At 41.6% G+C, this 72,089-nt stretch overlaps 1 protein-coding gene across 1 annotated transcript; it reads right to left on the minus strand.

Annotated features, from left to right (window-relative positions):
• Window positions 1-17,405: 17,405 nt before the first annotated feature.
• On the minus strand, window positions 17,406-20,600 carry LOC147879802 (lipid phosphate phosphatase 2-like). The gene is made up of 7 exons (XM_087371607.1): window positions 20,415-20,600; window positions 20,209-20,296; window positions 18,369-18,478; window positions 18,106-18,199; window positions 17,738-17,926; window positions 17,597-17,656; window positions 17,406-17,485 (listed from the first exon to the last, which is right to left on the minus strand). The coding sequence occupies exons 1-7, from the start codon at window positions 20,598-20,600 to the stop codon at window positions 17,406-17,408; spliced, it is 807 nt and encodes a 268-aa protein (XP_087227733.1).
• Window positions 20,601-72,089: the final 51,489 nt, after the last annotated feature.

Consider the following 72,089-nt stretch of genomic DNA (forward strand, 5'->3'; position numbering starts at 1 on the left):
TCTCCACACTTTGAGCAAGAGGATAGTCTCCAAGATGTGCCAGATGATGACGAGGGTATGGTGGACATGATAGATTCTAGTTTGAGGAGCATTAGATCACATGTACATGTGATGTTCGAGTTTGAGGCTAATATGCGAGAGTTGCAATCAGCACGGTTCTACGAGGTTGCTGGGATGTCAAAACTAAGGGATTGTCTCTCAATCTTGAATTTGCAAGCAAAGTATGGGTGGTCTCATACAAGTGTCTCTGTTGAGAATGGTGTGTGCAAATTGCACCATAAGGGTGTTGGGACAAACCCTAACGCTAACCCTAAGGGGTCCATGTATATATTCCTATTTTCCTTGGAATACAGCTAGTGTACAATTAGTGTCTTGTGTGCACTCTTCTCTCTCCCTCTCTCATTTTCGTTGACATGGTATCAGAGCCAATGGTGCTCCCACTCCTTTCATGAATGTCAAGGCCTCCTTTCGTGAGGCATCTTCCATTGAGACAGCATTTCCGTCGAGAGAGAGCAAGCCCTTGTTTCATCGAGGCAACAAGCCCTCCATTGTGAGGCATCTGCATTTGTGCTCTACTTCATCTTGTAGAGCTCCATTCACTCTCTGATTTGCTTTAGAAATCTCTTCATTTGGAGCTAGGGAGAAAAACTTATGCTTGTTTTAGTGATTTCTCCTTCCGGAAGGTTCATTTCTAAAATCCTTGGGTGTTCTATGAGAAAGAGACTCTATTCTCTGGTTTTATGAGAGATAGGAGAAAGGCTGAGTGTTTCTCATTCTATAATAGCTCATGGAGAAAGACTAGGTTCTTTGTATCTCTGAGAGAGAGAAACTTCTTGACGCCTCATACATATCCAGAGCCTGGGGCAGCTCCAGCTTCATCGATGTGAAGCCACCACAGGAATACATGCTCCAAGTGCTCTCTCAGCCCAGCCACATTCAAGACAGTGACTCAATAGAGCAAACGGCTCTACAATGTCTCCTTGGCATCGTCAACTCCAAGCTCCAACTATAGCTCCAACAACGACCTCCCACGTCCAAATGGGCCTCCTAAAGATGCCAACATCCACTACATCAACCAAGCCTCACAGACGAGGCTCCAACAGCTTGGCAACTCAGTGAAATGGCGCTCTATGAGCAGCTAGCCCTTCGACCACTCTAGCTAGGGCCTCAGCCGCTTCTACAACAATGGCCGCCAAGCACAGCCTTCATCAACGCCTCTCAAGCAAAGCTGACCAGCTTGAGCAGCGAGCCTCTACATGGCTCCAACAATGAGCATAGGCAGCTAAGCACCCACGTACCTTCCTCATCCAACTTTGCAACGACTCCCAAGCTCCAAAGAAATGCGACACAATGCCATCTTCAAACTACAAAAGCCTCCGTAAGGTGGCTCACAATAGCCTCTTAAGCAAAAACGGAACAACAGCTGTGTATACAGCATCTCAGCCTCTAACACTAGCCAACGCCATCGACTTGATCTCCTGGCACAGTAGACCCAGAGACCTCCTCCATGGCTCCTTCGCAGGGCAAGCCTCCAAACACTGTAGCTGCAAATAGCGACGAGCTACAATAAAGCTCCACCATCACTCGCTTTCCTCCACCTTCTCTCAGGCGGGCGACAATGGCAATGATCTGGATGAAGACCCGCACTTGAAGCAAGCTCCTTCACGAGCTCCACACCACTCATGAGCATTGGCTTCTTCCACACTCGACTGAGCGCCAAGGCTCCATGCGTGACTGGCCACACCAAAGCTCCAATAGAGCCTAGGCTCCACCGGCGCCATCCAACATAGGTGCAACGGAACTCCTTCGCCATAGCCCACAGCCAACGGGTTCCCAGTGCTGCGGACATCCTAACGTCTTCTCGGTCGACTCCAGCACCCACCCTACCCACAGCAGCAATGCTAAGAGGTCTCATAGGACCTCCATCGCCTTCTCGCCGTTGATGTTAGAGAGACATAACTCTTCTCTCTATTCTCTCTCTACTCTATCTCTACATTCTCTCACCTTACCACTAGCTGTTGCCACGTGGCAGATAGGCCTCCACTTGGGTTAGCTAACTAGACATTAGGCTTATCCTCCCAGGGTTGGTTAGCTTTAACCACAATTAATCCTAGCCATGGTTACATCATCATGGTCAACTAACCATGGCTTGGGTTGACTAAAGCTTTCCTAACTCGGGTCCAGTAAGCCACATCACTACTACCACCTCACTTTGGTCTAGTAAGCCACATCACTACTACTACCACCTCTCTTGACACATGGTAGTGCCAGCCCATAGTGCCACCTCAGCATCTGTGCTTCACAGGCACACTGTGTGCTCCAGCATATGCACACACAAGCCACATCATCAGTGCATTTTTTAGCACCCTTGAGGTCATATTCTTCCGTGGGCTCTATCTTTCAATCCATGTGGGGTTTGGAGACGCTCCAAAAACCAAAATCGCATGCCAGCTCACGCTCTATGCACCTATCACATCAGTTCTTACATTTGGGATTCTTTGTTTGCAGTATTTGCAGAAACCTCTCCATTGGCACCACTCCTGATCAGCTCGCATCCTCTCCGAACCCAACACAAACCTAATGAAGATAAAATCTATTTTGCTGCTTTTCCATATCGTTTAATGTGTAGAGTAGTTATAGGACTAGCTACCTTAGAGGAGATAATCCACAAAAGCCAATCTGAATCCTTGCCCAAAAATTATCGATTAGTTCCCGAATAGTGTCAGTCCCTATGGAGCCTATCATTGGCATTCATCTCACACATACCAACACCTATTTCACAGATTCACTCTTGTTGAGTCACTTGGTAGTTTGGGTTCCTAATTTAGGACAATTGCACCTTTGCATGCACTTGCCACATTGTAAAGTCACTAGTTGACTATTTTGGCATTCGGTTTTTGCACCACTTCTACAAACCTTGTAAAGCCTCTGGCTATCACCGGCACTTGGTTGCTATTTGTATACAGATTTGATTTTTGGTGCACCATGGCAAAAACACATGATGATGTCATATTTCTTGATCAAAGTAGCAAGCTTGAGGATAACAACTATGGCAATTGGAAGTAAAGAATGCTGAACATTTTTTAGCTGAAGAACTTGTGGGACAGTCACAGAAGATGAAAAGAGACACGAGCCGACTTCGACAACTCCTCTTATGGTAGATCAGCAACAAATAGACCTCACCAAGAGACAAAAAGAGTGGGATACCAAGGCTCTACTTGCCTTGAATATCATCAACTTCAATGTAAAAGACATGATGATCCATTTTCTTCATGCATAGACTTCACTTGTACTTGTTTGGAAAGCTTTGGAAAGGAGGTACAATGCCAACAACATGTCACAAATTCACTTGTTAGATAATCAACTCAACAACACTCCAATGCTTCCAAATGAATCAGTTCCTAACTTCTTACCTGATTGAAGGACCTTGGTGATCAACTCACATCATTGAGACCTGAGGTCAAAGAAGAAAGACTAGTCCAACTTGCCATCAATAGTCTTGGATTAGATTATGGGCAGTTTGTGACTGCATTAGTCACTCGAGATGCACCTCCAACATTTCAACTCATTTTAGACATGGGGTAAAGGTAAGAAATCTGGATGTTTTAGCAATCAAGGTAGAGATCACTACCAAGGCAAACAATCTTTATCTTCATCGACTCATAGTCATGGTCTGCCTGCTCAGAGGGGGACATGGAATCCTAGAGGTAGAGGTAACTCTGGAAGAGGAGGAAATCAAGGAAATACTCCTAGATGTGGAAAATTGCAACTATTGCGGCATCCCAGGCCATTGGGAACCAGAATGCAGATAGAAACAAAGGGACTTAGGCGATGCAGGCCAATCAAATAGGTCTCACAACCCTCATCAAGGAAACCGTCATCAATGGCAATCCACCCACTATGCCTATGATGAAGACAACTCTCAGGACTATCAACACAAAGTTCTCATATTGCAGTCTACATCTCAGATTCAGAAGGATGAGGACACATGGTGGTTTGACTCTAGTGCAAGCAACCACATGACACCTGAGAAAGAATGGTTCTCTGATCTCCATACCAATCGGAATCCAAAAGAGGACATCATGATGGGGGATGACACATCCCACAAAATCGAAGGGATCGGCAACATATTCTTGTACAGTAATGCAGGCATGCATTCTCTGTCCCCACAATGGCACAGAACCTTCTCTCTATTGGGCAGGTGAATGTAAGTCATCTTCAACAAGTATGGATGTACCGTGAGAGAGCTCAAGAGTCCCGAATGCATCATTGCTCAGGGTGTTAAGATTGGAAGAATGTTCAAGATTTCTTCTACCATTCCAATCTAGAGAGCCCTAGTAGCTCATCATCAAAATCAAGATGCCTATTTGAGTACATTATGGCATAAGAGGTATGGTCATCTCAACTTCAAAAGCCTTGTAGCCCTCAAAAAGACAAACATGGTACATGGGCTTCCACAATTGTACTTTCAAAAAGATGTATGTGAGGCTTGTTGCCATTAGGGGAGAATTGGGGTCTCAAAAGGGCCTCCAATTAGTGTTTCCTAATTTCAAGGGATTAGAGAGTGATTTGAGGTGTACCAATGAGAGTGCTAGAAGGTGTGGTGCAATGGTATGTTGAGGTGGAGGGTGGGTAGGCCTATAGAGAGCCCCTATTGGTTGCTCCCCTTACACTAGGGACCACCTAAACCATCCCCCCCCTTAACCCATGTTTGACCCTCCTACCAGGTGCACCTCCCCCACATGAGCCCAAAATTTCCTTCAATGGGATGGTAGGGCCCTTGTGGCGAATTTTTCTTCTCCCCTCCCTCTTTCTAGGACCTCTGGCCCCCACTATTCTGGTCCAGCTTGCCAAATCACTCAAATTTGAACCGAATCCTATGCATTTTTCCTCTCCCCCCTCTTTCTCTGCTCCCTCCTGCTCTGGCCTGCTTGCTGCAGTTGCTCTCTCTCTCTCTCCCCTCTCCCTCTCCTGTGCCTTTGTTGGAGCTACTCTATCCCTCTTCTTCTCCCTCTCCTGTGCCTCTATTGCTGTTCCTCTGTCCCTCTCCTCCCTCTCCTGTGCCTCTATTGCTGCTGCTTTGTCCCTCTCCTTCTCCCTCTCCTATGCCTCTATTGCTACTGCTCTATCCCTCTTCTTCTCCCTCTTTTGTGCCTTTGTTGGAGCTGCGTTGCCTTATGTAGGAGTCCCATTCTTGCTGTTGCAACCTCTACAAGCATGGTGAAGAGAAAGGCTACAAGACCATGCAATGTTTTGACCTCTTGTGTCTTCCACAACACTAGAAATGCATTGGATGAGTGGATCCCTTGCACCTACAGCTTAAATAACTGGATAGTGATGAAAGGATCAGCCAAAGGTCCACATAAGCTTCCCAAGAGCAAGAGAGGTGATATCTTGCATGAGTAGAAGGGGTGCATCTTGAAGTTCAAGTTTGGGAAGAAAGGATGGCTCGCAAAAGTGCAACATGTTTACATGGGAAAAGATATGCGGCTTCCTCCATCATTCAATCAATCTAGGATACCATCACACTGTGAGCCTTTCTATCTGTGTACCTTTTTCACCTATAAGTGTAATGAGTCTATTTGGAAATTTTGTGTTTGGTTTCTAAGAGCTCTTATTCATGGTGGCGGATGTCTTCCCTTCGGACCTCGAGGAGTGGGAACTAGTTGAATCATTCATAGGCAAGTTCACTGCGATTCATGAGGATTTAGGTAAGCAAATGCATGCTGGTGGCCTCCTTGCAAATGAAGAATGTGTATTGGTATAATGCAACATACATCACTCCAATGACATCATCAAGCTATGGCCGTCTGCAAACCATTGCACCACCACAACTTCAAGACATGGATTGCAGCAATGTGGACTCGAGGACATTTCAATCGTACAAGGACAAGATTACAAAGGATGTGGGTAGGGTTGCTCTTGAAGATTTACTTGGGATGAATTGGGGAACCAGGTTAGGTGACCAAAAGGGTGATGTGTTTCAATGTCAAGCATGTAAAGACAATGTGGTTATTAGATACCATTTGTCATGCCAAATGTTATACTTAGCTTTTCAGTACAGGCACTAGAAGAAAACAAATGGCCAGTGGCTTCCCCTAGACTCTAATGATGAAGACAATACGAGGGTAAGTTTGTCTATTGATGTTGAAGAGGGAGATGTCAAGAATGTGAATGTCACACCGTAATGGACTCTAAGGGATGTGCGAGAACACCTATTGGTCATGGAGGATGGCATGTTAGAGTCCTACTTTAAAATGGTGGTAAGATCAGCTACCATGTGGAGAAGTGCATGCATAGTGCCAATTTCATTCCTCCTGCAACTTTGAAGATTGCTAACAATGTGTTTGACTAGTGCAGCATTTAATTTTTTGTTTGTCAAGTCCTAGTTATCACTTCAAAAGATGATGGACAATTAAATTAAAATGTTATTTCTTTTAATGTTTTCTCCTTTCAGTTCATGGTGGTAAATGTTTTTCAAAAAATTTGGGGATTTTATGATTAATTTTAATTTTTAGGGTTTCGATATATATTAAGGGGTAAGAGCCCTTTTTACATCACATTCTCACTTTCACATTTAGAGAGCCATAGAAACTCCCGTCCTCAGAAGTTACTCCCTGCATCAACTGCTATTTGCCATGGATTTAGCTAGAACTATGTTCTCTCATGAATTGCATTTGCAGGTCATGAGGAAGAGCTATTTTTAGTGTTTGATAGGACTTTAGATGTCCTAGGCACATATATGCAAGCCAAGGATGACTTCTCAAATCTCATCCTTTACATGCAAGATAATTTCTCAAATTTTGCCTATAAACTTGACCACACTTCAAAGAGATGGGTTCCCATAGTTACATAAAGTATCTGTTCGTAGAGGAACCCAAGTTTGTAAAGCACTTGGCCTGCTTTTGTGACAATATTACAGATGAAGGGTTTAGGACAGTCGAAGTTCAAGACATTCTAGACAGAGGGATCACAGGAAATACAAGCACCAAATTCCTTTCATGGGAGATGACATTCATCTTCCTTCTCCAAGAAGGAAATTTAGAGGAAGAAGCCTCATTGTCTAGCACCCCCTCTATTAGAAATACTGATCTGGTTGTCCCTAGACTAGACTTGAACATCTATATGGAAGAGAGTCTTGACGATCCAACAGAGGAGATGGAAGCAGCTCAAGCATTGAGCCTACTTCAAGAGCCCCCAGTAGAGCAAGAATCTGCATCAAAGACCGTTGACCCAAACTCAGAATTATGGTCCTTGTCCCCCCTCATAATCGATGGAGAAGAGTACGTATTCCTCCATGACATAGAGATTATTTTTGGACTATGAGAGGATGAGGCACTCGAAGTCCTATCAGGGTTCGATGTTGACACAAGTGTTAAAGATCCCGGGGATTTAGGTACTGAAGACCAGACAATGGGAGACTTTCTCTTGACGACACTGGTTTCAATGAGGGATGCAGACATGTCCGTATACGATGCACAACCCTCTCATGTAGAAGCTTCCACCTCCAACACAAGTCAGGAGAAAGCGTCCACCTCCCAAATGGAACATCACACGGCACCTGGTTCCATCAACATTGCAAATGAGGAAGGGATGCCGATGATGCTGTAATAGTAAGTTCAAACAATAATTTTTATTTTGATGTTCTTTCAGTATAATTTGTTTTGTCGGTCTTCTAATGTTTGTTGAATTGTTGCCAGATACGTTCGAGCTTGATGCTTTCTCATCTCGACGGGGTAATGCTCCCAGCACATTTGGGCGAGATCATTCTTTGGCCATTACCTTGGCAAAGTCACAGAGCATATCGTGGTCTTTCATGGAAACTTTTCTCCTCGAGGTCCTTTGGAGCTACTGAAGTGCAAGGCATTGTTGCACGCTATCGGATACTCCAACATTACTCGAAATGCCGACAAAGTCATTTTGGTACACTGCCTAGCTACTATCAATGCCTTTGGATCGCACATTCATGGCAGGGCATTGATGGCAATGGCTATGTCTTTGGCAGCAAGAGAGGAGGATGTTAGTGCTGTTGCGGCTATATTTATATCTAGGAATCCACTAGGGGATTCAAAGGCCCCTATTCTCGATGTACTCGAACTAGCCAAGAAGAAAGATAGCCTGTGAGGCCTTTTGTATATAAACATATATTTAAATGGATACATGACTACACGTCTTTATTATTTGTTTTAAGTTATCATTGCTCGTCATGAATTCCATTGTATTTTGTTTAAGTCATTGATGATATATTTTCTCCATCACTTTAATTGTGTTAATTTAATAAATTTCTAGCCAATTTAGTATCATTTTCACCAATTCTGGGTACCAAGAGTTCATTTCTGTCAAATCCTGAAGGAATTTCACCGTCGCGTGGAATTGAAAAGTGTCCGACACGTCGCCAGGACCCTAGAAAGCCCAAAACCTACCACAATGTGAATTTGGGCATTCTGGCAAGTCAGGATCCCAGAAAGCCCAAAACCCACCACGGCGCAAATTTGGGCATTCTGGACTTGCTAGAATGCCCAAATTCACACTGTGGCAGGTTTTGGGCTTTCTGGGGTCCTAGCGACGTGCCGAACACTTTTTCGTTCTACGTGACGATGAAATTCCTTCAGGATTTGACAGAATTCAAAACTTAACTTAAAATCATCATTTACTGCAAGCATTGAAATGGAAAATATACAACAATGTGAGAGTGTAGAGAATGTCGATATATTTTATTTTAAAAAAATCGACCCTTGGGCCTTAGATACAAGATAGTGCCTTCAAGGGGAGGGGGTGGTCTAAGTCCTAAGAGTGGGCTGCAAGAGAATCTAGGGCTTCAAACTTGGGTCACTCTGTAGCCGCTTCGCCAAAGCCATGTCCTTGTCCATGACCTGACGCGCTTTGCATGGATGGCACACAAGTTGGCGTCCTCGAACAGCAGAGTGGTGGTCACTTGCTCTGCATCCTCCTTTAGTGCCCCCATAGCTCATGTGCTGAAGTGCACATCATCCTTGTATCCCTGTGCGATCTCCTGTACCACACGTTGGAATGGAGCACGTGGGATCAAGTTGTCGGTGGTCTTCTGCATTTTCCTGATCTCCCTCAGGGCCCGCACTCCTGGTTTTTCTTTGTACGGCTTCCTAACTCTTGGTGGGGGCCTTACAAGTACTCGAACACCTTCCCACGACCTCCTATCTGCCTTGAACTTCTTTCGTTGGTCCTATCTGCGTTGGTTCTCCTCTGAGTCCTCCTCTCCCTGACGTCTGGAGATTTGGCCTTCTTTGGGATGGGGCTTCCTCAGAGTCTGCTTTACCCTCCTCATGGACACAGGGGTCATCTCTGCCATGGGATGTATCTCCGAGAGAGGGAAGATGGTGCTCTTCCTGGCAGTCTGTTGACCCTCAGGAAGCCTCTCTATATCCGAGAGGTTATCAAACACATTTTGTTCTATCGGGAGAGAAATCTCATGGGGAGGGGAAGGCCGACGGGAAGGCTAAGGGGAAGGTTGAGGGGAAGGTTGAGGGGAAGGCTGAGGGTCTCAGGTTGAGGGGACAGGCTGAGGCTGAGGGGAAGGCTGAGGCTGAGAGGGGAAGGCTGAGGGGAGGGTTGAGGGCCATGCTAAGGCTGAGGCTGAGGGGAAGGCTGGGGAGAAGGATGAGGGGAAGGCTCATGCTCTTGGGGCTGGGGAGTGGGCTCACGGGACCTCAGAGGAGAAGAAGGCTCAGGAGACTGGGGAGTGGGTTCACGAGACTTGGGGGAGTTGGGGGAGGGCTCACTAGAGTCAGGGGAGGTGCCATCAAACCCAGATAGGTTCATGTACGTGGATGCCATGGAGGTGGTGGAGCTAGGGGAGGAAGGGTGGAGGCGGCATCCAGTGGGTCTAGCAGTGCTCTTCACTCTTGCCATTGAATAATGAGAGTTAGGGTTTTTTTTAACTTTTTATAAGGGCCCATCATGTTTTGACATCCTTTTAATTACATTTAGGGTTTCATTCTGCCCTTTGTCCCCACCCTAACCCCTCCAACTCCCCCCCACCCTCATCGCCCTCCCCTCCCCTTGCCCTCCCCCTACTTGCCCCGCCCACACCCATTGCCCTCCCCCATACCCCCATCCCCCCCTCCCCCCACCCTTGCTACCACTCCACCCCTCCCCTTGCCCTGCCCCATGCCCCTCCCTTCTCTCCCCCCTCCTTCACCATGTCCCCACTTTCCCCAACGTCGTGTGAGTACAAAAATTCTGGTAAAAATAAGCAAGATATTAAAGAGTGAGTACACAAATTGTCGTCAAAATAAGCAATATATTTATTTCATATTTGTATACAATTACACCATAGCTTGTGTTGGTGGTTGGACCCATCTGCTCCCTTCTCTCACTCTAGCTTGCAACCAATGTGCGACTCCTTAACTCCCTATAAATGCTTTCCAAGCACTATGCCCTCTATTCTTTGATACAATTTGAACTGCTTTTGCAAGTTCTGATGCCTTTGCCTTTTCAGACTTCAAATTCCTTCCTAGTAAACATCTAAAAAACCAGTCGAACATCTCATGCAATGCATTGTTGCGAGTGACACCACCACCATGCCTTGAGTTCTTGAAGTAGGCTGCCTTGGCTTAATAGTGCGACTTCTCCATGCCTTGTGTATTCCAAATTGACAAAGGACCCCAATTTTGTACAAACCATGGTCCGTGTGCATAGAGAATATGCTGCGAACAAGATGAGAATCAAATCAGCAACAAAAACCGTTTATAAAGAAAGTGCTAAATATTACGATGGTGCCAAGATTACCATGTAATGCGTAATGTGCAACTCCCCCCATGCTTTCACCATTAATTGCATAAACTCTTTCACAGCCATCCTGAACCTTTCATAATACATCTCATCAATTTGAACCTGGCGAAGCAATTTTATCAATGCATCTACCTTTGTCCATACTTTAGCTCTCAAAGTTGCTACTTGAGGATGAGAAGCCTTATTGGTCATGCATTCACACAATGCTTTCCAGTATTCCCAATCCAAACTACTTTGAGACAATGTATGTTTGTCTTTGTCGAGATTGTGGTTCGATAGGAATCTCCTTGCCTTCCCTCCACCCATGGACACTTTTGCAGGAAGATTTTGTGTTGCCCCAAACATTTTCTTATCCTCCTTAAGTTTGACATGTCCTCCATGGAATCCCATCTCTGACAACAACTTCTCAGCTTCTGCAATGCACCGTGCGTATACTTCTTACGGAATTGAATTCCAAGCATAAACAAGATGCAAATACAACTTCTTATCAAGTACGCGCAGTTTTGCATGTAAAGTACATATGTGTACTCTCTCAAGTGGGATGGGATCCCACTTTGGATCCTTCTTGTCACGATTTGGAGCTTGCATTTGGCTGCAAGATAGAATGCCAGTCTCCCATTGTAAGCCAACCTTTTGCTTACGTTGCGAACACATACAATAAAGGCATGTGTTCATTGCATTTGCCCCTGTATCACAACCATACAAGCACTTCAAGGTCTTCAAATCACCAGCAAGATGCCATTCAACTTGAAAGGTTCCATGGCCATCGACTATCAATGTTTGCCCTTCCTCTTGTCTTCGAATGGTCAATGGGATTCCTGTTCTATCTAGAACCCACTTCAATGTCTCATGGCACTCTTTCGAAGTCTCAAATGCTGCAAGCCACCATATATCTTTCTCTGATTGCACTGAGAAATCTTGCTCTACTTCTTCATCCCCTTGAACAAAGGCTAAGGCTTTATTCATAATGCAGATGCTGACTCTCTCTAACTTGTGTTCTTTCACCAATTGAGCTTCATCCATTTTGATGACAAATATGAGCTTTCCATTGCAATCTGAACAACAAAAGAGAAAAATTGTTAGGATAAACACGATATAGGAAATGAACTAAGTAAAGTGCAATGCAATAATGGATTTCCTCCTACCATCTTCTCTCATGCCATAGAATTTGACTATTGCTTGTTGCAGTTTCTCAACATCTAAGTAGACATTGTTGAAAGCATTCATCTCAAAGGTTTGCAAGCTAGATTTCTTTTACTCTTCCAAGTCATTGTGCCCCTTACGCAATGGTACCCTCCAAGAATTTCTCTTACACATTGGTTTGTTTCTCGCCATGCACATCTCATAGACCAAGGTGTGGGTAGGGGCACTATAGACTTCTTATACTTTCCCAAAATAGCAGACTTGAAAATTCTTAAAACAGATGTGTAAGCTTCACGACTTACACCGGCAATATCACAAGCTGCAAGCATTTCCTTTGCATCCACAATATCCTTGAAGTCCTTCATCACCTCCTCAGCAACTTGCACACATAGGCGCATGTTCTTCCCATCACATCTTCCATGAAGTTCCTAAAGAAGAACACAATAAAAAATTAGTCACAAATAGTGTAGCACAAAAGAGTGTAATCTCATTGGAACATTTGATAACCAACCTTGTAGCCCGGACTCTCCTCTTTCTAGCACCACCAGTGGGTGCTAATGCATCCATGTTATGTAAGTACCTTCTTTTCCTCTCCTTCAATCCCAAAGGTGTTTCTTTCATCTTTTGCACTCGTTCTTTGCCTTCTCACGTTCCTTCTCTTCGGCTCATTATACTTGATTGTATATAGATCTTTCCAAGCCTTTTTTGGACTTAGCTAGCTTATAGAGTAACTCTTCTAATTTATGTCGCTCCAAGTCCAATCCATTTCGCTCCAAGTCCAATGCTTTGGCTTTATCATAAAGATCTTGGTTCTCCCTTTGAAGATCTTGCATAGAGTTATGCATTGCAATAATGGTGCTATTTCCTAAATGTGCTAGCATCTCTGCTTGGGCTCTGTGCATCTCGCTTGCTTGCATAGCCATTGATTGAGCATTGTTTAACCGATTGCAATAACCAAGCAACCCCGCATGTCCATTTCCAAGAAACCGAACTAGCTCATGCATTGTATGGAAAGGAGGGCTCTTTTGGTTGGCAGTATCTAAAGGATACAAGGATCCTTCTACCCAAAGGTCGAGATTCTTCTTTCCTTGCAAACGAAGACTATGGATTTTGGAAGCTCCCCTCAATCCTAGACTATGTGTGCTTGCATATTCAACCTCCAACTCTAAGTGAACCTGGTACTTGTTGGAGATGTTCTCGAATGGTGCCATGACTAAAGGAGTGTAGAGAAGGAGAAGATGTGGAGATGTAGGCTTGAAGGAGCAACATGCAAGAAGAGGGAGGGCGAGGAGGAGGAGGGATGCGGGAGGGAGGACCAGTAGTTGAAGAGGAGGAAAGGGGGGCAAATCAGCAAGTGTGGAGGGTGAGGAGTAGGCGTGGAGGAGGAAGGAGGGAGGAGGGAGGAGCAGGAGCGAGGGGGAGGAGGAACATCAGTGGAGGAGGAGGGAGGGGGAGGGCAGGAGGAGCAGGCATGGGGGAGGGAGGGAGGGGGAGGGCAGAAGGAGCAAGCGTGGAGGAGAAAGGGAGGGAGGGGGAGGAGGAGGAAGGGGGAGGAGGGAGGGAAGGGGGGGGAGGAGGGAGGAGGAGGAGGAGGGAGGAGGGAGGGGGAGTGAGGGAGGGGGAGGGAGGAGGGGGAGGGAGGGAGGAGAGAGAAGGAGGGAGGGAATTCAAAATTTGAATTTTTGAATTTTGAAAATTTTGGTTCCCACCTAGGAGTAAGAGTTGTGTAAGAGGTGTAAGAGGTGGGGTCACTTGTAAGAGGTGTAAGAGGTGGGGTCACTTGAGGGGGGGTTAGGTTTTTTTGGGACCTACCTTGGACCTTTCATTAGGACTAATCCATTTCTTAATCCATTCCTTATGAGGCCCTTTTGAGACCCCAGTTCTCCCCTAACGATGGGTAAGCAACACAGATAGCCCTTTCCAACATCTTCAACTCAAAGTACCAATGTTCTTCAGATCATCCATTCAAATGTATGGGGTCTGACTACTATACCGTCTCTTAGCAAGGCTTTGTACTGCATGACCTTCAATAGAATTAAAACATATCACATGTATTCATAGGAAAGGAAATAATGATTCAATGAACATCATAATAATAACTGTGATTGTTCAATCATCACCTTACATAGTAGAGCCTAGGCTTTAGCAACCAAGATCCAAGACAAATATAAAATAGTAAATACGACAGACATAATATAAAAGTTTAAATAGCATCATGCATATTGTGTATAATGTATTATGTCCTCATAGGAATATATGCATGTGCTAGGAATCATGACGCTCAATGTTTCATCATGGGTTGGTCACCTCACTGGATCCTAATTATGATAATTCCCATCCTCCTCCTCTGAAGAGTGACTATTACATGATGAAAATGATCGATGTTGCCCTAATTGTCATACTCAGGATCAAGCTCTTGCTCTACCACTTCTTCAAAGCCTCCAATGCCTTTGGCTATATGAACTCATGTGGAACTGGACTAGAAGGAGACTAGGAGAAAGTATATAGAGAGGTGATCACACCCATGTCTACACCTATGCCTCCACTAATGGGACATTATTGACTAAAATACTGATGCATGTATGCATCACATTCCTATCCAAAATATCCTTCTCCCTAGTTGGGCATATATCTCCTCCTACTTTGTATCATGTCAAGCAACAAAATCATCATCTGGGGGGGTGAGCTTGACACAATTCGGTTTTGCTTGCATTATTGCAAGTTACAAGTAACAAATCCAAGTTAGCATTGGTCATACATATAACATGATATGCTAAACCTTATTTTGAAATATGTATACCAATTAAATTTTGGACATACACTATACCTACAATGGTCCCTCTAATGATCTTAACTTATTTAAAGTTTACATAGCTAGAGTTTGCCCTAGAAAACACCAATCTTTGTAATTTTTGTGTGCTCAGCCGGTATTTTATCTTTGTATCCATTGGTGAAGAACCAATCTAGTCCCTCTCACAAGCTCTTATGGAGCAATCTTGTAAAATAAATAATTATCTATCAAGCAATGGCTTGCCATACTAAGAATAAGAGACTAGAGTTGAGGGGAAAGTGGTTAAGGTTCATCATCTCAGGTAATGTGGCATGTCATATGTGCTCAATGGAAAATCTAATATTTAAATTCTCACCTAGGAAAGGATGCCGGGTGCAAAGGCCGACAAGTTAGGAGTGATACAGGCCTCTGTCTCCAGCCATTCAATGGACTTCAGACAGATCTCATGAGGCAGCTTAACATAAAGCTAAACCAAGGGAATTTCGATATGAGGAATTGTGTATCCATAAAAATCTACTCATCGTCATTGAAGATGCGAGTTACATTAGCATCTTCATTGGACAATAGATGAATATCTTTAGGGATGTGAATGGTGGATACAAAAGAGTGGCCATTCCTTGTATGGGACGTTTCATCCATGTCTATATTTTGATAATGATCCCTTAATCTCTTGTAGCCTACATATTTTAAAAGTCACAATAGCTATTAGGAAGCTATAGTTATAACTTACTAGCTTGTAACCTAGATTCAACTAGTTACAAGAATCAAAATTTAAGACTCAAATTGTAGCTTTCTAGTTGCCACTTTAGCTTATCATAAATGATGAATGACTCAAGAGTATAAAGCGAGTTTGAAAAAATACCTATCAACCTCAAGTGGTGTGCATTTCTACAACACAACATCTATCTTCATTATAAATGAAGAAGACCCACCATATAATCATCCATATTTGTGGTTCTAAACACAATCAAGAGAGACCATAAAGTGTCAACGATACTCTTCACACTCACTAAGGCATTCCTTTGGACAACCCTACTCTCAATAATCCATGAATCATTCCATTTAGGAGAGACAATATACTTGGTTCTCAAAAGGCATTCCAAGCCAATCTAAATGTAAGGAGACCTTGACTTGGAAGGTCATATGGTCTCTATGGCACTATATACCCTTAGGATGGAAAGAGCTTATACTTTATTCTTAAATAGGGACACAAATTTCTTGGCCTCTACCTTCATTGAACTAATCCAAGGGAGATTCTCAATATCTTCTATGAGAGGTCCAAGAAAGGGCAATGCATGGAGTCCACACAATAGCACTAAAATCCCTCTCAACCATCTCCCCTTATGTTTGGCAATTTATTGCATTATCTATGACAATCTACACTACATTCTCTACCCCACATCAACAATAAGGGCCTACCTGATGTGTGTAAAACAAAGCGTGATTCAACTTTATTTCTTGCCTAAGCTTCCCAACATCCATGCATGAAATAAAAAAGTTTCCAAGCAAAAGAAGAATAGTATATTGATTATAATTTTCCTCTTGATGTCAATTCATCCATCGAATAGGATACTACAACCAAACTTACTATCAATCCTTCGTTGATAAGTGTGAGGGCATTATTAATTATGACAATCTCCTCATCCAAGACCTTAGTGTGCATGCTTTTGTAATCTACACCATACCAAGACCCACATCAGCCAACTATAGCCACAGCTTCGATCCTCTACCATTGATTGGCTCTAATGACATTGAATGCTAAGTTGTAATCAATAATAGTCCTCCCAATCTCCATCTCTACAATCCTCATGCACTTTTTGTTCATTGCAAATGCTTTGTCTCCCAAGTAATGTGCTTTTTGTAGACATGATAGTAGGTATACTAGGAGCTACACCTAGATGTGGAGATGGGACATCAATATCCACAGATTCAACTCATCCCCTTGTAAGGAAGAGACCCAACCATAGCTAAATGCTCAACCTATTTTAATCTATTTATGAAGTAGCTCATCCTCATGTTTCCCTAAACCAATAGAGGATTTCCCTTTGCAAGCATCAATGAAAATTCTTTTCTCAACACCTGAGGTGAGTACTTGGAAAGAGAGAGAGAGAGAGAGAGAGAGAACTCACACGCACCCACATGCGCACGGACATGCGTGCGTGCACACATGCACACCCACCCACCCACCCACCAATGCACCCATGGATACAAATACATGCGCATGCACATACACCGATGCACGCGTGCATGCACACAAAAACACACACACACACACACGTGTACATGGGTGTGGCACACAAGTGGTCTACGGGTGTGTGTGCATGTGCACACAATGATATACATATGAGAAATTATATATGTATATATGCACATAGAACACACATGGCATGGATGTTGAAATTAAACTATATTTCATGGACTGTCTTTCGAATGAGCTCTTGAAAGGTCTCAATTAATACTAGCTCGATTTCACATCATAATACAATTTTACAAGAGAGAGTGCAACATCGAGTTTCAAAAGGAACAACTCCAAAAAGTTATTGCGACAAGAGAGCTAATTGAGGGCAACATACAATACAAACCATCAAGATTGACCCTGGTTACAAAGAATCTATAATAATATGCACAGTACATCACCAATGTATCAGGTCAAGTTTGCCACCTTCTATTCCATTGGGAAAGAGACTAGTAAATGCCCTCCCTATAGGTGATCTTGTGTGAGTTGAGAAGTGGTCCATAGAGGAGGCATTATTGATGGATGTTGCGCACAGTCCACAATATCTACCATGACACAGAACGAAATTTTTGTTAAGAGCGAGAAAATGTGGTGCTGTATTTTACACTTGGAAAATGATTACATAGTGTTGGCAATCATTAAGTAGATTCCCTTACCGCCTTCCTCATTCAAAGCTGGGAAAAACTGTATATAGCAAAGGAATGCGATACCCAAACCTAAAACAAGAAGAGGACACCAATTAGCTTCTCACATTTTCATTCAAGATATCGTCAACCAGCTGTAGTCACGAGACATACCAAGAAGCGCACCGACCACAACATCTTGCCAACGGTGCACATAGTCATCGATACGTGATATTCCAATGGCAGTGGCCAGCATCAGTGGAGCCAACACGATCACGAGCTTTCCAACGTGCCCTTTACGATCAAATATTTTCACTTTATCACTAAGATAGAACGAAAGAAAACCTAGGCCTGCAAAGGACCCTGCAGGTGATATATATTTTCAGTACAAGCCTTAAGACAACCTTCAACAGAAGGTATCAGTTTAAGCCTAAGTTCGTCAACAGCGTACAGCCTGTTGTTCTCATCATATTTACGCACGTTTAGTTCTCTGAACAGTAAAACAAAAATCCAGAATAGTATGTAGTCTGATGTGTACAAACATGACGTATGGCCACTGGGGAAGCTTTTCTGCCCTTCTCGAATGACTTTAATATCCCCATGGCAAATCACTTCACCGGTTGTGTTATTGAAAACCTGTATCGAATAGACATCAAACACACAGTCGTCTTTTAATACATCCTCTCCGCATACATTCTTCTTTGGCTCTGTACTAGCCATCTATGCATTATCATGCAAATTTTAACCCAAAAACAAGGCTACATAATAGATCAGAAGCTAGTTAATGCGAGGTTAATGCTCTCACCTGTACACCGTCTGGAAAGCAACGCCAAAAGAAGTCTGGCCGAGGTTGTCCAAGTCCATCCTTGAGACCATCGGTGATTACTGCTGTTAGCAGGATTGCGAAAAGTAAACCTGACATTACCATTGAAAAGAGTGTTGGAAAAACAGGTTTCCCATCACTCCCACAACAGACATATTAGACCTTAGTCCATTGCATGTCATGAAGTGGACGTTCAAATGGAGAGCCAAATTAGGGGTTGGACTAATATATACCTTCATAAGACTAGAATATATCCAATCTTACCCATTGAATTTTATTATAAAAGAAGCGAAAGAACAAGGGAGTTTGTAAGTGACTTAGAAACTTGAGTAAATAGGAAAGAAAGAAAGAACTTAGTAAGCAAAGCTACGTTTTACCCAAGCATAAGCTGCTATCTGGGTTTTATGTGGGTTTTGAAGGATTCTGGAATCTCATACAATTAAGAGTTGGACTAATATAGAAGTACAATCAATGAGATAGTCTGTGATATAATCTCATAGCAAACTCAAGCAACGTGAAGTGAATGCCATAATCTCTCCATTCTAGAACCCCTGCCACATTGAGACAGTAGCACCTTCTAAAGAGGGGTATGATCTCCAATCAAACTATAACTAGAGTTTAATCCCAGCTTATGAAAGAAACTATAATGTGCACAAATGTCCTTCAGAATATTGGAGTAATATACCACAGTGATGTCCCTAAATATGAATTGCAATACAGAATATTGGGGTAATATCCCACAGTGATCTCCCTAATTAGAGTGGTCATTCAAATCTGAATTGAAGAATATCAATTGAAGTAACAAGTGTGCCCATAAAAATGTAGGTCCAAGCACAATGGAAGAACTCATGGACTTTCATATCAGGGTAGGATCTATCACAGAGAAGCCCCATAAGGCAACTCACCAGGTGATAGTAATGTGGAGATGAATGACCAAATGGGAGCAAGCCATTGAATATTAAATTGCACACTCAGCCTCATGACAGCGAATACTATAAGCAAGCAGAGCTAAAACTGTGAGCTTCTGATTTACCGCATCATATTACCAATGTGCAACCTGTGGGTTCTCCGAAATGGCTTCACCAGGAGATAGTAATGTGGAGACGAATGATCAAATAGGTACAAGACCTTATGCAATTTACACTCAACCTCATGACAGTGACACTATTAAGCAAGCAGGGGAATATATTCATCTCTTGTAACCAGCACCTAGAGCTAAAACTGTGCGCTTCTGATACCACATCATGCTACCAATGTATACCCTGTGGGTTCTCAGAAATGCCGTCGTTAGTTTAATGTCTATGGCTGCTTCATGCTATCAAATTTTAAAGAAATCTAACCTACAAAAAAAATCTGACTGATCTCTTTGGGAAATAATACATTTTATAAAATTGATACGCTTCCACATAATAAGAAGCTGTATACATCGCCACCAGATGAAGATGAAACTTTCGTCACCGCCTGAAGTGCCCTCTCATACCATCAACTTGGCCAGTTTTAGATGACTGATCAAATAAGAGGAAGACGAAATTCAAGGATGCATAAGCACAAAATGCAATGTGTGATTGTAAGGTATCTCAATTGAAACTCTTAAAGATGGCATTATCCTTTGTGTAGAGCAAGGCTCATGGGAAATAGTTTGCAGAAAATATATGCTGCAAGAGTTTCAAAGGTGTTTTTCTAACAGTCCACAAGATTGACACGCCATACAACCTTAAAGGGGAGAGAAAAATCATCACCAAGTTTGAAGGCAATAATTTTGCAACAACCTAGTACTTGACAAAGGTGCCACCAGTCAATATTATTGACATTGAAAACTTACCAAGCACTGCATGGTGCATGTCTTGAAATCTCCTCCTCTTGACAAAATGAAGAAAGAACAAAACTATCGGAAATCCAGTTGCTACAATCTACGAACGTAAATATACAGTCAGGAATATAGAGAATGCATAACATACAAAAATAGTGAACTTAAGAGGATTGATGTCACATCCTAGAAGATGTCATAAACCATGTGCTTATACTTACAGCTACAACCCAGAAAGGCACAGTGTCACCCTTTAAAGGATACATCAGGTTCTCCAACATCGTTCTTCCAACAAAACGTCTGAAGGGGTGGATAATTACGTTAAGTACACCTTCAAGAACTCCCAATGCAATCAACATTACCCAATCAAGTATGTGGAATTTGAGGAGCTTCAAAATATCTGCCATTTTATTTCAAAAACCCTGAATAGCATATGCTTGATTATCCCTTGTCAGGTGCTCCAAATTTCTGATTCATCCAACCAGTAAATATTTAATTTGATTCAGATCAAAATTAAACCTCATAATAACCAACTCTCATAAATATTCCCAGTCTCAGTACCTAAAATATAGAAAACGTTATCATGAAACCAATTTAGAAAATTAGTCACAAATGCTGAATATAGGATGAGAATAATCGGAAATATTGGCCTGCAGCCCAGTTCATCAGATTTACTGTGTTGAAAGAGAAATATAATCAACTCTATATTGATAACTATCAATCGGTCACATAGATTAATCAATTCTACATCTTCGTAGATGCTCAATGGTGTAGTAGAAGGTTGAGAAGACAGTTTTTAAAGCTAGTGTTCGCGTATCTATTTAGGTTCAACAATGCCCCCCTCTCCCCGAGCCAGGGGCTCACATTCAAAGAAATAGAAATTCTCATGCATGTTGCTGACTCAAGTTCATATGTGCGCCCAGAAGTCTTTATGTATAAAGATAATCTGATGTGGTACCCTTTGAAGTAATGACCGGATTTCAAGGTAAGGACTCCAAAATCCGTTCCTCCTGTATATAACTTAACTGTACACAGATAGAAGAATTTTGGAAATAGGAGACTCAATAAAAACAATTGCGATGGGCATTATTGACGACCTAGAAATAGATCAGGAGCTTTCGTTACTAATTATTTTTACAATTTCCGGAGAGCTTTAAAATATATACACGAGTCACATTACATCTGATCCTGGGAGGGATATTTTAAGGCGCATGAACACTTTCGTTGAGGACAAGTGTCTCTAATCATTTAAAAATCAGTCCTGCTGATGAACCTAGAGGCGAGCCCTGCCAATATTGGACCCAAATTTCTTGCCTTGGCTGCAAATAGCAACTCTGCTTCAAACATGAATCAACAAATAGATGAGCATCATAGTTCATAGGGATAAGAGGACATCCGTGACACCTTTTCATTTTTTGCTCTATCCACTCAGCTAAACAGCTCATTAATAACAAGAAAGGTCTGACGGTGATACTGATTTTTAATAATGAAGCTGCCGAGCCGTCAGATGTTAAGTTGAATACTACATGATTGAATACTCCCAATGCCATCTATTCAAGTGTTCTTAGCTAATGAAGGCTGAAGTTATGAGGACCATGAGATCGAAATCAACGTAAATGTTCGTGCAAAAAAATTCAACATCTCGATGTAATCCCACAAGAGCTGTGAAGGACAATATCGGTCATCCGTTTTGAGAGGAGGTAAGGCTGATAGTCTTCACTGTCAATGAGAGAACTGTACCGTGTAGTGGCAGAAGAGAGAAATAGCATCGATGCATGTAATCATCCATCTCTGGATCTCTATGACCAAGATCTGTCCTTTGAGAGGATACATAACCAGCATACAAATCTTTCAATCGAATTATGGAAAGCTGATCATATATACTAGTCACAGCAACCAAGACGAAAAATGCTCCAAGGACGCGGAGGGACACGCCAAAAGTCAGAAGCTGAAACAAAGAGCTTTCCGAGACAAAAGTCGAGGAGTGACGATATAACGTATAATGCATTTCATGGATACCCACACAAAAGGTTGGCTACCTTTCACAAAATCAAAGCTACACGGTAATCTTTAGGTTACTGCAAGACTGGAACTTGAAATGTGTTGAAGAAACAGCTTTGCAAGGCGAAACTGAGAAGTAACAACAATCCAGGTACCTTTTTGCACAAATCAGACTTAGTTGCTGCCGCAAATGTGTCCAAGGACTTAAGTTGTCTCGAATTCCTTGGCAATTGACGCTGTGATCTTACTATGAGGCTCTTAACTACGAAGACCTTGAGTATCTATCCTTCGACCCCCTCTGTCTTTCAGTGATCGCTTGCAAGAAACCTTCGAATTTGTCCTTGATCCTTCAGTAGATTGACGTTGGTGACCTTGGGAATAATTTCTTTTAAAAGCAATTCACAAAAATGTACTGGCGATATGCAAAGTACACACTCCTTTTTGCACCTGAAAACGCATATAGGCTGACGAACCTAAGTTTAGCTGGCGATAAGACGGGAATCCTCCACACCTTCCCTACAAACAAGTTCAACTCGCTGATGCGTTGAACAGCTTAGGCACTTTAAACGTCAAATAAATCAAGAACCACACCTTAGGCAACTCTGTACAGGCATGCGTTAATTATGAGCAGCAACGCCTCGACTCGAAAGACAAAGTTGCACTGTGTATTGCGTTAAAGACAGAACTTGCATGCGAAAAGTGAACTAATGAAAGTCTTTGGAAGGATAGAGCTGCTTCGATGGTTGTGTGTGTGTAGAATCCGTCGTTCGAGGTAACTTCGGCGGAAGAGAAAGATGAAGTTTGAATCATGAAGTATCCTCATAGCAAGAATCCGTAAAGCAACGGAGGAATATACCACGAATGAAACCAATCACACTCGATCCTTTGGGGAATCAACATTTGAAGATGGGACGTGTAAGCAACATTGTGGTTGCATCCGGTGCAAGCTAGATAATCGCGCTGCTGCACGCCAAGAACATAAATTCAGCCTTTTGCCGCATGTGCTTGCATTGAAGCGACATCTGGCCAACCGTCCCCTGCGACACCTCCGTAAACAAAACATTTCTTGATTACAAAAATTTGCCACCCCCGAGCTCCACACCTCCCTCACATCCACGTGATGACGCAGAAAATGCTTCGTCGCTGGCGCAGATCTCCCCTAATCCACCTCAAACTCCTCGGTTTAAAACTGTAACATGCACACCTCCAGAACTTGTAATTAAAACCCGCGCAAGCGAATAGAAATTAACCGAATACACAGTAGTCTCGTTGCCTCATGTACTCCTGAAGTGTTTTCTCGGTTGCAGCAATATCGACCTGGATGATATATACGAAACTGGAGGTCGATCAAACAATCGCTGCAAGTACTGATTCCGACTAATCTTTCCGAAAGGCAGACAGACAGTACTACGACAAGGGAAGTAACAGAAACATTCTTGTGGCGAAGAAAGATTAGACACAGGAGAAGCATGGTACTTCGATTCCTCCAGCGCTGATTTTGGCGACTTGATCAAGAAAAGCGGATGAGTCCGATATTGAAAGGTGAAGCAAGCTGGAAATCGTCCGGCAGGTCGACTGATGATATGCCAATGTGATCAAGAAGAGATCAATCGAGCGGGGACGAATTTGTTGACAAGGTGAGCAGATCAAACTAATGCAAATCGATGCAAACTTTGCGTGTGAGAGAGATGATTGTTGAAAGAAAAATGGAAGAACAAGATGAATGAACTTGCCGGCAACTTACCAACGTGCCGGGAACTTATCACCGGCCGGTTGTTAGTTGTTGGTATACCATAGAATATTCCCCCGGCCACCATCTACCAAAGCAGCCGGATCCGGCCGCATTCGCCCATGCGGACATTCGCACCATCATCCCGGGAAAAAAAAAATCACGCCTCTGGTTGCACGCCAGTGCACACACAGGCTCATTTAAGCGTACACGCGGCTTGCCTGTGCACCAGGTGCTATGCCCTTGAAGTGGTTTGAGGAGCCTTCCATTCTTAAATGCCTCCCGTCTCTGTGACGACGACCAATTTCACCAGTAGCTTTTCTGTTCCTATTGGCGTTCCCTCTGCCTCCCCTCTGTAGTATCTACATCAGTGAGCTGCAGTATCTACATCAGTGAGCTGCAAGGTGTCCACCAGTCATTCCGAGTGAAACTCAGTGGCACAGCTGTGCGAGAATCGCCAACCCAAAATGTCGAGGTATGAAGTTGAGCACCAAGGGTGCATTCAACAAGTGGCCTGATTGTATCTCTCCAATTGTGCTTCTTCTTTACAGTGTGCATTGGCCCTCACATGCGAGTGGACGTCGTGCTTCAGAGGATTTTCTGTCATCCTAGTCACGCCCGGGCGCGGCCTCACCACGGCGCCCAAGAATGCGTCTGCAGCTCAGCATCCAATCAACAACACCTGATAGGATTCAAACCCAAACTGATGCCTTGAGCCCGTACCAATGGGCCAACTTTGCTTTGGTGACATAAATAAGTCACATTATGTTATCTTTAAAAACGTGTCCGCCTATGTTTGAAGGCTTAACATTTGGATAAACACCTTGAAACAAGACAAAAATCAATTTTAGGGGCCTCACCAGGTGTGAAAGCCCCCTGAATCTGGACCATCAGATCGCGAGACCTCCGTAACCGTAATAGGAGCAATGACTGCCTACGTTTATATGCATAAATACTAGATCAACCGGCTACACTCGCACTACCATCGCTCACACTTGCCATCATCATCATCATCAGTACCATCCATACCTCTAAAATATCCGGTAGCGGCCTTAGGGGACATTCCCACGAGCACCTTGCGTGGGGATGCCAAGAAACGCCAAGGCCAATGTTAGGCTAGGTTCACACCACCCACCGGCCATCCTCGAAAAGATGGTGTGGAGGGTTGTCATCCTAGTTGGCTTGGTAGGAGGGATGGGCCCAGACACTGATACAAAAGATTTGTATCCGGCCCATGAATGCCGCCCAACACTCAATGGCCAACTCCTCCAATTGCTACATGATTGGCCCATTCCATTTCCTCCGGACCCTACATGATTGGCCCATTCAATTTCCTCCGTACCCTACACCAACACACTTTGGTAACATAAATTAGTAGCCTGAAGACTATCGAATGGCGTGAACTACCACATCAGGTGGTCATCCGGCCCATGAAGGCCACCCAACACTCAATGGCCAACTCCTCCAATTGCTACATGATTGTCCCATTCCATTTCCTCTGTACCCTACATGATTGGCCCATTCAATTTCCTCCGTGCCCTACACCAATCACACTTTGGTAACATAAATTAGTAGCTTGACGACCATCTGAGTGGTGTGAACCCGCCCTTATTCCCACTCATTGCCAACCTGCCCGCCCGCCATGCCAAAACTGAGTGGTGCAATGCAAGACAGGAAAATGGAGTCTTGACTTGGGTATTTTGGGAGCAAGGTGTTCCATCCAATCTTATTGCACGTTTTCAAGCCTCTTATAGGGTTTTTGATAAGAGGTGGGACCTCCTGCAGGTTTTTCGTTAGAGTTGGGAGAGCATGAAGTCGTGGGAGCCATCGCTCGCCATCACTCACCACCGCCTACAGAGAGCCCACAAAGCATTTTTGCTTATGTAGCTATCATGAGGCTTTCCTACATCGCATTTGAATGCCCATAGGCATCCCATCACAGCAGCTCTAGTCGGCAGAATACAAATCCTAACTGCCCCGATTGAAAAACTTCCATGATGGTACACCGACAAGACACACACCAGCTAGTTTATGCAAAACTTAAATCAAACTTCATAAGATGCGAAACCGTCACTGAAAAACCACATTACCAACTCACATTACCATTCCACATCAGGTCACAAATATAAAAAAACAATAGAACTCAAATATGAAAAGCGCAAGAGTCATCTATCTATATTTCCTCAAAGCAAAGGTGCCAGGTGGAGCATGGAGGGTAGTCCTATTTTAAGCAAAGGAAGGCTCCAAGTGGCACCTCTCTTTGCATGCCTACCCAACACAATAGGGAATTCATCCCTCCATTGTTTAAAAAAAAAACAACTCCTCTCTCTCTATCTTTCTCACCCTCTCTTTCTCTCTGTTTCTTTTGATTTCCCATGTGCAAGGGGAACATCTCCAGCTAGTTGATTCGTCGTTGTGAGGAGGAGGAGGAACTTGGGGGGTGCACTACTAAGGAACCCTACGTATCACGTGATTTCAAAGGGTATTAAAAAAACCCCTCAACTAAAATTTCTCCCATAATAAAAACACCCCTCTTTACTTATCACCTTCCGGTTGTTAGTTGTTGGTATACCATACAATATTCCCCCGGCCACCATCTACCAAAGCGGCCGGATCCGGCCGCATTCGCCCATGCGGACATTCGCACCGTCATCCGGAAAAAAAAAATCACGCCTCTGGTTGCATGCCAGTGCACACACAGGCTCATTTAAGCGTACACGTGGTTGGCCTGTGCACCAGCTGCTATGCCCTTGAAGTGGTTTGAGGAGCCTTCCATTCTTAAATGCCTCCCGTCTCTATGACGACGACCAGTTTCACCAGTAGCTTTTTTGTTCCTATTGGCATTCCCTCTGCCTCCCCTCTGTAGTATCTACATCGGTGAGCTGCAAGGTGTCCACCGGTCATTCCAGGTGAAACTCAGTGGCACAGCGGTGCGAGAATCGCCAACCCAAAATGTCAAGGTATGAAGTTGAGCACCAAGGGCGCATTCAACGAGTGGCCTAATTGTATCTCTCCAATTGTGCTTCTTCTTTACAGTGTGCATTGGCCCTCACATCCGAGTGGACATTGTGCTTCAGAGGATTTTCTGTCAGCCTAGTCATGCCCGGGCATAAGCCAAATCCCGGGCGGCCTCAGCACGACGCCCAAGAATGCGTCTGCAGCTCAGCATCCAGTCAACAACACCTGATAGGATTCAAACCCAGACTGATGCCTTGAGCCCGTACCAATGGGCCAACTTTGCTTTGATGACATAAATAAGTCACATTCATGTTATCTTCAAAAACGTGTCCGCCTATGTTTGAGGGCTTAACATTTGGATAAACACCTTGAAACAAGACAAAAATCAATTTTAGGGGCCTCACCAGGTGTGAAAGCCCCCTGAATCTGGACCATCGGATCGCAAGACCTCCGTAACTGTAATAGGAGCAATGACTACCTACGTTATGCATAAATACTGGCTCAACCAGCTACACTCGCACTACCATCGCTCACACTTGCCATCATCATCATCACCAGTACCATCCATACCTCTGAAATATTTGGTAGTGGCCTTAGGGGACATTCCCACAAGCACCTTGCGTGGGAATGCCAAGAAACACCAAGGCCAATGTTAGGCTAGGTTCACACCACCCACTGGCCATCCTCAAAAAGATGGTGTGGAAGGTTGTCATCCTCGTTGGCTCGGTAGGAGGGATGGGCTCGGACACTGATACAAAAGATTTGTATCCGGCCCATGAAGGCCACCCAACACTCAATGGCCAACTCCTCCAATTGCTACATGATTGGCCCATTCCATTTCCTCTGGACCCTACATGATTGGCCCATTCAATTTCCACCGTACCCTACACCAATCACACTTTGGTAACATAAATTAGTAGCCTTACGACTGTCGAATGGCATGAACTACCACATCAGGTGGTCATCCGGCCCATGAAGGCCACCCAACACTCAATGGCCAACTCCTCCAATTGCTACATGATTGGCCCATTCAATTTCCTCCGTGCCTTACACCAATCACACTTTGGTAACATAAATTAGTAGCTTGACAACCATCTGAGTGGTGTGAACCCACCCTTATTCCCACTCATTGCCACCATCTACCAAAGCGGCTCATCGGCCGGTAACTTATCACCGTCCGGTTGTTAGTTGTTGGTATACCATACAATATTCCCCCGGCCACCATCTACCAAAGCGGCCGGATCCCGCCGCATTCGCCCATGCGGACATTCGCACTGTCATCCCGAAAAAAAAAATCACGCCTCTGGTTGCATGCCAGTGCACACACAGGCTCATTTAAGCGTACACGTGGTTGGCCTGTGCACCAGCTGCTATGCCCTTGAAGTGGTTTGAGGAGCCTTCCATTCTTAAATGCCTCCCGTCTCTGTGACGACGACCAGTTTCACCAGTAGCTTTTTTGTTCCTATTGGCGTTCCCTCTGCCTCCCCTCTGTAGTATCTACATCGGTGAGCTGCAAGGTGTCCACCGGTCATTCCGGGTGAAACTCAGTGGCACAGCGGTGCGAGAATCGCCAACCCAAAATGTCAAGGTATGAAGTTGAGCACCAAGGGCGCATTCAACGAGTGGCCTAATTGTATCTCTCCAATTGTGCTTCTTCTTTACAGTGTGCATTGGCCCTCACATCCGAGTGGACGTTGTGCTTCAGAGGATTTTCTGTCAGCCTAGTCATGCCCGGGCATAAGCCAAATCCCGGGCGGCCTCAGCACGACGCCCAAGAATGTGTCTGCAGCTCAGCATCCAATCAACAACACCTGATAGGATTCAAACCCAGACTGATGCCTTGAGCCCGTACCAATGGGCCAACTTTGCTTTGATGACATAAATAAGTCACATTCATGTTATCTTCAAAAACGTGTCCGCCTATGTTTGAGGGCTTAACATTTGGATAAACACCTTGAAACAAGACAAAAATCAATTTTAGGGGCCTCACCAGGTGTGAAAGCCCCTTGAATCTGGACCATCGGATCGCAAGACCTCCGTAACTGTAATAGGAGCAATGACTACCTACGTTACGCATAAATACTGGCTCAACCCGCTACACTCGCGCTACCATCGCTCACACTTGCCATCATCATCATCACCAGTACCATCCATACCTCTGAAATATTTGGTAGCGGCCTTAGGGGACATTCCCACAAGCACCTTGCATGGGAATGCCAAGAAACACCAAGGCCAATGTTAGGCTAGGTTCACACCACCCACTGGCCATCCTCGAAAAGATGGTGTGGAAGGTTGTCATCCTCGTTGGCTCGGTAGGAGGGATGGGCCCGGACACTGATACAAAAGATTTGTATCCGGCCCATGAAGGCCACCCAACACTCAATGGCCAACTCCTCCAATTGCTACATGATTGGCCCATTCCATTTCCTCTGGACCCTACATGATTGGCCCATTCAATTTCCTCCATACCCTACACCAATCACACTTTGGTAACATAAATTAGTAGCCTTACGACTGTCGAATGGCATGAACTACCACATCAGGTGGTCATCCGGCCCATGAAGGCCACCCAACACTCAATGGCCAACTCCTCCAATTGCTACATGATTGGCCCATTCAATTTCCTCCGTGCCTTACACCAATCACACTTTGGTAACATAAATTAGTAGCTTGACAACCATCTGAGTGGTGTGAACCCACCCTTATTCCCACTCATTGCCACCATCTACCAAAGCGGCTCATCGGCCGGTAACTTATCACCGTCCGGTTGTTAGTTGTTGGTATACCATACAATATTCCCCCGGCCACCATCTACCAAAGCGGCCGGATCCCGCCGCATTCGCCCATGCGGACATTCGCACCGTCATCCCGAAAAAAAAAATCACGCCTCTGGTTGCATGCCAGCGCACACACAGGCTCATTTAAGCGTACACGTGGTTGGCCTGTGCACCAGCTGCTATGCCCTTGAAGTGGTTTGAGGAGCCTTCCATTCTTAAATGCCTCCCGTCTCTGTGACGACGACCAGTTTCACCAGTAGCTTTTTTGTTCCTATTGGCGTTCCCTCTGCCTCCCCTCTGTAGTATCTACATCGGTGAGCTGCAAGGTGTCCACCGGTCATTCCGGGTGAAACTCAGTGGCACAGCGGTGCGAGAATCGCCAACCCAAAATGTCAAGGTATGAAGTTGAGCACCAAGGGCGCATTCAACGAGTGGCCTAATTGTATCTCTCCAATTGTGCTTCTTCTTTACAGTGTGCATTGGCCCTCACATCCGAGTGGACGTTGTGCTTCAGAGGATTTTCTGTCAGCCTAGTCATGCCCGGGCATAAGCCAAATCCCGGGCAGCCTCAGCACGACGCCCAAGAATGCGTCTGCAGCTCAGCATCCAATCAACAACACCTGATAGGATTCAAACCCAGACTAATGCCTTGAGCCCGTACAAATGGGCCAACTTTGCTTTGATGACATAAATAAGTCACATTCATGTTATCTTCAAAAACGTGTCCGCCTATGTTTGAGGGCTTAACATTTGGATAAACACCTTGAAACAAGACAAAAATCAATTTTAGGGGCCTCACCAGGTGTGAAAGCCCCCTGAATCTGGACCATCGGATCGCAAGACCTCCGTAACTGTAATAGGAGCAATGACTACCTACGTTACGCATAAATACTGGCTCAACCGGCTACACTCGCACTACCATCGCTCACACTTGCCATCATCATCATCACCAGTACCATCCATACCTCTGAAATATTTGGTAGCGGCCTTAGGGGACATTCCCACAAGCACCTTGCGTGGGAATGCCAAGAAACACCAAGGCCAATGTTAGGCTAGGTTCACACCACCCACTGGCCATCCTCGAAAAGATGGTGTGGAAGGTTGTCATCCTCGTTGGCTCGGTAGGAGGGATGGGCCCGGACACTGATACAAAAGATTTGTATCCGGCCCATGAAGGCCACCCAACACTCAATGGCCAACTCCTCCAATTGCTACATGATTGGCCCATTCCATTTCCTTTGGACCCTACATGATTGGCCCATTCAATTTCCTCCGTACCCTACACCAATCACACTTTGGTAACATAAATTAGTAGCCTTACGACTGTCGAATGGCATGAACTACCACATCAGGTGGTCATCCGGCCCATGAAGGCCACCCAACACTCAATGGCCAACTCCTCCAATTGCTACATGATTGGCCCATTCCATTTCCTCTGTACCCTACATGATTGGCCCATTCAATTTCCTCCGTGCCTTACACCAATCACACTTTGGTAACATAAATTAGTAGCTTGACAACCATCTGAGTGGTGTGAACCCACCCTTATTCCCAGTCATTGCCAACCTACCCGCCCTCCATGCCAAATCTGAGTGGTGCAATGCAAGACATGAAAATGGAGTCTTCACTTGGGTATTTTGGGAGCAAGGTGTTCCATCCAATCCTATTGCACGTTTTCAAGCCTCATAGGGTTTTTGATAAGAGGTGGGACCTCCTACAGGTTTTTCATTAGAGTTGGGAGAGCATGAAGTCGTGGGAGCCATCAGTCGCCATCACTCACCACCGCCTACAAAGAGCCCACAAAGCATTTTTGCTTATGTAGCTATCATGAGGCTTTCCTACATTGTGGTGAGCAAAGAATAGAAGACAACTTTCGAAAGACGACAATGCCAAACCAAAGATAACACAAGATCATGCATCGAGTTGCAAGGTAGGGGCAGGCTATAGGTACTTAATCTTCTAAGACTTGAAGGGCGGGAGGTGTGAAAATTAAAAATTCATGGGAGTAGAAAAATTTTCAACCGGCGGTTTCCCCCCTCCAACGATACACATCAGCAGTTTTATTGATATCCCAAACAAGTGCAATATTGTGACCTCAAATGCTTCAAAACATAAATAGGCCAAAAGGCACGCTATTAGGTTTGATGATGTGTATTACAAAATGGAATGACCTTTGGCATGCTTATGAGCCACATAGCAAGCAAGTGATGAAAAAGAAAACAATTTAAAATTGTAAATAGTGTTGGATTTATTAAAAGATCTTTGCACATGCACAAATTGTGCATTTTTAACTTCTTCCACTTTATGGTGAATCTAGATACTAATACTAATAACTATCAATGTTTTAAGACCACCATGTAGTAGTCCCACTAGTTTGGATTCCAAATTTTCAATCTGTTTTGGTTTTCAACAAATAAGAAAAAGCTATGGAGCGTGCCCTCAAATGGGTGTGCATCACTTAAGCACAACATTTGAGGCCTATTAGTCCATGCCTAATGTTCTCATTTAGGTGTCTCCCTGGGTTGAGGAGAAGCTCACGTAGTGTACTTTTGAATGATTACTTGGTTGCATTTATGTATAGAACAAAATTTTGATGTTTCCAAATAAATTGCTATATCCTATAGTCTTCAAGATGCATGCTTCACATGCAATAGAGCAATGGCAATGCTTTAATGGTATCATTTCAAATTGTTATTCCACAATTTTTTGGTTTCATGTTCAAGTTTGGAATGTGTACTACAACTTGAATACAAATTTTGTTGAATTCCATTGAGCAATGCATAAGTTATGGGTCATGCAAGATACCTATCTATAAAAAATTCCTTGAACCTCACCCAACACACAATGACCCATAATTTTACATATTTTCTTTTGAATTTAAAATAAAAGTTGTAATTCCTAGCAAAATTTTAATTTTTCTCATAAGAGTTAAATCTTAGCAAAAATTTCCAACCTTTATTCTTTAAGGGCATACAAACTTTTGGCACCAATATAAAAGTTTCACTTCTTAACAAAACTTATAGGAAAAAATCATCCATGGTCCCTTTCATCCATATTCAATGCTCTACTAAAATCAATGTCCTCAAGGACGTGTTATTGGCCACTGCAGCTCTGTTTGCAAAGGGATGTGTGGTCGAATATTTTCTCCTCATTTTCTCATGGAGCAGTCCATTCTCCCATCTCTCTTCTCTATGGTAGCAGGTGACATTTCGTATGTGGATTTGAGTCCTCGATCTGACATTGAGTGAAGACATAAGGGAGGTATTTGCCTGTGGTTTAGGGCAGTTGGAACCGGAGGAGATGGAGAGGCAGTGTAGAAAACAAAATAGATGTAGATGCATGGGTTTATGATCAAGAAATGCTTTCAAACCCATATCAACTATTCCTTAGAGAGTTTGGATGCTAGTAGAGGGTTTAAACTCAGGAAAGGTTGGCTGTCACAAAGATTTCAAATACTGGCAAGAGCTTGAATGGCTAGTACACCAATGATGGCATCTTAGAATGTGAATTCAAAACAGAGAAGGAAAGAGGAAGAGGAAACTCCTTATGTGAAGAGCATGTTTTTTATAGAGTTACCAGGAAAAAGGAAGAGGAAAATGTGTATGTGAAGAACATATTTTTGTTGGTAATTTTTCTATTCAGAAGGCACGTACAAGAGATTTGTCTTGAGTAATTTACATTTACCTATGGTAGGTCCAACATTTGCATGATAGAAATAGTAACATGGAAGTAGGACAAAAAGGCCAATCCTACGATTTTGCAATGAGGAAATCTGAAGTTCAGTTTGGATGAAGATGACCTTTTGAGGATCAAGAGAGATGAAAATTGATAAGAAGTGCTTGCAAGGCACAACAGAAGACAGGAGATCGATGAGGAAAATGAAGTTCCTAGATTGCCATGATTTTCAACATTAAAGGGCTATTGACAGCTGTTATTCCAAGCCACTATGCTCCATTGCAAAGATGAATTTGTTGAATTGGAGATGCAAAAATTGTTCAAGGCATGGGCCATGAGTTCTCAAAGTGAGCATGAAGTGTACCTTTTAGAAATTTCAAGCACATTTGATTCATAATTGAGGGAACCCCCACAACACTATATTCAAGGTATAAAAACATCACTACTACACACAGCCCTTGTTCCGGACAATTAAGTGCCGAAGTTTAGCACATACGGTGCACTAATCGTCTCGATACATACAACAGGTTTAAAAAGGTCGGTATATACCGACCTTTACCAGACTTGTAAATGGTCGGTATACATCGACCTTTTACAGAAGTGTAAAAGGTTGGTATATAATGACTTTGAGACACTTTCCTATATCGACGTTTTATAGAGAGTGTTTTTTCCCATACTGAACTTTAAAGAGAGTGTTTCCCAATGACAAAAAATTTTCTTTTCATACATGTTTGATCCTTTGAAAGGATAAAAATACAAGAGCATGTACATCAAGTTTGAACCTCATATATTCATGTCCAAGTTTGAGATGAAAAAAATCAATCAAGAGCATTTACATCAATGGCTTCATCCTGAGCCAAGCCTACGTGCCAAATAAGTCTATCTCCAACTCTATACTGAGTTGATCTTCTATATCATCATCATACTCTGGCATCATATGTTCACCTAAGACTTGATCTTGTAATTCCCCTTATTCAATAAAGTCGGGTGATTCTTGATCGTCATGTTCTTCCTCAGTATCGTGATCTCCATCTTCCTCCCGTACGATGTCATTATGTGCATCTTCCTCTTGGCTCATATTGTGATCTTCATCTTCTTTGCTAGATCCATCTAGATTAATTGGATCTAGCATTGGTAGTGGCATCTCCATATCCACATCTCTATCTTCAAAAATCTATTTACTTTGTGGTGCAACTTGGATCACGTACCACCATCTTAGATCCGAATGATCTAGATGATAAACCACTATGACATGAAGTTGGGGGTAATAAACTTCACACACTTCTTCACTTCCTACTGCTTTTGAACTGAGTGACAAAGATATTTATCACTGAGAAAGGGAAATTAAAGAGAAGCTTTTATGACAAGATACCACACCATACTTTCCTCCCTTAGATGAGAATGAAGATGCTAACATCCCAAGTGATGTTGTACTCAAGCATAGGGAGAAGGAAAGGATCAGCAAAGGCCATAATCTCAATAAGCCGGTCTGTGCCAAAGAAAAGAGTGATACGTTGTTGAAAGAAGATCTTGTGGCCCAACATGACATGTACTGGTATATATCGAGGAGTGTGAAGGGGCTGATTGGGTCAGATGGGTAGGTTCTGAGCAAACATTGCACCTCTTTCATAGATACCTTACAATTACCTCAAAACACTCTGCTAATTGTCCTTAGACATAGAGGCCTATAACTTTCACTAGAGATATGATATCAAAGATTCAAACACAATTGAAATGTAGGGCTTCACGCTAGTATATGTTTCGTAAGAAACAAAGAAGCGACTAGAAAGTTATGAGCGGTTTACTAGATAGGGTAAAAACTATCATGAAAACAGACTATCAAACACAAAGACCCATAACTTTTTGCTGTGGTATTTGATTCAAGGTCTAATTACACATATACATGACCTTGAAGAGAGCTTCGCGCTGATATAAGTTTCATTAAAATCGGACTACTAAGCGGAAAGCTATGAGCAAAACACTAACAGGGGGTCAAACTATAATAAAAAACTGCCCTCGACCCATGCTAATTTCGCCTGAGCAGGATGCTCCCTCAAGACTCCACTTTCATCAACGATCCACCACTCATAGATTTTAGCTAGAAGAGGGTAAGTAACTCCCTTGGTGGCTCGAGAAATGGATGGACCATGTGCATGCAATGAGCGGCCGAATAGAAAGAACTTTTAAGGCTTTGAAAGAAAGAAAAGGGAAGAGAGACTCAAAAGAGGGAATACGAAGTGGTCTTCATTGTCAATAGAGTGAAACTCCACTCGAATGCAACTCAAAATACTACAAACACAAGGGAGAAGAAGAGATTTCATACGTACAAGAGCGAGCGGAAGCTCCAAGACTACTCATAGAGAGAGAACGAACTAGAGAGAGATGGACTCAACAGTCTACATTAGAGAATATCTACAAGAGGGGGAGAAGGCTCATGGAAGAAGCTTGAGGAGACTAGAGCTACAGAAACATGAGGCTTAATGGTGGAAGAGATGATGAACAAGGGAGAGGAGGGCTCCTTTTATAGAGATTTTGTCACCCTCCTTCACCCATATACAATTGCTACCTGTAGATTCCTTTCCCCATCAATCACATAAACCCATATGTCACCATCCATGTCCTTTTTGGCTACTCTTGCCATGTGTCCCATAGAAAGATGCTCAAGACTCTTAAAATATTGAGAAAGTCAAGAGTCTCCCCACATGGAGCCCATAGGGACCCTCTCTTTTATTAAATTACATGGCGCGGTGGAACAAAAACTGAACAAAGAATAAAGAGCATAGCAAACTAGAGAGGAACAAAATTTTCCTTCAATACTGATGTAGTACAAATGATGGCTCCATCCACCCATGTGCTCCCATAGTGGAGCTTAGATGGCGATCTAGACAGATACTAGGTGAAGAGCTACTAGCTGGAAGATCTGATCTGTTCAGATACAATGGACTGGGAGGGTCGCCTATTTATAGCTATGAGGGACGTAGTCAAATCAATGTAGTCGGTGGAGCCGACCAGTCAACCTAGTCAGTGGAGCCAACCAGTCAACCTAGTTGGTGGAACTGACTAGTCATCCATGGAATATTCAAGGAATATTCCCTATACCTTCGCCTCAAGGGCTCTCGCCCCCGAACCCCGACCAAGGGGGCCACTAGCCCCCCTAGGACCCCCCAGACCCTAGCAAGAGCAAGGGGCTCCCACACAATCAAGGCAATGTGCCTCGTTGTGCTAGCAACTTATCTTAATCCCCAAACAGTAGTGCATCAAGCCTAAGTTTGTCATCTCAAACTTAGTGCTCAATGCCGTTCTAGTCTGCTAGATCATGTCTTCATAGTCACCTGTAATAAGGAGATCACCCACATATAGAACAACAATAGCAAATTTTCCACCTTTCCTGTACACATACAAGTTAGCATCTAAGACACATCTTTTGAAGTTTAATTTATGAAAGGATTTGTCTATCCATTGGTACCATGCTCTTGGGGCTTGTTTCAGCCTGTACAGAGCCTTCTTCAACTTACATACCTTGTTCTTAGAATGGGGGACCTCAAACCTAGGTGGCTGAGCCACGTACAACTCCTCCTTGAGGTCACCATTCAAGAATGCTGATTTAACATCCATTTGATAAATTGGCCACTTTTTATGAGCAGCCACCCATAGTACTGTGCAAATAGTGGTCATTTTGGTAGTCGGAGCGAAAGATTCCTGAAAATCAAACCCTTCAACCTGTGAAAATCCTTGCGCAACCAATCTGGCTTTTTACTTTTCCAAAGTCCCATTGGCCTTGTACTTTACCTTGCAAACCCACTTGGTCCCAATAACCGTTCTATTAGGTGGTCGATCTACCAGCTCCCAAGTTTCATTCTTCATGATGTTGTCATATTCTACTTGCATGGGGTTTTTCCAATCTCAGTCTGCAAGTGCTTCCTTCGAACTTACAGGCTCCTTTACTTCTACAATAATCTCAACCATCAAGGCCATATTGACGGTCCATCTACATGCTTTTCAATAGACATAGGCATCTAGTTATCATGGTCATAGAGCTGCCTTACCCATCATGGGGCAATGGCTTTTCCAGTGGTGTAACAACAGGTTGGTGACTTATACCTTCATCATCTGATATTTCCTCCTTTTTTATAGCTCCTGGGACAGGTCCATAGTAAATTACCTCTTCGCTTGATGATAAAGTGGAAGAGCTCTTCTCTGCCTCCACTGCATGTGGCTACTCCCTGAACACCACATCGCGGGGCTCGCTATGATCTTCTTTGCCTCTTGGTCATACAACTTATAGGCTTTCTTCTCATCACAATAGCCTAAGAAGATACATTTGGTGCTTTTTGGTTGTAGCTTGTTTCTCTCTTTGTCTAGTACATGCACATAGCATTCACACCCAAACATTCTGAAGTGGGAGATAGATGGCTTCTTACCACTGTAAGCCTCATGTGGTGTTTCACCTTTGAGTGCCTTTGTATAGCCTGCGATTAAGAATGTAAACTGCAATATTGATAGCCTCAGCCCAAAAGTGGTTTAGCAGTCTAGTACCTTTCAACATACACCTCCCCATATCCACGGTGGTCTGCATTCGGCATTCAACAACCAAATTTTACTGAGGCATATGTGGTGTCATCGTTTGTTACTTTCAGATGATGGCTCCATCCACCCGTGCACTCCCACAGTGGAGCTTAGATGGAGATCTAGACAGATACTAGGTGAAGAGCTACTAGTTGGAAGATCTGATTTGTTTTGATACAATGGACTGGGAGGGTCGCCTCTTTATAACTATGAGGGCGGTAGTTGGATCAATGTAGTCGGTGGAGCCGACTAGTCAACCTAGTCGGTGGAACCGACTAGTCATCCATGGAATATTCATGAAATATTCCCTATACCTTCGCCTCAAGGGCTCTCGTCCCTGAACCCCCTAGGACCATCCAACTGTGGACCCCAGTAAGAGCAAGGGGCTCCCACACAATTAAGACAATGTGCCTCATTGTGCTACTACCTTAGCTACTCTACCCAGCCCATAGGCTAGACTCACATAGATCATCTTTCTACCATCAACGGTCTCATTGGAATATAGACCTCATCTGACATGCAAGTCAAGATCCATCCAGTGTCCCGGGCTCACACATGGCTTCTCCTCATATGGGGGCCTTACAATGTGAGCACCTTGGACCACTCGTGGTTACCAGGAGGGTGAGGCATTGAGCATATCTAACATCTTTTCCATATGTCCACATCCTCCGTATTCCACATAGGAATTCTAGAAGGATTCCTCTTGACTCCACACTCTTCCACATGCTTTCCACACACTTGGCATGTGATCTCTCTTATATTATTGGAACACATGGACATGAGCCCACCTCTTTATATGACTCACTCTTCCTATTTTCTAAAACCCCCATAATATCCCATACACAAATAACTCTCACCCCATACCAAGGTATTTATCATTCATACACATGTTATTTACAATGATCCATTCCACTCATCCTCTCAATCCCATACAATATCTTAGAAAATAACAATAAGTGAGAGCCGCTAGGCTATCACTTGATACTCAAGCTGTTATCAAACATAGAGAAAAACAGTACCAATTCCAAATAAACCACTTATTTCCTTTCTTTGCTGTGACAACTACAAGAGATCTCCATTTTGAGTCATCAATAGGAAAGATGAATCCCGCCTCAAGTAGTTGTATTCCTCTTTCTTTAGTGCCTCGGCATGGATCACCCCCAATCACCTTAAGCGTTGCATAACTGGCTTGCTTTCTGGCTTCAACTCAATCTTATGCTCCACAAGAGAGACTAGTTGAGCCTATGAATAGCTTGTTGTTGCAAAGAGACATCGAAAACCATCTAATATATCCAAGTACTAGAGCTTCTCACTACCTAATAGAGAATCACAAAGAACCTCTTCATTGCATTGGCGTCATTTAGTGTGCTCCACATCCGCCACATGAAGTGTCTCTACAGGATCTTCTTGCACCACCACCTTGTTCCTTCCTGACTCATCCCGCCGATTAACACTAAGACAAAGACCAAAGGCCACTCCTTCCACCTCACCCTTTGAGCTGGACTCCTCGGATCTACACCCTGTCTCTTCTTCTTCATCGGTTAAGTCAAAGCTCAAACTCTCTGATGTTGAAGATTCCTCCTTGACAACTTTCTTTTTGCGACTTCAGATGTTGTAGTGCACCTTGTTATCATTTCCTTGTGCAAAATCAATTCTCCAGTATCCCACTTTTGAACATCCTTCACCTTGCATAGCCAAGGCCTTCCCATAATAAGTGGATAGGCACGTGAATTTGGCTTGGTAGGGATCACCTGAAAAGTAGTTGGCACAAAAATTCCACATACATCCACTTCTAGATCCTTCACAACTCCCAAGGTCTTTACACTAGTGTTGTCAGCCAATTTGATGCGATAAGGAGAGGTAGTACTAGAGTATTTTAAATCAGCATCTACCATGGTCTTCTCACTCCTGACATTAATCGATGCACCTCCATCAATGTACAGATTAGAAATCACTTAACCATCAATGATCACATCAACCATAGGTACATCATCACCAACATCTATATCTACCTTTTCAACAACAAGAATGTCACTTTTCTTCTTTTTCTTCTTTGACACTCTTGCACTTGCTAGCTTTCCCCATTCCTTCCGTAGTTTTGGAGACAAAGCAAGTAATTGACCAAAGGTGATATGAGATTCCTTTTCTTTAAGGTCGGACAACAAGTCATAGCTTCCAATGCCTTGTCCTAAAGGAAATTCTGACTAGCTAATTCTCCTTCTAGATGCCCTCTTTTTCTTAATACAGCATTCCTCTTCTTGATCTTCCTCATCTACTTCTTCCTTGCTTTCTTCTTCTTCTTTCGCTTTACCACACCCCCATTTAGCCATCATTACCTCTCTTTCCTCATCCCCTGAAGAAGCTTCTAGCAAGGATACTTGTTTTTCTTCTTTCTTTCTCAATCTAGGACACTTGGGGCGATAGTGACCCTTTTCATTACATTCATAGCAAGTGACCCCACTCTTGTCTCACGAAGCCTATGCTCACTCTGTGGTGCTCTAGGTTGTCATGCATTAACCAAATGCAATTTCAAATCATCAAACTCTGCCATCAATTGAGAGATATTATGATCTAACTCAAAGGACTTTGGTATCTGAGGAGTGCTCATTACCTCCACCTTAGAAGTTGAAGTTGTTGAAGACACAGAAGAGAATTCGATCTTTAGAGAAGCTTCTTTCTTGGTTGCAATGCGAAGTGCCTCCATGTATGTTGTTGGATCTTTACTCATTACTTTTGAGCAAATACGAGGCTCTAAAGCCATAAAAAATTTTCTCATCTTCAAGTGCTTCATCCCTGAGAGACTTTGATGGGCCGATGATGCAAATGCCACAGCTCGCAAAGCTACCCTTTCATACTTTGTCCATAAAGTTTCATATCAGATTGCCAACATAGAGACCATCTCACCCTCTCCTTGATAGAACTCGTCCAAGTGCAACCTCAGAGCATTTGGCGACTCTGCTACCCCAAATCTTTGCTTCATTGCAGCCACCACTTGGTCCCAGTCCTCCTTGGTAGAGTCCGGGCAAGGCCTCATGCCAACTCAAGGCTACACCTTCAAGAAAATTAGGCAAAATCTCCGCATGATCCTTCATGGACCATCCAGAAAGCCGACATCCTCAAACAAAATCATGAAGATAAGAGTGCAAACATAAAGGATATGATCATAATGACCGTGCGAATAGCTTAAGCATCACCTTCACAATCTTCTAGTTCTCTTAAACGGGCTGCAATCTCTTCTAACGGAGTCCTTCCAGGCATCTTCTTTATCACATTAGAAACACATACCTATACTAGGCATAACATGCAATCAAGTACACCTAAGACCGTTTAGTAAGGTGGGATGAATCCAATACCAAACATACCTAGCGTCTCCACCAAAAAGATGTCACATGAAGATGGGAGTAATAAACTTCACGCACCTCTTCATTTCTTGGTCCTTTTGAACTGAGTGATAGAGATATTCATCACTGTGAAAGGGACATTAAAAAGAAGCTTTTATACCAAGAGACCACACCATACTATCCTCCCTTATATCAGAATGAAGATGGTAACATCCCAAGTGATGTTGTACCTCGGGGGGGTCACTATGTATAAACCCTCTATATCACGTGCGTTCAAGGCCTATATTTAAAATCCCTTATCTGTAAAAAATTTCACTAATAAAATGTACCCCTTTTCTATACAAATCTGTAAATTTTTTCCAAAACTATTTTAAATAGTCCCTTATGTATATTTATTTCTGTAAATTTTAGAAATAAAAAAAATCCTTCTGTTGAACTCACGTGATAGGGTTACATATGATGAGTGACCCCCCCGAGTGTTGTACTCATGGCCATAATCTCAACAAGCCGGCAGTCTGCGGCAAAGAGAATAGCAATACGGAATAGCAATACGTTGTTGAAGGAAGATCTTGCCGCTCAACATGACATGAACTGATATATATCGAGGAGCTTAAAGGGGATGATTGGGTTGGATGGGTAGGTTCCGAGGAAACATTGCACCTCTTTCATAGACACCTTTACATTTAGCTCAAAACACTCTCCAAAAAGAGGGAACGGAAGGTCCAAGACTACTCATAGAGAGAGAATGAACTAGAGAGAGATGGACTCAAGGGTCTACATAAGAGAATATCTACAAGAGGAAAAGAAGGCTCATGGAAGAGGCTTGAAGAGACTAGAGCTACAACAACATGAGGCCTAACGGTGGAAGAGATGATGAACAAGGGAGAGGAGGGCTCCTTTCATAGAGATTTTGTCACCCTCCTTCACCCATTTACAATTGCTGCCTATAGATTATTTTCCCTATCAATCACATAAGCCTGTATGTCACCATCCATGTCCTTTTTGGCTACTTTTGCCATGCGTCCCATAGAAAGATGCTCAAGACTCTTAAAATATTGAGAAAGTCAAGAGTCTACCCACATGGAGCCCATAGGGACCCTCTCTTTTCCATATGTCCACATCCTCCTTATCCCACATAGGAATTCTAGAAGGATTCCTCTTGACTCCACACTCCTCCACATGCCTTCCACATGCTTGGCATGTGATCTCTCTTATATTATTGGAACACATGGACATGAGCCCACCTCTTTATATGACTCACTCTTCCTATTTTCTAAAAATCCCATAATATCCCATAAACAAATAACTCTCACTCGGCCAAACCAAGGTATTTATAATTCATACCTATGGTATCCATTCCACTCATCCTCTCAACCCCATACAATATCTTAGAAAATAGAAATAAGTGAGAGCCGCTAGGCTATCACTTGATACTCAAACTCTTATCAAACATAGAAAAAACAATACCAATGCCAAATTAAAAATATCAATTTTTGCGGTCACATCTTTCGCCCCCCCAACAGATCCTCTCTAGTGATAGGGAGGGTCTGCTGGCCCTCAAGGTGGTCGAGCATAGAAGAATTTAAGGCGATACTCATTGGTAGGTCCAAGTATCACCATGCCATCAACATCCTCAAGCTTCATGATAGGTTCCATTTGTGACATTCATATACATCCTTATGGAGGCGTGGCCAAAAGTAACCAATCTCTGCTTCTGTTGTAGAGTTAACCCTCAAGGAAACATGCCTTCTTCCACAGGAACATGAAGACAGGTGGAAGTCCATAAAGAGGAGCGTGAAAGGAGGGGGCCCTTTAAGAAGAAGAACATGGCTATGGGAGTAGACAAGAGGGAGGTGGTGGGTGGTTTGGGTATAGACAAAGGACATAGGTTAGGTTAGGTGGGGGGAAAAAGGTTACTTATAATTTATCGGATGCTCTATTAAACATCCAAAAAAAGCCTTTATTAGAAATCCAGAATTCCATAATTTACCAAAGAGGGGGTTAAGTCGTGACTACGGATAAGAGGGTTTTCTAAACACTTTGCATAAATCAAGCTAAGAAAAGCACCAGGGGGTAGAGAGAAACTTTATTTAATCCATAAATTACAATAGAGATTATTAAATGCAACTAATAAGAAGGGGAAAATAAAAATTTACTGCCACCAATCATAATAATTAAATATCATTAATTAAATCAAAAGAAAAAAGGGAAGAAAAGTACGTTAAATGAGTCTGAGAAAAGGAGAGGTGTCTGTGTGTGTCTAAATGACACATTAAATGGGTCTAAATGAAAGTATCATATCTAAGTGATGTCCCCCTCAAGGAAATGAGTATGTGTGTGTGTGTGTGTGTGTGTGTCCATGTGTGCGTCATGTGTGTGTGTGAAAATGAGAAAACTATTAAGCAAGATTAATGTGTGTGTGTGTGTGTGTGTGTTTAGATTTAATAGTCCCATCAATAAATGAGCCATACAATTAATTGCACCATTTGGATAAAAAAGCACTGGTTTGAAAAAATATATAAATAAATAAATAAAACTAAATTGAAGTACCGTTTAACAATATTGCAATCCAAAACTTTTATTTCAAAAAGAAAATAGGATGATTCGCAAAGGAATTTTTCTAAAGATAGATTTAACATGCATAAAATTATCCAATGATAATGAATTAATTGTATGGTCCTAGCTAGACCAAAGGCTAGTTGGGAGATCAGTGTGTGTATTTAGATTTAAGAATCCCATCAAGAAATGAACCATACTATTAATTCAATCAATTGGGTAAAAAAGCAGTGGTTGAAAAATATAAATAAATAAAACTAAATTGAAGTACCTTTTGACAATATTGCAATCTAAAACTATTATAAAAAAGAAAATAGGAAAGCAAACAAAGAATTTTTCTTTCTATTGAGTTTGCTTACTAGAATTAGTACAAAAATGTCGAATCCGTTAGATAGTCCAGGTTCCAAGGTCAAGGTCCACTTACCTGTTGGCATCCACAAAAAACCATTTGTTGGAACAAAATCGACATCATGTAGGAAGATAGGTAATGCCTGTGTTCCCCAACTTGTTATCGCTTATACCAAAGAGACAAAGAACTACATACATATTCCAAATGTATACCAAAAACATATGCCATGAGTAATAAAGCATTTCTTGCAATTTTCTTTTGGAGGATAGAACATTCTAGTTCTATTCTCATGTCCAATATTTTCCATTTCACTGCATGCATAATCACCATTTTGGAAGGGTTTGTGATTGCAGACAATGTTGTATTTGCATGTGTTTATCACTAGAGTTTCCTATCGAATTCATTATCAACATAATCAGAAAAGGTTTACAGTGACAAGAGGTTGCAAACAAAGTTCACTCAATCAAAAGAGGGGGTTAGTCCACACCCTTGTGAGAAAAAAGGTACAAAAAAGACAATTGATTTCCTAGAGTCTAGGTGAAGGAGTGAAGTGAAACATATTAGGGGGTACTCCGCATCCTAATATGCAAAGTTTAAAAGATTAAACAATGAAAAACAGGGGGGTAGTCCACACCCTTATTTGAGAAATTAAATTTTGAAAATCGGGGGAATACCACACCCAAGTAGTCTACAAAGAAAAGCATCAAAAAAAAGGAAAAAAATCATTAGACCCTTAGACCAAAAAACAAAAATGAAGCAACTTTGAATAAGCCAAGTGTTATAAACCTTAAACAATTAATAGTCATATGAATGCCATAAATTATGTGTCTACAAATTAAATAAACTCCTAAGAATATAAGACATAAAGAACAAGGTTTATGTCCATATAAAGGGGGAGAATTAGGTAGAAAGAAACTTAGCAATAAGTAAATAAAATGTTTGACACATTAAGCAGAAATAACAATTAAATATGTAGAAAATAGTGTTACCAAAAACATGTATATATTAAAAATTAAAGAACTTAGTGGTAAAAAATGCCTAAAAGAAACTAAAGACTATATATATATATAAGGATAGAAAAAAGTCGCTTTGGAATATAAGTAGTAACTTGAGGTATAACTAGTATATAAGGATAAATAATGATATATATATAGGTTGACTAGTCGCGTCTTGAAAACTCTAAAAAAGTATGATGTTATAAAGCTCCAAATCTTCTTTTCTTTGTTCCATGTTGCGCTAATCTATACTCGGGCCAAGAAGCCAAGAAAGAAGGGATAAGATGCCATAAGAAGAATGTAGAGGGGGGGAACTAGTTGTTGCAGATGGCAAGCAAACATAGAGTGTAGGGGACAAGGGCCTCAAGCCACGCAAGAAGTCGCCAGATCAGGAACCTAGGACCATAAGCAAACTTTGTGAAGTATGAAGAACATCACCCGTGAGGAAAAATATCGCAGGGAACTCACGTACTGAAACCACAAGTGGCGCAACAAAGTTGTAGAGGTAAGTCACACTAAAACCAAAGGTGGCGCAACAAAGCTATCTCCAGCGAAGAAGAAATCACATTTTTACTTAGCTGCCTGTTAGTGCAAAGGCAACGGCCGAGAGAGAAAAGAAACCAAGCATAAGGCAACCTGAGGGTGGTTGACCAGCCCGAGAAGAGGAGTCTCAATAGAACGACTCAATGAAGGTGGCTCGAGAACAAGGAGAAAATGTCACAGTGCAAGCAAGAGAAGGCGTAGCTTGTGATCTAAGAACCAGAAAAGCATCAAGCAGCCAAAGCAACTTACAACAAAAAGTAATCATAGCTAGGGAGAAGCCAAGTAGCGAATACCGTGAGGCGAGCAAAGGAGGCGGAACGCGAGATGAGTGTTGAGGTAAGCCGCAGCTGGTGAGGAGACGTGTAGGAAAAAGAGAGGAGCTGAGACGATAACAAAACAATAACACCAAGAAACCACAAGGGAAGGGCGCCACGAGGGCGGAAGCGCATCAAGTAAGAAGAACGGTGAGACCTTAGAGAAGCGACTATGTCGTGAACTTTTGCAAGGAAGTTATAGAGCAAATACTGGCAAGGCGGCCAGGGGAGCGATGGTGGCTGTGTGTAAAGGCCTTGAAGGAGTAGAGCAGGGAGAAGAAAGAGCCAGCGGTGCATGATAATGAGTTGCCAAGCATGTAAGTGTAAACAAGAAAACGGGAAAATGTTAGGAGCGGGTGGGCAATACACGAGGGAATGGTGGGGGTGACGCAAGCACGTTGCCACATAGGCAATATTAGAAGGATTAATGGGAAGGTGGTTAGGTTAGTTAGGTGTAGAGGGTAGAAAAAAGTGGTGGAAATTTTTTTTAAGTGCAATGTTTAATAGAACAAATGGTTAATAGAGGCAATATAGACTTAATGAAGCAGGCTGTAAATCCTAGAAATAAGGGGCATATTTACCAACCTGCACCACCAACTAATAAAAAATAGCGAGGAGAACTTCTTTTAAAATAGGCCATTAATTACTTATTAATCATACAAAATATACCTACATGAAAAAGGATAAGTAATGTTACATAAAGAAAGAAATCAAATTAAAAGTAAAATAAACTTAATGAACATGGTTTATTAGAGGCTAATTGCACCAATAAATAATCCTAAAGAGGGGGGAATTATTATTGAAACAAGCTCAAAAAAAAGAGGGCCAACATTTTAGAGTTGGTTCTATATCAAGGGGGATAGGTGCAAAGGGGAAGATGTACAAGTGTGTGTGTGTGTGTGTGTGTGCGCGCGCGCTCGTGTAGATCAGGACTGCTCTATACAACAGAATAATGAATGTGTGTGTGTGTTTAAGGGGGGGGGGGACAATTTAGAGTTAGTTACATATCAAGGGAGGTAGGGGATAATGTACAAGTGTGTGTGTGTGTGTGTGTGTGGTTTGTGGGGGTGTGTGAGTTTCAAAATCTATTCAACTTACAACAAACTGATGGTTTTGCGGTTAGAGTAAAGGAGATGTGTGTGTGTCAAAAAATTTTTTTTTGAGAAAAATGTGTGTGTGTGTGTGTGTGTTTTTAAAAAAAAAACCTTTTAACAACACGGCACACGATGCTCAAATAAGGGTCGATAATAAATTTTACATTAATTGGTACAAAATCGTCGAATCCGTCAGGTAGTCCAAGCTCCAAGATCAGGGTCCACTTACCTGCCCCCATCCAAGAAAAACAAGGTGTTATAACATCATCATTTCAAATGGGTAGGGGATACAGGTAATGCCTGTATCCCCTGGCGTGTTATTGTTCTACCTAGGAACATAGACAACCATCTAGATTCACAAGTAAATTTAGAAATACAATAAGCGAGTGAAGGGGGGTGATCCACTCCCTTAAGTGATAGACTGATTAAAGCAATTTCACTAAAGTAATTGAAAATAATTAATTAATTAGACTAAAGTAATTCATTTAGTCGGGGAAATAAGTCAAAGAAATGCATAATATATTGAAAATAATCATTAATTGCTTAAATTAAGTAAGGCGATTGGGATAATGGCCAAGGGAACAAAAAATATTATTGTGAGCAATTAAATGAACTCTAAATGAATAGTTTCATTTGTAAAGAACAACTAATTTAATGAAGTAATTACTTTCATGAGTGAATTGTACTAATTACAAGCAATAGATTTTACTAGAAAAAATTAAATAAATAAATAACTTTCTAAGGAGAGTACAGAACAAATAAATGATATATAATTCTAAATAAGACAATTGAAAAATGTTAGGTTAACAATTCAATTTACAATAACAATAGATGGGGGGTATTCCACACCCATGGGCCAACTCAATAAAAGTTGGTTACAACAAGGGTTAAAAAGATACCTCCTAAAGATCCAAATAGTTACTCTAAAATTGAGAATAATAAATTAATTTACTTAAACTGCAAGTCATATTACCCAAAAGAACTACTAAACAAAAACATGTGTGAATAAAAAAGTACTTCGCTATATTTCTTTTTAAATATTTTCCAAAACTTAATAATCGGCAACCTTGAAGTATTAATGACAATAAATGCCGGGAACATTTTAAATAAATAACATTAGTTGTATTAGGGCCATACATTACCTACATGCAATCTTAAAAAGAAAAAAGAACAAAAAAATCAAGCTATGAAAAGATAAATAAACATAAAGTGTAAATGTTAAATGCAGCAGTAAACATTTTTCTTTAAAACTCTCTAGAACAAATTAAACAAGCTAGGTCAAATAACTCATTATGTAAATCCGAAGGAACTTAACGGAAACTGTAGTTATTTTAGGGGGTGGGAATAACTTGCTTTCTAAGTTAATCCATGGAGCATAAAAGAATTTAAACAAACACTAAGGCACTTAAGACCAACCAAAGTAAAAGTGTCAAAGGCAAATAAATTTTGTGTAAAAAATAACTGCCGAAGGCAAAGTAAAAAATAGAAAGGACAGTCAACTCTAAGGTTGACTGACCAAAGAACCAAGGTAAAAGGGCCAAAAAACTACAAAGTACATGTCACTACGTATATGTGTTCAATGCCCATGAAAAAGAGAACCTCCACGCTACTTTTGTCGATAACAAGGAGCGAAAATAGAGCCTGAAGCAAAGGCACCAGTATGTAGGAGTGTAGCAAGGCCTGAGCAAATACGGTAGCCAAGAATACATAAGACCGGTGGAAAGATGCCCGACCGCATCCACCAACTATAAAAGAACTTGACTGCTAACAAATCCTCCGAGATGATCGTTGAAGCCTGTGATGAGATGCTAGTAACCAGTTATGAGAAGCTAGTATCTTTTAGAAGGTGAGCATGTAGACTCTTCAGACAATGAAACAACAACTCATGCCAAGGTCATAAGAGCCAACGTACAAAGCTAACGGGATCAAGAACAGGTTCCAACCAAAGGAGAGAAGCTAAGCGAAAAGAAACAGAGCTGCACTAGGCACGTAAATGAAACGAGAAGAGTAGCACTATCATAAGGAGCAGGGAAGTGAAAAGGGTTGGCAGCGAGGTCCACAATCTAAAGTAGAGAAAATGAAATCAATAGAGATAACCCTCGACTATCATGACAAAAACGGCTTCTACTGCACAACGGGATACGTAGAAGTAAGGAGAAGGGAGGCTTACCAAGCATTGAAGGGTTGTAAGGAGCAACAATTTGCAACGGGGAAAGGACAACATGAAGAAAAGAGGGATCAAGGTAGAAGTGGTCAACCAGAGCTTTGCGAAAGCTCAATGAGCTACCTGCCAAGCCATCTACTCACATCAGAGAAGAAGAGAAGATTGTGCCAAAACCTCCAGCGAACACAAGGAAAGCAAAACTGAGGTAGCCAAGTAATGAACTTCATTAAGGGAGAAGAGCATAAATAAAGACAAGGGATGTTAGTTAAGTAGCTTGATTGCTCTTTGCATGCATGTAATAATGCCATGTAGCTTAAAGATAAGGAAGGGTTAAAGGTCATGGGGTATAGCTATACATTAGGAGAAAAGGGAGCTCATTTTGGGTCCTTTTACGGTTTGGAAAAATAAGCTCTCAACCAATCAATAGAGGGCCAACGTAACGTTGGAAATTCACAAAAATAAGAGAAAATAGAAAAAATAGACAATACTTTATGTAGGTACAAGCGTGCTACATTAATATGGAGATTGGTTTTTTATTCTCACAAGATCTTTGGACATGAAGATAGAATCTACTCTGACATTCTATCTGACAACCCGCTTCCACCTTCCTTTGAACTTTGAAATGTTGTGCTGCCTTTCCTTCGAAAGGTCCACCATTCTACACCACTGCCTCATTGTGCAGCAGCCTCTTCTTTTCCAAAACTGCTCCCTTGATCCTGTTTAGCATAGAGTAAGATGTTTCTTGTCAACTATCTGTCTACCCACTTTCTTTGTTATCTTGTTTACATTACTTTGCTATTGTTAGAGATTCACAAGGTCTCCATGGTGAATAAAAACCATGGCCATTCTTGTGGAAGACGCTCTGTGGATGATAATGCTATGAAGGCAGAATTATACCACACATCCTTACCGCGTCGACCTACTTCATCTATTTCTTCGGTAGAGAATTCAAGTATAGTCAAAATGGAAGGAACTTGGGAAAGGTTTAGTGTTTCAAAAGGAGCATGGGTGCTCATGCAACCTAGCAAAAGAAAAAGACCCCAGACAAAAAACATTTTCTTGGCATCATGGAAGGGAAGAGTACGAGATTTTAAAATCACCAGAGGGAAGATATCAGTGAAAGAAGTTTTGATTCAGCATGTGTACATGCATAAAGAACTTGTCTTGCGAGGCTATCCAAATGATCTTCTGCAACATAGGCCTAATTGTATATTTTTCTATTGTGGTTTTTTTCTTTACGAGGTGTATGGATTTTTAAGATGAAGCTTTCTTTCTTTGCTTATTGACATTCTTGTGTTTTTTTATTTCAAATTTATACCCTTCATCGTATGAGACATGGCAAAACATCGATTGTATTTTGGGATTTATAGATGTTTTGCATGGATCGATAGGAGAATAGCAATACCAAGGTGGATGTGCAACAGAGCTAGCTCAATCGGGTATATTTTTTACTGATCATTTTTATCAGTTGCTGGACAATGCTAACACACATGGTGTGTTAAGGAAACAAGACCTTCCGGAATGGAATTCAGTGGATTGGCCTCACCCACATTTTAGTGTTACAGAGGCATATAGGGCCAAGCTTTTCGAAGAAGTACAAAAAGCTCTGAGGCCCAATATTGCCACAAGGATAATAAAAATTTCTTTATGCATGCCTCTCACAATTTTTGTGGACTTGTTTAATACCTTTCTAGTGAAGATTTCAAAAACAATGTTCACAGTTAAAGCAACAAGTTTGGCATGCATGCCATAATTTTTGGATAAAGGTTGGGATAAGAAGTCATGTAGTTCAATGTTTTGTGAGGTTGTATAACCTTCTATGCAACTGAAGTACATGGTTGCATCACAAAATTTTATTTTTTCTTTTTATTATAAGCGCGGTCGAATGCTAGGCACAAAACTAGTCCCAATGGATCAAGATGAAGATTCTTTTGGTGTAGAAAATAAATTGATGTTGTTGAGAATGGTGATGTGCTAGTCAATATCTCATTAAGAGAATATTGCTTCCTAGCTCAATTGCGCAATGACATTCTGTTTGAGACAGAAGGTTCTATTTCAAAGGACTTTTTATTTATCTACAATAATAAAAAGATACACCATCTGATTTATCGTAGTCTCATTAAGCACTGCTATTAGTTTACTTTACCCTATTGATTCATATTGCTTTTTTGTAGGTGCTCAAAAGAAGAGAGAGTTCAATAAAATGCAAAGACATTGAAAATTTGAAAATTGAGATAACACAGACTCCATAAACAAAGGTATTGTATTCAATAAAGTAAAATTTTGTACAGAAGTGTTTAATTGTACATGTAGAACATATTCTTGACAACCATTTTCTATTTATCTACAGCTTGATCCAGAGGCTGCTCTACATGGTCCAAGCTCTCCGTATCACCATTTTTTGGAGAATTTGTTTTCTGCTGCTCCATCCTATCCTGTACAGTATCTTGGTGCTACTTCATTGTCTCCTCTACTGCCCCTAGAGAATCTGTTTGCTACTGCTCCATCTTCTCCTCAACAACATCAGCAGTAGGTCCTTGTTCCTATGGCTTCTCCTCATCAGCACTAGGTCCTTGTTCCTATGGCACCACATCAGCTTCATTTGTGTCATCAAGGTGTATGACACCTTCTCAGACTTTAGAGCTCTCACCCAACTCGAGAGTAGCTGGTACAATATGTTTGGGGGAGGCATAGCTCAAAAACTTCCAAATTGTACCAGCTATGAAATTATATACATACTTTGAGCTGAAGCTATCTTCTCTCATCTGCAGTGGCATATGATGATTTAGAACACTTTGTACCACTATCAATTATCTTGAAGCTAAATGAAAATTATTTTTTCTTACAAGGTCTGGCTGTCCTATCTCAAAATAGCTTGAAAGTAGATATTTGGCACTAATCAGCACTCTCCATCTGCAGCTACTTGAATCATCTTGCTGTGGTGTCTGTACAGTTGGAAAGATATGTTAGAAACTGTTAACATCTGAACAAAACAAAATTATTCAATAAGTTCAAAGGCATAGCATGAAATAGACATCAGTAGAGGGAACGACTTTTTACCTCTTAATTTACTGGCTCTATTGAATCCAAAAGAGAGACATTAGGAGGACAGTGATCCAATGCATCTAGAAGCCTTCTAATATAACTGCAATACATATAATTTAGTTAGTATGAAATCAAAATAATGAAGTTTGAAGTTTAAAAAAGCACACACACCACTTACAATTTCAGCTCTCTGTGTGTTTTTAAGAGAGTTGAATATAAAGCATTGCTTCTGCTAGATGTCAATAGAAACAAATCTCCAGTGGTCACTGCGTAAGGAAAAAGGCATTAAGAAATCAAAGGCTACAAGAGTTCTCAATCTTAAAGAAGAATCCAAAAAGAAGCAGTCACCCACATACCTGTTATGGTATGGAAGTAGCAAAACATCGATAACTTCAAAATTGCAGTGTCTGAACCACTTGGAAATACCGATGGGAGTTTCCTTTGCATCTCTTAACTTGGAAGAAATGGCAAGATCAATAATATGAAGTGTATACTGTACAGAGTGGTGAAGCCAGCTTCTCATCATGCTGCATGGGACCAAAAAATAATTAGGGTAGGGTATAAAGGAGGTACAAGGAGGATTGTTTTGCAAACAAATGTAAAATAATAGACACTTACTCGAGCATTGCAAGAATGATAGTATCTGAGAAATACTCATTCTTATGAGACAATGCTACCAAGCATGGTTTTGTCAAGTCAAAATCATTCACTGAAGTTTCATCCTCAATATGGACAACTATATTAGGGCCTAGCTCCTGCAACCTTCTTTGTATCTGCAGCTCCCTCTTTCCAGTCTCCACATCTATAACAGATTATGATTCTTTTATTTGCTGCTTCAGTGACTCCTCATAAGCAGCCTTCCCTCTGGTGTTCTTTGAGTGGGTTACTTCAACAACCTTAACCTCATCTACCTTCGACTTCCTTGTAGGTGGAATTAATAATATGTCTCTCATCTTTATGTCCTGCCATTCCACAGGATGAACAAGCTTGTCATACCTCCATCTCACTCTGGACAAAGTGTTGAAGTCTTTGGCCATCAGAGTCACCCTGTGAGCATGGGTTGCTACCAGCATTGCATCTTCAAAATATTTTTCCAAGTAATCCTCTGCCATTTCCTGTAAGGAAAGAATGGCAGTCCTGTTCCACCTGAACCCAAGGTGCCAACTATCACATATGCAAAGACTATAGCTTTCTGTTGCTTCCTGATCTCCCTTAGCACACCTGCACCATGTTTCAATCTCTTGGCCTTTTGGGAGTAGGCTCATTGGCTTACCCTTCCTTCCATGTGCACCTCTTCCCTTTGGAGGCACACTAAATTTCTTTGTACCTGCCCCAGCTGCTATTGCTGCAAGCCCTGGCCCTTTGCCAGCTTTCCTTGCAGTTGACTTGGTTCTTGCTATCACTCTGACAAACTGCATACAAAGCAATGGAAAGAGATTACAGCCATGGAGAACATGGTATGACACAAAAAGACAATGATAGGGGTGGATGAAGCAACATTGACAATTTTGCAATAAAAGGCGATATGGATAGTTTGAAATTCCTAACAGCTCGAAATCGTGTTTTCCTACAAATACCTGAAGTGACATGCTGGTGCATTCCTACAGTGATTTCTCTATCTTTACAACTAAATACAATATGAATTGAGTCTATGCAAGGAGAGTACAGCCATGGACAACTATGAAAGTCACAAAACCAGAATGACAGGGGTGGATGAAGCAACAGTTCAATATTTGCAACAAAACGCGATTTTAGCTGTTTGAAATTCATAAAGACTTCTCGCATTTTCCTGCAAATTCATGAGGCCGCATGCTGGAATATGCCTTCAGTCATTTTAAGGTGTTTGCATGTCCATGCAGGATGGATTGAGTCTATGGAAGGCAAGAAGTGTGCACAGACTGAAGGAAGAACCCATAAGTACAGTTTTACCCTCACATGCAATTATCACACTTGAAGATCTGCATTCCTACAGTGATTTCTCTATCTTTACAACTAAATAAAATATGGATTGAGTCTATGCAAGGAGAGTACATCCATGACACAAAACCATAATGACAGGGGTGGATGAAGCAACAGTTCAATATTTGCAACAAAATGCGATTTTGGCTGTTTGAAATTCCTAAATCCTTCTCCTCGCATTTTCCTGCAAATTCATGAGGCAGCATGCTGGAACAAGCCTTCAGTCATTTCAATGTGTTTGCATGTCCATGCAAGATGGATTGTGTCTATGGAAGGCAAGAAGATTGCAGAGACTGAAGGAAGAACCCATAAATACTAACTTGGAAGCTATCTGTGGGTGTGATGTGCTGCTGATGAGTACCCTGTGAACCTGTGCTACTGGTTAGGATGCTGATGTTGCAGAGTAGGGAGGTAGGGAGGCAAGAGAGTTGAGACTGGAGGGCCGAGACAGGATAGATTAAACAGGAGAAAAAAGATTAGTGCAAAATACAAACAAGGCAGCTACTAAATCCCACACGTGTGGAATGGAGTCGTCTTTTCACACGTGTGGATATGACCCAGATCTCTTGGAGTTTGAAACTTGGCACATGTGAAAGGGACACTTTTTGCCTTGGAACTTGTGCCATTCATGATTTCATAATCAGTTCCATGACCACTCTTCCCTCCCATGCCTCCCAATCTTTCATCCCTACTAGCACCCTCCCATCATCCTTTTCCTTCCCTCTCGGATCCCTTCCTACCCACCACACTCCATCCAGACTGCAACCTGCCTAAAGACTACTACCACTGCCAGAGCTCCAGGTTACCAAGGCTGCAGCTCAAGTTTGGGAGAGAGCAGGAGATTCACAGGAAAAGAAAGGTCAGAGTTCTAGATTCATTTCAATGTTTTTTGATATATATTTCTTCCATCCATAGACTTCTTGATGTCCAGATATTTGGGTAATTTCCATCTACCACATCCCATATCCCATTTTCCACTAAGCTCCAACATTTCTTATCACATGTCCTAGTCTTGCTATCCAATAATCTCAAAGAACATCCAAGATATTTGCAACAATAATCTCTAATCACCCCTTCCTAGATAGATTCCTATGAATATTTTTACTCAGCTCCCCTCTTCTTGCTACATATCCAACTCTCACTGTCCAAGAATTTGGTAGATCATTCTAGGATTTGACTGGAGAAAGACAGAAATCCACAACGACAAGGGCGGATGAAGCAAATACTTGAATTGACATGCTAGTATATTTATACAGTGATTTCTCTGTCTTTACAACTAAATACAATATGGACTAAGTCTATGTAAGGAGAGTACAGCCATGGATAGGGGTGGCTGAAGCAACATATACAAATTTGCAATAAAACGCGATATGGATAGTTTAAAATGCCTAACAACTCGAAATCGCGTTTTCTTGCAAATACCTAGATTGACATGCTGGTGCATTCCTACAGTGATTTCTCTGTCCTTACAACAAAATACAATATGGATTGAGTTTATGCAAGGAGAGTCCAGCCATGGACAACTTAGAAAGACACAAAACCAGAATAACAGGGGTGGATGAAGCAACAGTTTAATATTTGCAACAAAATGCGATTTCGGCTATTTGAAATTCCTAAAGCCTTCTCCTTGCATTTTCCTGCAAATTCATGAGGCAGCATGCTGGAACATGCCTTCAGTCATTTCAATGTGTTTGCAAGTTCATGCAAGATGGATTGAGTCTATGAAAGGCAAGAAGAGTGCACAGACTGAAGGAGGAACCCATAGATAAAGTTTTATCCTTAGATGCAATTGTCACACATTAAGATCTGCAAACATTGCTAAATCTATAGAGATGATCAATCTCTCACTCAACCAGCCCAATTCAAAAGTCTTCCTGCTTGTGGTTGCAGTGGAAAAACCTTAGGAATGCCTATAATCTTTATCCTAATATCCAAGGTACATCACATCCTACAGCCATGTGTGTTATACTATTAAACAAGAATATCAGGATATAAAGAGTCCTACAGACCTGGAAGCTATATGTGGGTGTGCTGTGCTGCTGATGAGTACCCTGTGCTGGGGATAAACCTGTGCTGCTGGTCAGGGTGCTGATGGTGTAGAGTACAGAGGTAGGGAGGCAAGAGAGCTGAGACAGGAGGGCTGACACAGGAGAGATTAAACAGGAGGGAAAAGATTAGTGCAAAATACAAACAAGGTAGCTGCTAAATCCCACACGTGTGGAATGGAGTCGTCTTTTCACACGTGAGGGTGGGACCCAGATCTCTTGGAATTTGAAACTTGGCACATGTGAAATGGCAACTTTTTGCCTTGGAACTTGTGCCATTCATGATTTCATAATCACTTCCACAACCACTCTTCCCTCCCCTGCCTCCCAATCTTTCATCCCTACCAGCACCCTCCCATCATTCTTTTCCTTCCCTCTTTGATCCCTTCCTACCCAACACACTCCATCCAGACTGCAACCTACCTGAAGACTACTACCACTGCCCGATCTCCAGGTTACCAAGGTTGTAGTTCAAATTTGGGAAAGAGCAGGAGATTCACCAGTGCAACTCCAACAGCATGGAAAAGGAAAAGAAAGGTCAGAATTCTAGATTATTTTCAATGTTTTTTGACATATGTTTCTTCCATCCATAGAATTCTTGATGTCCAAATATCTTCACTCAACTCCACCCTTCTTGTTACATATTCAATTTATACTGTCCAAGAATCTGGTAGATCACCCTAGAATTTGATTGGAGATGGATATGAATAGAACCTAGAAGTTTGCAACAAAATGTGAGGAGAGTGCTTTATCCATCTCTAGATAGCCCATATCGCATTTTGCTGCAAATTCCTGTTCTTGACACATTCCTCATGAAAAGCTTCACTCAGCTCCAGCCTTTCTCTTGCATATCAACTCGTACTGTCCAAGAATCTGTGAGATGATCCTAGCATTTGATTTGACATGGATATCAACAGAACTGGAAAATTTGCAACAAAATGCGAGGAGAGTGCTTGACATTTTCCAAATGGTCCTACGTCGCGTTTTCCTGCAAATTCCTATTTCTCTTTTGGTTCTCACTTCTTCCTCATTGTTTTGCTATCTTTGGCCCTGTGGAATTCTTCCTTGATGATGAGAAATGTTTTTGCTTTGGAACAGTTGACTCTTAGGCCCCTCCTTTCAAGAGGAAGATGGACTTTTTTGCTGCTATAATTAGACCACAGCAATCACAAGGTGAGTCATGAGAGCTCATGAAGGGAATTATTTGGTGATATCCTATGCATTCCCTGATTGCATATGTCAGCATATAGAATTCAATGTATATAAATTTTGGAATAGGCAAAAGGAAGAGACTGGAGCAGAATGCTGATTCTTCCATCTCAAAACAAAAGGAACCACAAATCTCCAAATTTGCTCCTATTTGAGTTTCTTCACAAATGCAAGGCTCAGAGGAACTTCCACATATACCGCAGTATTTTCAACATGGAGTTCACTATGAGCTCTGTACTGGAGCATCACAAAGATTTTCTTTTAGACCATTGGGATACCTTCAAACAACTGACAGAGGCAGGAAGAATTGTGGAAGGTGAAAAGGTTTTTGTGCATATAATCATATTGTCTCCATTGACAGGCTGAGGTACCATGTGAATAGAAGATTTTACAGCCTACTTAATCAATATAAATTCAACTGTAACTTGCACACTAGAAAGTGTAGAGTGCTTGAGGAAACCATGGCATTCCTTATGTACATTATCTGCAGCCAGGACTCTCTGGATGAACAAGGGCAGGAGGCTGAAGAACAAGACACATCTAAAGTAGAGGAAAAAGAGGATGTTCCTTTGGTAACAGAAATGGCAGAGCAAGAAGAAGATATCAACCTCCAAGATGAGGGGCTGCAAGTGGCTGCTCTTGACCTTGTTGTTCAATTGAGGACTGAAACTCTTAGGGCAACACAGCCAGTTGAAGATTTTGATGTTCAGAGCAACAACTATGCAGTGCCCATGCTTCCAGGTGTCTTGATTGGTGGAAAAGATTATGTTTTCCTCCATGATATAGAGTGTATGTTCAATTTAAGGGAGGACTATGCCATTTCCCTTATTGCCTAGGCTTCAAGGCTTGACAAGGAGGTTGGCATAGAGGATGACCATTCAGGATGACCATTCACTACTGGCTTTGGAAACAAATTTTGATCCTACAGAGGCCCTTACTATTTGTTTCAAAGAGGCTAAAAAGTTCCAAGAGCTAGATGAAGCTGCCTTCCAGCTCACACAAGAAGCTATGAATCTCTCAGCACTATACACAGAAAAGCTTAAAGAAGAGGTTGGACTGGAGGGGAGAGGAATAAATCTTTGGAAAGATGAACTACTTGTTGCTGATGAAAATGAGAAGGTACGATCTTGTTACTTCAAATCAAATACTTTATCTTCTGCTTAAATGTTTTGTAGGTTGTGTATTGTCTCACTCCAATCTTTTGATATGTGGCAGCTACAAATTGAGGATGACACATTCCTCCAGAGAACAAGTGGAAGTAGTCCGGCTAGGTTTGGCAAACTGTCAAGCCTAGCTCATTATATTCATGATCTAGGCAGTGCTAAGATCTTGATTTACCATAGGCAGTTGAGCAACAATGAAGAAGCCATTGTATACTTCTTAAAATGTTTGTCTAGGGTTTTAGGTGGACATGATCTTTCATGGCAAAAGGAAAAGATCATTTTGATAGAGAGGTTGTCTACTTGAAGAGCATCCTTTCTATTTTTTTCGGGACGGAGTTTCCAAGCAAATCCAATATACAAAAATACCAATTTCTCAATAATTCGACATAGACCATGCAATGTGCAAATGTGAACATTACATAGTGGAATGTCTAGAATGGCCTTGAAGTCAGGGTCAACTTTATCTCTATTAGGTGCTCCCTTCCACCATTTGGAATCCATTACTTGAGCTAATTCTTTGCAGTAAAGACAAGGAGACATTGAGTTGCCTCCTTTACTAACGTTATACATGCACTTAAGTGTTTTAAGATCCCCCGCCATGTGCCACTCTACTTGAAAATCACCTTTTCCTGCAACATGGAGATTCTCGCCTTGCACTTGTCTTTTAATTATTCTTGGTATTTCTGTGTGGTGAAACACCCAATCTAGTGTTTCATGGTCTTCTATCTTCACCTACCAGATTATAGAAAACAAAAGTCTTACTATAACAGATTTGAAAACAATGACCAAAATCAAGTACGAAACAAAAAATGATCATACCTGGCTAACCACCATATGTGTTTCTCCGACTGCACACTAAAATACTTCGAACTTGCTTCAGTCAATGATGTATCAAGTGCTCCATTCATCAATGTAATAGTAACCCTTTCCATTTTCTTTTCCTTTACAACCTTACACTCATCTAGTTTGATAACAAATTTCAAAATGCCTTTGCACTCCTCAAATGTTATTCCATAAAACTCGACCATTCTTCTTTGAAGTTGTTGTAGATCTACAAATATATTGTTCCAAGGGTCATACACAATGGTTCCTTTACCACCATGAAATATTTCTTCAATATGGATATATTGCCCAATAAACTCATCTATACTTTCATTCAAATGACCTCTTATCCTCCACACGGTTGCTGGATTTGGTAGTAAAACTCGTTTAATCATTTTATCTTTCAAAGTTGAGGATATCGCATGGAAAATCAAACTATATCCCTTCTTGCTAACTCCACTAACATCAAGAGCCTCTTGGATTGTAGTGCCATGAACTTGATTATTGGATACAAAGTCCTCTACAACATTGCATTTGACTGTTTTGTATTTTTTTTCCTCAATCAAGCCTTTTGCTACACCACAAGAAAGTAATCCTTTCATTTGTTTAACAGGAAGAAGGTTCGGATCCATATTTTCTTTTGCAGGCTCCAATAATTTCCTATAGTAACAACACAATATGCTTATATCATTCAACACCTCCATTCTTGTTTTGCAGTAATGCACGAAATAGATATAGTCATTTGAGAGCCTTTTTGAGTATATAAAATGATAAATTTCAATCTAACCTTGCTTCCTGAATTCTTCGCTTGCATCCACTAGTCCCAGCCTTCAAATTTGCAATGTTTTTAATCTTCTTGCTTCGTACTCTGTCTCCAAGCACGGTTCTCTTCTTTCTTGCTCTTGTCAACTCTTTTTTACTCTTTGAATGGCCTCAATTTCATTATGCAACTGCTACTCCAATTTTGCATGAATGGCTATCTCCTGCATCTTGGCCCCCTTTTCTTGTAGGTACATCATTTTATACGTTTTTGCAAATGCAGAGTGCACTGAAATATAACCAAGAAGTCCATTTTGTCCATCGCCGGCAAACCTCAGTAATGTGGTGGGATTGACAAATGAAGGTGTAGAGTTTTTTACTTGACATTTTGGATATATGCTTCCATCGCACCATAAGTCAATATGTTGAAACCCTTCTCTTCTCATATTTTCCTGCTATTGAGCATTCAGCACCATATCCTTTCGTCTTTTTTGTACTGGAGCATATTGTTCTTCTAAGTTGATGTGAAGATGGTGTAATCACTTCTTTTGAGATAGTGACTCACTAGTATCGGCCATTTTTTGTGCTTCTGAGGTTGCGAAGTTTGCTTGTCAATCTCATAGTCATTTTGTAACATGAATCGTGGAAGTGTGGCAGTATCCATGTAAATATTTTAAAAACGTGCAATCACCAAGTTTAGTGATGGATTCTTTATGAGAGGCCTGCACACGTTGGCAAAAGAGATGCGGAATCTTCGAGAAACAAAAAAAAAAACTAAGGAGATATTTAATGCAAAATCGTGTTAGTTAAACAAAAGATTATCTTATTCCTTTCTAAACTAACAGTTCTGTAGTCCTTACTGACAGTTCTGAGCCACGTTTTCATATTTTACTATTTTTGAGGTCTTTTAGGAGAGAAATAAATCAAAAAATAGTGAATTTCTTACAGGGCCCCAAAATGAGCTCCCTTTTTCCCTAATGAGATAGGTTAGGTAATGAGCCAAGGTAAGGTTGCACAAGTTAGGGGTAAAAATGGATAGCTAGGGAAAAAGAGAAGTAAGGGGACCGTAGAAGTGGGAAATAGGGATGAGTAGTTAGCAATAAAAAAGAAAATGAGAAAAAAAATAGAGTCGGATGAAATCAAGGGTTAAGGTGCTCGGGGGATATTATAAATAGAGTAGCCAAATAGAGTAAAGGTTAAGCCAAAAAAAAGCTGAGGTAAATAAACATGGTAAAAAAAGAGGGGTAAATAAACATGGTAAATAAATAAGGGATACTAAAAGAGTTAGGGGGAGAAAAAATATAAACTAAAAATTACGGTGGGGAAAAGTGAAGGACAAATCGATGTAATGGGATCATACCTAGGGTCCTAAGGTCTATGGTTGTGAGTGTGTGAACACATGGTGTGTGTAGGTGTGTCTGAGTTAGGTGTGACTGATGATGTGTCAGTTAGTAGGTGTGAATGAGTGAATCTAGGAGTGTGGTGTGTGATTGAGAGATAATTATGGATCTAGAGATGCTCTCTTGAGCTCACATATGATGTCACTCTTGGATGTAACTTATGCCTATATATTAAGCATATCTCTGATGAATAAACTCCCTCCCTTTTCATCATCTTGCTCTCTCCATCTTGTCTCCATGCTCCTCCAACAAAAAGCACCAAGATCGGGAGGAGATTTTTAGAAAAAATAGGGTCGGAAGGGTTTGTTTTAGGTTAGGGAATGGGGCTAGGTGAGAGGGGTTAGAAGATAAAAAGCAAAAATTTTAATTAGGGGAAAAAAAAGGGGGGGGGAGGGGTTTTTGGTTGTACAAATAGAAAGTGTAGAAAAAAGGGGGAAGGTTAGTTTAGATAGTCAAAGGAAAGAGGGTTAAGAGAGAGAGAGAAAGAGAGAGAGAGAGAGAGAGAGAGAGAGAGAAGAGGGAGAGAAACAATTAAAAAAGATTCAATATAATTATATATGCTAATTTTAAAGAGAGAAAATAAATAAACAAGGGAAATTTAATCCAATACAAAATAAATTAGTTCTACAAACCAAGCAGAGGTATTGTTAGGGGGAATCTTGAGTAAATCCCATTAGGGAGCAGAAAATTTTTTTGGCATATAAGTGTGAGTGTGTCAAATAAAATGGAAAGGGATGTCAATAACTACATGAATGTGTGTAAAAGTGTAGAAAATGTGTGTGTGTGTGTGTGTGTGTGTGTGTGTAGCCTCCTGTACTCGAGGGGACACCACAAGATGGGGGAAGGACACAAATCAGGTGGTGTCCTACCCTACACCAAAAAGGTCCAAAGAGGAAGCCTCTTTGTAAGTGTTTGTAAAGGGGATTATATCATAATTGTATCCAAGTGGATAAGACACAGCGAAATTTCCATAACTATCTAGAGACAATCACAAACTAGGCACCATGATTGCGTAGCTATGACAATTCCAACAAAAAAGTAAAACGTGGAAGAGATAAGTCATTCTCGAAGCAAGGTTGTATAAGAACCTCATTCTTGCACAACCCGATAAGAGTTTAAGAGCAACGTGGCACGTGGCATGTGCCATGCGGCTAACACAACCAAGGATTAGCAATGTCACACATGGTTAACCTGGCCAAAGGTTGACAAGGCTTGGGTGTGTGTGTGTGTTTAAGACAATAAAACCTTTTAAAGACACAACACACAATGCTCAAATAAGGGTCGATAATAAATTTTACATTTTATGGGTGCACATAAAATATGTATACAATTGGTACTAAAATGTTGAATCCGTCAGGTAGTCCAGGCTCCAAGATCAGGGTGCACTTACCTGCCACCATCCAAGAAAAACAAGGTGTTATAACATCATCATTTCAAATGGGTAGACAGGTAATGCCTGTATCCCCTGGCGTGTTATTGTTCTACCTAGGAACATAGACAACCATCTAGATTCACAAGTAAATTTAGAAATACAATAAGCGAGTGAAGGGGGGTGATTCACTCCCTTAAGTGATAGACTGATTAAAGCAATTTAACTAAAGTAATTGAAAATAATAAATTAATTAGTCTAAAGTAATTCATTTAGTCGGGGAAATAAATCAAAGAAATGCATAATATATTGAAGATAATCATTAATTGCTTAAATTAAGTAAGGCAATTGGGATAACGAACAAAAAATTATTATTGTGAGCAATTAAATGAACTTTAAATGAATAGTTTCATTTGTAAAGAACAACTATTTTAATGAAGTAATTACTTTCATGAGTGAATTGTACTAATTACAAGCAATAGATTTTACGAGAAAAAATTAAATAAATAAATAACTTTCTAAGGAGAGTACAGAACAAATAAATGATCTATAATTCTGAATAAGACAATTGAAAAATGTTAGGTTAACAATTCAATTTACAATAACAATAGATGGGGGGTATTTCACACCCATGGGCCAACTCAATAAAAGTTGGTTACAACAAGGGTTAGAAAGATACCTCCTAAAGATCAAAATAGTTACTCTAAAATTGAGAATAATAAATTAATTTACTTAAACTGCAAGTCATATTACCCAAAAGAACTACTAAATAAATAATGTGTGAATAAAAAAGTACTTCGCTATATTTCTTTTTAAATATTTTCCAAAACTTAATAATCGATAACCTTGAAGTATTAATGATAATAAATGCCGGGGAACATTTTAAATAAATAATATTAGTTGTATTAGGGCCATACATTACCTATATGCAATCTTAAAAAGAAAAAAGAACAAAAAAATCAAGTTATGAAAAGATAAATAAACATAAGGTGTAAATATTAAATGCAGCACTAAACATTTTTCTTTACATTATTGTGGTATAAAGCACCCCAAAAAATGGCACATGATGTGCTCTACATCAGGACAAACATTCATGAGACTAGCATGCTATGAAGGCATATATGGTGCAAAGCACATGGTGCACAAGTGTAGTGCTATAAAGCACAAGCTATTCTACTATAAATAATAATTCGTAGTCGTGAAGCACTTGCTTGCATAAGTAAACAAACTATTTTGCTATAACTAATTAATCATGGACATGAAGCACTTGCTTGCATAGGTAGACAAACATGCTACAAAGTATTGTCTATTGATTGTAGCCACCAGAGGTTCCCCAGTTGGATACTCTTGTAGAAGCTTCGTCAACCCCTTAAGATACCTACACTCAGAGACATCATGGCCATGAATTTCACAAAATGTGCAAAAGGAGGTCAGAGTGGATACCTTACACTTCGATCGACATTCCCAGTAGTAGCCATGGCGTGAACCCTTGCAGTCGGTGCACTAGAGACCACTTCTCATCTGAGCTTCAAAGGGTGACAGTACATCCACCCTTCTTCTTTCTTTCAGACCTTCTTTGATTTCTTCTAACTCCTGCTTGAGTTGCTGCCATGCTTATGAGCCCTCTTCTCTTGAAAGTTGGGCGGTTTGAGTGTGTGTTGAGGCAAAACTTAACTGGGACTGGTCCATCTTCACTGCTTCCCTCAGGAAGTCTTGTAGTGAGGCATACTCAGGGAGTTTGTCAAACCAGCCTTATAGCAATGGTGGAAGGTAACACCTTCAAAAACCACCCCTTCATGACGGCATTATTGGGTGGCACAGATATCTTCGTGTCTAGGACCCTCATCCTTGTGTACATCTCCGAGATACCTTCACCAGGCTTCATGGTATCAGTGGACAATCACATGTTCAAATTTTTCCAACGTGAAGTAACTTTCCCCCTTTTTTCTACACTTTCTATTTGTACAACCCAAAACCCCTTCCCCCCCCCCTTTTTTTTCCCCTAATTAAAATTTCCCCTTTTTATCTTCTAACCCCTATCACCTAGCCCCATTCCCTAACCTAAAACAAACCCTCCCGACCCTATTTTTTCAAAAACTCTCCTCCCGATCTTGGTGCTTTTTGTTGGAGGAGCATGGAGACAAGATGGAGAGAGCAAGATGATGAAAAGGGAGGTAGTTTATTCATCAGAGATATGCCCAATATATAGGCATAAGTTACATCCAAGAGTGACATCATATGTGAGCTCAAGAGAGCATCTCTAGATCCATAATTATCTCTCAATCACACACCACACTCCTAGATTCACTCATTCACACCTACTAACTAACACATCATCAGTCACACCTAACTCAGGCACACCTACACACACCATGTGTTCACACACTCACAACCATAAACCTTAGGACCCTAGGTATGATCCCATTACATCAATTTGTCCTTCACTTTTCCCCACCGTAATTTTTATACTACTACACATGGATCCTATTGCGTCATTTACGTACCGACGTTTAGCGTTCAGGGTGCTAATCATCGGTATGAAAAGCGCATCTCGTAAAGCATCGCTATATAGCGACACTAGACAAACGTCGCTATATAGCGACTATTCAAAAAGTCGCTATATAGCGACTTATGAGTGTCACTATATAGCGACACTGAGATACTATTTTATAGCGATATTTTCCAGAGAGGTTTTTTACTCATATAGGCCTTAAAAGTTAGTTTTTTCCAATGACAATTTTTTTTTAATTTTCATACATGTTTGATCTCATAGAGAATAAAAATATGAGAGCATGTACATCAAGCCTTTGAAGCTCATATATTCATGTCCAAGTTTGAGATGAAAAAAATCAATTAAGAGCATTTACATCAACTGTTTCATCAAGTCTAAGGCGCCAAACAAGTCTTGACAAAGTGCGGATCGTAATTAGCCTAGTGCACACAAGAGTAACAGAAGAACTAAGGAGGTTCAAAGCACACTAAATAAGACATGAGAGGGAGGTAGCAAATCTATATCGCTTGCAATGTGTGTTCAACAATACATGATAGGCCTCTTATATAGAGAGAGCCTTTAGAATAGTCAAACCATGTGGGATCCTCTCATCCACATCTCTCCTTGTGGATATCCTCAATCCACATCTCCACATCTTGTAGTCCACATCCTAGGGTGGCTACTTTAATTCTTTCCTATACCATACCTTAGCCTTTTAATCTATGTGCTCATGGCACCATATCTCTCAACACCTCCCCTTGGTGCCATGATCCTTTGCAAGGTGGCCAGATGTGAGTTACATTCCATCACCTCCCCTTAGTGCATGCATGCTACTTAAGGTGGTCAAGTGTGGATTTTACATGTCAATACCTCCCCTGGGTACTTTCATAGCTACTCTCAGGTGGTCAGGTTTGATTACAAAAAGATAGGCAAGGTTGGCAAGGTTTTTTCTTTTCAATACATTCCATTGATGTCACCTTTTGGCTCATGGCTTGATGATGACTCCGCGTAGTTGACTTGTTGATTCTTCAATCTGCAATCTTCTTCCTTGTGTAGCTTCATGCATGATGCTTTGCTCTTCCATGTACCTTGATGCTTTGTGTGTGGATGCCATGCCTCCTGCTATGGTCATCTCATGCACTTGTGCTTTCGGCTTACTTCTGACAATGATGTGTGCATTCATGCTTTGCTTTTCCATTTGTTGCAAAGGTCTTACCATGAGCTTTATTTTGCTTCAATGGCAGTGTCTAATTGCTAACAATGATTCTGATCCAACAGGTGCGTAGAGCTCGAAAAGACGATCATTTTTCCTTTTTGGAGCGTGTCCAAATTCTTCCTGGATTGGAAGTTACGACTTGTCGAGGATTCTGTGAAGAAGAGGGGGCCTTGATGATGTGGCACAGGGATTCACATGCTGAATTCCAAACTGTGCTTGGTAGGGGCTATGTGCTTGATGGCACTTGGTGATGTGGCAGTTAACCATGGTGAAACTTTACCATAGTGGTAAATTTGACCAACCTTATCTGCTTTGGCTAACCAAGGTAAAACTTATCCTGGGTCAAGTTTTATCTGCCACGTGTCATTTTTGTGAACCTTAGGAAACATAAGAAAGACACCTTTGAAGATGCAGAGGAACGATAGCTCGCAAGTTTTGCAAATTTGGCGACACAGAAGCAAGAGCCAAGAACGACGACGTAGAAGGAACCTAATGCCCTCAGACACTGTGATAAGTAGATGTCTGTGACTCTAAAGTCTTATATGACCCCTAAGCATGATTGTGTGCGTGTGTTTGTATGACACAGCGGCTAAAACCAAAGGCAGCAACACTGAGCAGTTTCGTGAAGGTTGCTCCCTACGATGAGGAGGCGTTCGTGATCATTTCTGTTGGCTGGCGACTGGCTCAAGCAACTTGCTGAGGAGACTGGAGGCTAGGGACGTGACGATAAATTTGCTGAGGAGACTGGAGGCTAGGGACATGACGATAAAGTTGCTAGCTCGTAGGAGTCTTTTTCTGCTGAGGAGACTGGAGGCTAGGGACGTGACGATAAAGTTGCTAGCTCGTAGGAGTCTTTTTCTGCTGCTAGGGACGTGACGATAAAGTTGCTAGCTCGTAGGAGTCTTTTTCTCGAGCAACTTGCTGAGGAGACTAGAGGCTAGGGACGTGACGATAAAGTTGCTAGCTCGTAGGAGTCTTTTTCTGCTGCAGGTCGCGATGGATAAATAGGCTGTTTGTGAAGCATTTCGTTTTTGAAGAGCATCGTTGATGGAGGCGGCTGGAGATGTAGCCTCGTAGGAGCTTGTTGCCCGACGTGGATGTGCAGTTGGAGTCGCTAAGGAAAGCCGTCGACTGATGGTCGTTTGTCACTGTGGCTGACTACGGAGCGTGGGCATTGTCTGCTGGCTTGATTAGAGGGAGACGCTCAGGTTGATACGGTCTGGAAGGCTTGAGCCTCATTGCTATGGAGCCGTGTCAGTGGTCTTGGTGCTGGATCTCTGAAAATACTCGAGTTGCTGCAAATAGAGATCCTCGTTGATGTTACCATACAGAGACAGCCGCCGCTAGAGATCGTAGGAGATGGAGTCAAATTTGGAGAGGTGCAACTGTTCTGCATTGAAGCTTAGCGCAATTGGAGAGGCGCACACATAACTTGGAGACACGAGAGAGATGAGGTGATGGTTGCAGGTAGGAGCTCGATGCTAGAGGTTGCTGGCTATCAAGAGCCGCTCTTACTGCTTTGTAGGACATAGACTCGCAGATGGAAGGCACTATGGTCGGTTGCTACAGAGGTGTGGACGACGTGACCCTGAGTGACCATGAGAAGAAGTAGAGCCGAGAAGCTAAAGTAAGTGAGGTTGGAGAAGATTGCTTCAAAGATCTGAGTTGATGTGGGCTGTCTTTCTAAACCTCTTTCTAAGGATCTGAATTGATGGACCTAAACCTCTTTCTAAGGAGAAGACAAATCTCTCAACGGAAATCTCTCAAGACTTTGAAGAACCTAAAACTAATCTAAACTTAGCTAAACCTGCTCTGATACCATGACAAAGTGCGGATCATAATTAGCCTAGTGCACACAAGAGTAACAGAAGAACTAAGGAGGTTCAAAGCACACTAAATAAGACATGAGAGGGAGGTAGCAAATCTATATCGCTTGCAATGTGTGTTCAACAATACATGATAGGCCTCTTATATAGAGAGAGCCTTTAGAATAGTCAAACCATGTGGGATCCTCTCATCCACATCTCTCCTTGTGGATATCCTCAATCCACATCTCCACATCTTGTAGTCCACATCCTAGGGTGGCTACTTTAATTCTTTCCTATACCATACCTTAGCCTTTTAATCTATGTGCTCATGGCACCATATCTCTCAACAAGTCTATCTCCAACTCTATACCGAGTTGATCTCCTATATCATCGTACTCTAACATCGTATGTTCACGTAAAAGTACTTGATCATCTTCTTTAATAAAGTGTGGTGATTCTTGATGATCGTTGTCTTCTTCCTCAATATCGTGATCTCCATCTTCCTCCCGTGTGATGTCATTATGCAGATCTTCCTCTTGGCTCATATTGTGATCTTCATCTTCTTCGCTAGATTCATCGGGATCAATTGGATTGGTAGTGGCATCTCCATATCCATATCTCAATATTTAAAAATTTTCTTACTTCATAGTGCAACTTGGATCACGTACCACCATCTTGGTGTTGAGATATCAAGCTCTACCCCCGATATATCTCCTGGATGACTATCATTTATGTCACCGCCTATGTTAGTTGTACTCGTGGTGTAGTTGGACTACCACGTATGTTTTTGGTTTGGGTTCACATATGAACCACGTATTCTAGGTTTTGACATATAGGGTATTTCCCTCTTCTATTGTATTGTTGTTGTGTGCAAAAGTGAAGAAAGGCTTCACCCTCCAACCTTGTGTCCTCTCTCTTTTGTGTGTTGTGAAGAAAGCTACACTTGAGTCTCCTATCTCTCTCCCTTTTTCTTTACATGGTATCAGAGCCTTGTTCGTGGTAAGGAGCTCAAGAAAGCAAGCCAAGTTTGTGGTGTCCTGGTAAGAGGACCAGTGTTGCTTTCCTATTTCGAGTTTGGGAGCAAATCTCTGCAGGTAGCACAGCCAGAAGTGCAGGAGTGCACTGTTTCAGATTGAGAGGCCCTTCGCGGTGTGGCGAGAGCGCAGTATATGCTGCGGGATAAGGGCGAAGCCCTTGGTGACTTTATTTTTCTGATTTGAGGCCGTTTCGGGGCCCGTTTTGAAGGCGGAAGTTCTTCGCAGGCACTCAGAAAAAGGCCCTGTTTTTCGCTGTGCGACCACTGCGCGGCTAGTCGGTGGAAAGGTGCCACAGAAATTGCATCGTATGCCTGTGTGCAGAGATATTGGGAGTTGCAGATTCATGCCTGTTGCCTGTTGATGCAAAATTGTCACTAGGAAGTGACTGTGTGGTGAAATACCACTTTCGTCAGTGTTGCAGATCTGCCCCTGTGAGGCTTTTTGCAGAAGTTTTGCTATTTGCCCTTGTGAGGCATTTGCTGTGTTTATAGGTTGCTGTTGCAATTTGTGATTTGTAAAATGTCTGAGAATCTGTCTACCATTGTCAGTGAGAAGCTTGACAAGAACAACTTCCAAGCATGGAAGTTCAGGATGACAAACTTCCTTATGGGAAAGGAAGTTTGGGAGTACATCAGTGGTGAAACTATAGAACCAGTTTTGGGTGACACTTGGGTTTCTTGACATATGGGTGAGCTAACAGTAATGTGGTAATATTTCTCTATGTATTATGCATTCCTATGCTTTCAAATGACACTTGGGTTCTCCCACATATGGGTGAAGTGGTATTAATGTTATTAAGTATGATTTCAAGCAATGTGGATGTCTTGATTGTAGGAAAATAAAACCCATTTTGAATGCAGAAGAATTGTTGTGTATGTGATGCAATCCCACGTTTTGAAGTGACACTTCACTTTCTTTTGATTACTAATGACACATATTGGAAGTTACATTATTGAGATAATTCTAATCAATTTTGTATCTTTTCTTGTATTGTTAGTCCAAAACGTCACTTTTTGACATTGGGTTTGTATACAGGTCATTTGACACCCAAATCATGTCAACTACAAGAAACATGTATTTCATAGACACAATGTATTTCACATGCACAATTTAAATGGGATAGGAACGACAAATACAATTACCATTTGAGAAAGCAAAATGTACAAGATTTTGTGCTTGGATAGTCAAATACAATGAAAACATTAAAAAAGGCGTGAGATATGTTCGCAACTTTATATGAGGCAAATGAATACCTAGGATCTTGATGAAGAGAAAGCAAATCAATAAAAGCTTTTGACATGCGTATATAGTGAGACTCATAGGCATGAATATACAACTTGCAGCCATATGAGGGACTATGAAATATCAATAAATTGCGGAAGTCATCGTCAATAGACTCACTGAAGGATATGAGAATTGAGTTGTTGGAAAAGTGTTAGTTGCTTTAGTCTCTCCTATGCTACCAAGTCCAAGTTACATTATCAAGATAATTATAATATATTATCAACTTGCTTTACTCTCCCAAATATGGAAAGTAGGTTAAGTTTCATTTTGGAGATTCTTCCCAAATATTGGATTTCACAGAGCGTGAATAGTGGTGGCTACCTCTATAAGGGATTGTGAAAAAGATCGCTCACTTTTTTGGGCCCGCTCGCTTTTTCTCGCTCGCTCTATTGACTACCCCTTTGAAAAGAGGCAATGTCTACCTTGATCACTGCCTCCTCCCTCGTAGAGAGGATCCATGTTGCTTTCGAGAGGACAACTTTTCCCGAAGCATGCACTTGGGGCCACAAACGAGACATTCTATTCATAGCACACAAGTCTTCTCACACTCCTCTCAAGTCTTTAGAACCAACCAAGTGTGCCCAAATAGTAGCCCCCACATTCTTGAAGATATGCATGGGATCCAAGAGATTATTGATTTGTAACTGACCCCAATAAGGAAGCTCGTGAAAGATCGATAGCCTCTTCATACCAAGAAGAGGTTCCTCTCCATTCACCCTCCAAGCTTGAATCTAGTCGCTTGCCTTCAAATATGATGGTGGTGGATCAAGCTGACCTCCACGTGCGAGATGGTCGAGTGGAAGGTATCGAGCATGACCTTCATAAACATTTTTCCTCATATGTTTGGAGTAGCGTGCAAGCGATTTCAAACCCGGTCCACAAATAGGACAAGCATGGTACCCACTTGTAACAAGTCCTACACGCATGCATGAATGTGTTAGTATAAGACATGCATGCGAAAGAGAGTCATAAAAGCATAATCCCTCATTATACATGTAGAGACACAACCACATACCTGTGCACTCTCCATATCCTGGGGTAGTCATGCATGGTCCACATCAAGATACCCCTGACCAAAATATCATTGGTATGTCTAGGAGCTCTGGAAATATCAAAGACCTGCACTCCTCTCCATAATATCTATAACTCCTCTATCAAAGGTGCCATGTACACATCCATATTTTTTGCCTTGTACTTTCATGGCACAAGTAGTGCAAGCATGAGGTG

This window comes from Dipteris shenzhenensis, chromosome 33, assembly GCF_047967505.1.
Source record: "Dipteris shenzhenensis isolate YYH24624 ecotype China chromosome 33, Dip_SZ_1.0, whole genome shotgun sequence".
In the NCBI taxonomy this organism is placed as follows: Eukaryota; Viridiplantae; Streptophyta; class Polypodiopsida; order Gleicheniales; family Dipteridaceae; genus Dipteris; species Dipteris shenzhenensis.

What these genes read in the sequence shown, in the direction of transcription:
- LOC147879802 (XM_087371607.1), bottom strand. Translation starts at nt 20,600, where the DNA reads ATGGCAGATATTTTGAAGCTCCTCAAATTCCACATACTTGATTGGGTA. An exon ending in CATGCACCATGCAGTGCTTG is followed by an intron (nt 18,479 to 20,208) that starts GTAAGTTTTCAA and finishes TGGTAATGTCAG; the next exon opens with GTTTACTTTTCGCAATCCTG. An exon ending in GCTTTCCAGACGGTGTACAG is followed by an intron (nt 18,200 to 18,368) that starts GTGAGAGCATTA and finishes TATTCGATACAG; the next exon opens with GTTTTCAATAACACAACCGG.